Here is a 72,089-nt window from a genome sequence, read left to right as displayed (position 1 = left end):
GGTCATCTCCTTTTCTTCCAAAGGAGGGTTAATCTGAGCGGCTAGCTCTCTCCAACGTTGGTCGTACTCTTTAAACGTCTCCTTGTCCTTCTAAGACAATGACCTTAACTGGTCCATATATGGCGCCATATCCATATTATATTTGTACTGCTTCACAAATGTTTCACCCAAATCATTGAACGTGCGGACACTCTCACTATCCAAACTCATGTACCACCTCAAAGCAGCACCAATCAAACTGTCTTGGAAATAATGAATCAGTAACTGACCATTATCAGTTTGCATCGACATCTTTCTAGCATACATGACGAGATGACTGAGCGGACAAGTATTCGCTTTGTACTTTTCAAAGTCAGTGACTTTGAACTTCAACGGGATTTTAACATTAGGAACCAAGCAAAGTTCCACAACACTTTTACCGAACAAATCTTTTCCCCTCAAAGTCTTCAACTCCTTTCATAACTCAAGGAATTGGTCTTTCATTTCGTCCATCTTTTCATAAACATTCGGACCCTCAAACGGCTCGAAATGATAGATGGTGTCCTCAACACAAGGCAGAGTATGAACAACCGGTGGCGGCACAGACATGACCGGGCTAGATGTCGGCATGGAAGCGAAACTAGGTGCAAAACCCTCAGGCATAAAGTTGGGAAGCATTCCCCACGAGAATCCGGCAGGCATGGTAGGCGCAAAATGAGCAGCAGGCACGGTTGAAGAAACAACCTCAGAAATGACAGTCCTCTGAGGAGGAGGAGTTGCAGGCGTTGGCGAAGATTGACTTTGATCAGCTAATACTGACTCCATCATGGCAGTCAGGCAGACGATCTCGTCCTTCAATTCTCTATTCTCTTGCTTTAGATGTTCCATGATTCTCGGATGATTGGTGCGGGTATTGTATCGATGAGTCAGCTTGGCTGAAGCACAGAAGAAGAACCAATAAGACATCTGGCGAAAGAGAAACCTGTATGCATATGATGCATGAAATGAAATGCTTTGATTGTTTTTTATTTTCAAGAAACTTACTATTTTATTTGCAAGTAATAACAACAATTGCAACATAAAAATCTATCTTATTTATATAATTGGAAGGATTACACTGAGTACAATTTCAGAAACCAAAGTATAAAATACAAGAGGAAAGTAGACTAGTCATCCTAAGGATCCCTAACAACAATGTCAGAAGATCTGGCTGCAGGCACGTACTTCCTTCGAATGCGTCGAATCTCCGACTTAAAAGATGTCTTCATATGAGTCTTCTCGAGGACAAGCTGATCAATAATCTTCTTCCAAGCAACGGAAGGCTGAGGTATACTAGAGGAAGATGAAACCTCTGGCTCTCTTTGTCTCTTCACTACTCGGTCTTCAAGAAGCCCAATAAGTGCATCCTTGTCCTTAGACTCAAGCTGCAACTCCTCATGCTTTTGGCTCAAAGCATGTAACCGCTCTTCCCACATATCCTTCTCTTGCTTCATCTTGGAGAGTGTATCTTCCAACTCCTCCACATCTTGGTTAAGGAGAGTTAATGGCTCAACCACAACCATAGACATAGGTCTCTCACAAGCATACGACATCTTCAACTCTAAAGCTCTCTTCTTCACCCAAAGAGTGTAAGCTTCCAAAGCTACACAGTTGCACGGACCAAGCTCGGATCTTCCTTTCCTATGCATATTATGCCAAGCATGAATCATCTTCTGCTTCAAATGTTGGGTATCTTTACCCTTTTGATAGAAAAAACCTTTTAACTGAGTGTTATTAGGTTTGTCTCTCAAGGGGAACCCAAGTTGACGACGGGCCAAAGCAGGGTTGTAGTTAATTCCTCCTTGTGTACCAATGAGAGGCACATTAGAGAATTCACCACAACAATCAATAATCTCCAAGCTACTCAATGAAGAATTATACCAAACTATATCATCATTAGTGAGAGACATAAGTCTCTAAGACCACTGTAGACATTGTTTGTTCTCCACAAAAGCAGGCGTCTGAGGCAAGTGCAAAATAAACCACTTGTATAGAAGAGGAACACAACACACAATAGTTCCACCACCTTTAGAATTCCTTATATGCAAAGAGAAGTACATATCACCTAATAGAGTAGGCACATGGTTCCCAATCAAGAAAAATCTGACGACGTTAACATCAACAAAACCGTCAATGTTAGGGAACAAAGCCAAACCATAGATGAGCAACACAAATATAGCTTCGGAAGCATCCACGCTACCGGCTTGAGCAAAGGCAGTAACTTCCTTGATGAGGAATTTAGAATTTAACCCAAACAATGAGCCTCAATCTCAGACTTCTTCAGATGAAGAGCCTCAACTATAAGACGAGATTTGAGAATCTCTTCTAATCCACTAAAAGGCACTTTGTTAGAAATAGGTATTCCCAAGAGATGGTCATACTCCTCCAATGTAGGCACAAGCTGATAATTGGGAAAAGTGAAGCAACGATAGAGAGGGTCATAGAACTGAACCCACACACTCAAGAGTCCTTCAACCGAATCAACATACAATACAGATAGAAGCTTCCCATGATGTTGCTTGAAGTCCAAGGGATCTAATATAAAAGATGATAGCTTCCTTATCTCTTTCAAATCCGGATATCTAAAACTGTATTTCTTAGTGTTCCTTCATCCATAATCCATGGTCTGAAAATATTTACAAATAAGACCTCAGTTCCTTGAAATTATTTTCGTGTGATGAATGTTATGATGCGCATGAATGCATAAATGAAACAATCACAAATTAGGGATCACACACAAGGCAAACAAACAAAGGTCAAGGGATGAATCAAGCCATTGTCAAGATCAATCATCCATTTTTATGGATTATGGTTTTAACCTTATCAATATCCAAGTTCCATTGATATTGACAAGACTTGATTGGATCAACCAAGAATCAAGGGTTTGTTGTGAGTCACGAGCATGGAGTCTGGGTAAGAACCATCCCAAAGGAGTGTACTAAGGGTAAAACCTGTAGATCATGTTCTAAAAAGTTCCCAGAGTCTTAATTCCATCTATCAGATATTATAGGTTAGGATGACTGACTCATCAACCCATAATATTCTCAAGAGAAACTTGTCCGAGTGTAGTATCACGTAACAACTGTTATCAAGTCTACACTTGTACAGTCTCCGCAGTACGTCCTAAATAGGCCAAGAGGGGTTAAATGTTCTATGGTCCTCAGCTTCTCGGACCCCAAATCAGAGAAAGTAATGCCTAACAATAAATAACTTGTGTGACATCAATAACTCCAAAAGGGTCTCCACTAAGTAGATGGGTCTCAATCCAACTTGTTAAGGACTACTCCACACAAGTCGAACATGACTATACCATCCTCATATCTTAATTGCACTCAAGTTCGGGTTAGAACTTATCTCACCACTCAGAGACCACCAAGCACAACAAACAGATTATATCATACAAACAAATATACATACATCAAATATACAATTATATACACACAAAAAAGTAGGCTAAACCCACTGGAGACTACTCCCCAGCAGAGTCGCCACTTAATTTCTGTAGCGGTAAATTCATGACCGTTAAGCTATGGATAAACTTAACGTCAATAAAACCAGAGTCGCCACCACGCTTTTATTGTTTCCAAGGGAAAAGGGAAAAGTACGAATAAAACCCAAAGATAAGAAGTTTTTGAATTAAAACTAATAAAATTCCATAGATTATAGGTAAGGGGGTTGGTTACATAGAGGGATATGTTAGCACCCAAAGTGTCCTAGTTACTCCTAGGGAGCCCTTTTTTATACGCATATGTGTTTTTGTACAAAATGATGTTTGCAATAAATAGAGTGGAGGGATGAGAAAATAATTCATTAATTATATTTTTGTTTTTAACAAGACCTTCGGACTTGTGCCTACGTACCAACATAAAAATAAGGGATCAAAACCTCGTAGTTCGTGGTATAAATTTCAAAGTGAATGAGTTTCTTTTAACAAAATTTTAAGTTTAAAAGAGGCACAAAAGGCCTAAAAGGTTTGACTGGGTGTTAGTTCTTTTTGACATTTGAAATTTTAAGTCAATATGATTAAATTCATTTACAAGTTTGATTAAGAAAAAGATTTTGAAAATGCAATGGCATAAGGCCAAAGTTTCTAATTTGAAATAAAGTCTAGGTTTAGAAATCACAAGCGAAGAAGATTTTAAAAGAAGGGAGAGATTTGAAATTAAAGAAGCGGGGAGGAGATGAAGAGACTAATCCTAAGCAAAATTTTAAAAGTTAAGAGTTGAAAAGATCTGACCAATGAGATGCAATCCAATAGACAAGAATGTCATATAGAAACCTAATTTTCCCTTGGACTTTAGAATCAATCAATATCAATACACAAATAGCAAGATGAAGAGCAACTCATCCAAGCTTAGAAACTCTATGATCTTCTTTATAATCTCCCATGTATCAGATGAAATCAGAGATAGGCTTCTAGGCACAGGTTCAAAGTAACAACTTCAATAAGACCATGTAGCAGATGAACTCAAAAGGGATCTCAATACTTGCATCATATGAAGTCTGAATTCCCAAGCACTTGGTTTCATGAAAGTTGGCATTGGCCAAGTCCTTTTGCATAGGGAGTGTTTCCTAATTCTAAGTCCATTGTCTCAGATCAAAATCAAACAGTCCACACAAATGTCTTTTTTAGGGTTTTTGTTGTTATTATGTACATTAAGGTCAAAAGACCACAAACAAAGTACACAAACAAATATATACAATCACAATATAATCACAAAATATGGCTCAAGTGAGCAAAGTGAAGATGACATTAAAGTAAACAAGTTAAATGATATGAATAATGGAAAATGAATAAAGACTTTAAAATTAAAGTGCATAAAAGTAAATGGCTTGAAATTAAATGTTAGTTGTTAGTTGATTAGAAGTTAGTATTTCTTTTGCTTTTGTTTTGTTTACGTCATTCTTTGGAGAACACTCAACCCACTATTCATAAGCATGGATCCTTGAACCAAGACATCTTCCAAAGGAAGGAAAAAAGGTCAAGTTTCCACACAATACCATGAAAGAGAGGAGACTTACAATCTCACTTACTAGAATTCTATGCCTTTTATGCCAAAATTTAGCGCTATGTTAAGCAATCGTAATTGGACTTATGTAGAAGTCACAACTATTTGAGGCTGGGCAATAGAAATATTAGTGCTAATGCATGTTAGAGATATGATATTATGAACCATAATCCTAAAACATACCACACTTAAAAGAAAATGCAAAAGGATTGGACCTAATCTCATCCATACTTATATTGATTTTGCAATCAATTAGCCTTATGATATAGAGATATCATAGGTCCATGAAATGAATGAGAATAGAATGGGATTGAGATGAAGAGGGAGGGGAAATGGAATCAACACAATTGGTCAAAGGAGGACTTTTATCAAATTAAAATCATTCATTAATTTTGGGAGATGAAATGTACATTTCATCAATCCCCTAAATCCAATGATTTTAACTCAACAAAGTCAAATCAACCTTGATCAAGGCCCAACAACACAAGTCAAACTCAACAAGTCAATACCAAAAGCTCAACACAATTTATTTTGCATTTAAACAATTAAAATAAATTAAAAAATGCATTAAATTAAATTATGGTTGGTCAAAATCCTAAAACCTCATCAAAACACTAAATAAATGGCCAAGAGATTTATCATAGGTCAAACAAGGACAAAGGACCTTGGAGAAAAAATTTCATTAATTTTGGAAACTTAAAAGTAATTTTAAACAATTAAAAATATTCACAAAAACAATTAAATTGTGAAAAATATTAATAATGATTCAAAAAATAATTTTCATTCAGAAAATGAAAGAGAAATTTATTTAATTTTTTTGGTGAAACTCTCATATTTTTTAGACCAATACTAAAATTAATATGAATTAATGAAAATAAGCCAAATAAAATGAAAAATCAGAAAATAGCAGAAAACCCGGAACACTTGATCTCCCTCATTAATTGAGGTGGCCGATCAAGTGGTCCTCAATGCGCGTTCCATCATGGACACGAGTCAAAGTACTACAGGGATGGTAATTAAGACCAACACACGAGATTAAAAGTTTTGTAAGGATCATATGGTCTGAGACGGGCCAACACACGGCCGAAGCTACAACTACGGTCTTCTTCTCCGGTGGACCTCACCACACTGGTCCACCTTCAAACATCACCAAAATAAAAAAGGAGGACATAAATTTAAAGAGAAAATGCTCAGGAGCTCAAATCTGGCCTCAATTTCTCCTAACTCCAAGTATATTGAAAGATACAGGGAGTTGAAATTTGAGGATCATGATCTAAGTTGCTTCGATTTAACCTTAAAGCAACTCAATCTTGTTTCCTACATTGGTAGGACTTCAGACAAAAAAAAAATCAAGAAGAATTATGGAGAATTGAGTGAGAATTGAAGATATGAAAAATTCTGAAAATCACCTTCAATGCAGGTCTGAATGAACACGATCTTGCTTCTAATTGCACTTGGCCTTGCTCAGGACACTTGATGGAATGGAATTGAATCAACAAAAGCAACAGGACTCTTGGAGATTTGAATCTCAAAATAGTGGAGATTCAAACTGGATTTCCAATGGATATCCTCAAGGTTATCCTTTGAATGATAGGGTTTGGAGATGGGGATTCAAAGTTGGCACGCAAGGTCCTTCATTCTGATCACAAGGGTCTCAATTTTTAGCCATAGCATTGCTAATTGCACACTTGAATCAAAGTTCCAAAAATAGCAATGTTCATTACATGGGCGTGTGGTAGGCCCATGTGATCATCCCTTCAGGTCCAAAAATGAGTACAAACATTGCTGAAGTTACCTTGGTAAGCCGTGCAATTGTGTATGAAAGATTCAAGTTCAATTATGCCAAATGGTGATCCAAGTTCAAGCCATGCGCCAAGTCACTCATACATTGTCAAAATAGAATGAAATTTGACTTTTTAGAAAGGTTAGATCAAGAGGAACAACTTTCATGTTTAACACTTTTTCATTTGGAGCTTGGATCATGATGAATTTTGAGGTGGAAGTTGGGAAAATCAAACATATCAAAAAAGTTCCACCTTGGCCAACTTTTTATGTGAGCTTCAAATAAGAAAAGTTCCTTCAAAAAAGTTGTATCTCTCTAAAATTCCTTAAAAATGGTCACAAATTTGACCTATAATGAAGGAGTTATGCATTTTTGAAGTTGAGGAAAATCACTTGTTCAATGGCATTGGTCCAAAATGACCTATAATGTCTCCTCATATCACATGCATTTAAAAGTTGAATTTTCTCTTCCTACAAACATCAAAGTTTAAGTGGACATATTGAATGTGATCATGCAACTTGAATGGATTTCATATCATAAATATTGAGCAAGTTATGGCCTTGGGAAGTTGACCTTCAAATTAGGGTTTAGACAAAATGACCTATAATCTTTCACCAAAAAAAATGTCTTTCCAAGAAAAACTAGCTCTAGACCTAAACATGAAAGTTGTTTGTAATGTCATTTAGAGTAAGTTTTGTCTTGGAATAATTTTCATATGACAAAAATTGTAGGAGATAGGGTCTAGGGAACCTCAGTTTTGGTCAAATGAATTCCTCTGGTCAACCACCATGAACCAACTTGCTAGCTTGCTATTTTATTGACTTTTGGGACTCATGGAGGATCGTATATGTATAATATTATGAAATTTGAAGTATCCCTTGAAATATTTGATCAATTGGTGAAGAAGCTTGTTGAAGAAGTTACACAAGATACCCAAATGAACTAGGGTTTCCAAGGCAAACCAACTCCGAACTCTTGATGAGTTCTTGATCAAAATGTCATATGAATATCATGGGGATTCATATATGATGCTTAGAGCTATAGTAAACCAATTATTGATTGAGCTCCTTGCATTGAGGGTCTCAAACCCTATATGTGAGCTTGATAGAACAAAAGTGAGCATGTGCACTACCTACAAAAGAGTTAACTATACAAAGACATATTTTTGGTATTTTGGTTAGTAAATGATAAAATATAAAGTATGATACAATCAAATGGTGCTTAGTGATCTCTCCCAATGCAAACCCAATGAATAAGGGGTAAGGAGGATACCAAGATATGATCCAAATGCCAATGCATATGATGATGATAACATAAGGGATCTTAGAGTCAAAATTGGGGTCTTACAGTATGACACAAAGAAAACCTGAAATTTTGGATTTAGGTGCAAATGACGCAATTCTAGCACAAAACAAGCTTCTCACTCAAATAGTGGAAGAATTAACCAAGCAATTATCCAAACTTCCAAAACAACTTAAAGAAATGCATGAAGCATAGAGTAAACTACAACAAGTAGCCTTTTATGAACTTTGCACAGATGACCATCCAACTGGTTTTTCCCTCCGATTAATGAAGAAGTGAATTATATGGGAAGTCAACAAAGACCAACACCATACCAAGGCAATCAAGGTTATCAACGTGGAAATATTGCCAATTATGGCCAGGGGTGGAGGCAAGATGCAAGATCGTCAAACATGCCAAATCAATATCATAACTTTCATCAACAACCTCAGAATCCTCCTTAACCAGACATAACGTCAAAACTGGAAGACACGTTGGATCAATTCATGTAGATGTCCATTGCAAATCATAAAAATAAGGATGCTTCAATTAAAAACCTTGAAACACATGGTGGGTAAATTTCTAAACAGTTGGCGGATCAACAAGGATGAACATTCATAGCCATAACTTAAACGAATCTGAAAGAGCATTATAAGTTAATAACAACGAGAAGTGGTAGAGTGATTGAGTCGGGAGTTGATGAAAATGAAAAAAAGGAAAGGACTGTAGTTGAAGAAAGAGAAAAATAAGAGAGAAAAAGAGAAGAAAAGGAGAAGTAAGATGAAAAGAATAAAAGGCGGGATGAATTAGTTGAAAAGAAGCAAGAAAAGGAAGAAACAAATGCGAAAGAAATGAGTGGTGTGCGAAAAAATCAGAGAACAATAGTAGAAACAGAAAAAATGATCAATCCGCTAACACAAAATTTACCATATCCTCATGCTCCAACTAAAAAGGATAAAGAAAGATAGTATGCTCAGTTTTTGGACATTTTTAAGCGTTTACAAATCAACATTTCATTTGTTGAGGCACTTGAACAAATGCCTACATATGCAAAATTTATGAAAGAGATCCTTACAAAGAAAAGGAGGATTATGGATGAAGAAACCATTCATCTTGATGCAAGTTGTAGTGCAATCATTCAACGAATACTTCCACAAAAAGAGAAATATCCAGGAAGAGTTATGTTATCGGTCACCATTGGAAACATGAATGTGGGAAAATGTTTGATTAATCTTAGTTTAAGTATCAACCTCATTTTGTTATCTGTAATCAAAATAATTGGTGACTTAGACATGAAGAATACAAGGATAACTTTGCAGCTAGCTGACAAGTCAGTCACAAAGCCATCTGATATTGCTGAAGATGTCATGGTCAAGGTAGGAAAGTTCTTATTTTCTATTGGCTTTGTTGTGATGGATATTGAGGATGATGATGATGTGCCATTGATTTTGGGACGACCATTCATAAAAACCTCCTGAATGATGATTTACATTGATGATGGGTTAATTAAAGTGTGTGTCCAAGACGAGGAGGTTAGTTTCAATCTCTTTGGGGCCATAAAGCATTCCAAGGACAAGGGAGAATGTTTAAGAGTTGATGCTACTGATGAAGCCGGTCTAAATGTGCGGAAACAAGCACACATATCAGCTCCTTTAGAATAAGCCTTTACAGATGCATTCAATGTCCTTAATCTCGAGGAAGAAAAAGAAATCGAAAAGTGCTTGAAAGAACTCGACACAGCAAGAGAAGTTCCTTTGAAAGAGTCAAAAGTAGAGAATTTGAAAGAGGAAGTTGTGCAAGAGAACAACAAAATTAAGTTTAAAATGTTACTTAATCACTTGAAATATTTCTTTCTTGAGGAAGGAGGTAACAAACTTGTCATCATCAGCAATTCATTGTCCAACCACGAAGAGAATAAGCTTATTCAAGTTCTCAAGGAAAATAAAAAAGCAATCAGTTAGGTTCTATCAGATTTGAAGGGGATTAGTCCATCATTTTGTATGCACAAAATCATGATGGAAGAAAATTTTGAACCAGTCGCTCAACCTTAGCGGCGTTTGAACCCAACAATCAAAGAAGTGGTGTGGAAAGAAGTTGTGAAGGTGCTAGAAGTTGGAATGATCTATCCCATCTCAGATAGTGTGTGGGTGAGTCCCTTTCAAGTTGTTCCGATTGGGGGATGACGGTGATCATAAATGATAAAAATGAGTTAATTCCAACAAGAATCGTGATTGGGTGGAGGATGTGCATCGATTATAGAAGGCCTAATAAGCAACAAGGAAATATCACTTCTCGTTGCCATTCATGGACCAAATGTTGGAAAGATTGTCGGGGCAAAAATTTTATTGCTTATTGGACAGATACTCAGGGTACAATCAAATCACCATGAATCCAAAAGATCATGAGAAAACAACCTTCACTTGTCCATTTGGTGTCTTTTCATACATACGTATGCCGTTTGGCCTATGTAATCACCTCAAGGGATGATAAGGATTCCTACATGAGGATTCATCATGTGATCTTCTCGATAAGAGACAAGGATTCCTACATGAGGATCCAACTTGTAATCACCTTGAGGGGGCGACAAGGATTCCTACATGAGGATCCAACATGCAATCTCCTTGAGGAGTGGCAAGGATTCCTACATAAGGATCCAACGTGTAATCTCCACAAGGGGCATCCTTGATAATATTCTCTTGCTCAAAGGTGACTTGCACGTAGATCAGCAATAATATATATGCTTACATAAATCAAGTGAGGGTCTAATTAAAAACCATGTGCCACCCTAAAAGCACAGGCAAATAGTACCGTCATAGAAACATAATTGTTCATACAAAAATGATCGAGAATATAACTCGCATAAAAAATACATCAAATAAATTAAAGTAAATAACATCCACTACTTTCTTCATTGCTTGTAGGCAGGGAATCTTCCTTACGGATTTCACGTTCTCTTCTTCTAGAATGACGAGGCTTTCTTCTAGGAGAATTTCTCCTAGAGGCTTCGCCTTTGTGTCCATGATGTTCACCCCTATTGTTTTGACTTTCTTCAACTTTAATCTCTCCATATAATATTTTCTAGTGATCTCCTGACCCCCATGTATAACACCTAATCGCCCGTTTAGGAGAGGGTAGTTTATACATAGGTACTAGGTAGATGTGGCGGCCCCCACCCGGTTAAAGGCAAGTTTCCCTATGGTCATATTATATTATAAAGTCGCATCAATGAATAAATATCTTATCTTAATTTTCTTGGCGTTTTACTCCATTTCAAAAACAATCTTCAATTTTATGTACCCATTCAACTGTATCGGCTCACACAAGAACCCTGCCAAAGATCCTCGAAAGGGCTTAAGATTATCAAAATTTAGGTGGAGCCTCTCAAATGCATCCTAGTAGAGGATATCCATCGAGCTCCCCTGATCAATTAGGACTCTCTTGATTTTTCTTTCTTCACACTGAACAAAAATCACCATGGGTTAACTGTTGTGAAGGTGACTGACGATCATGTCTTCCTCGGAGAAGATTATCTTGGCCCCTAGATCGGTGATGCTTCCTACTTTGTAGAAAATGTTAAGACTGTCGACGATCAGGATTTGGCGGGTGTATGTTTTTTGGGAATAAATTTTTTCTCCTCCGACGATGAATCCTCTTGTGATGGTGTTGAGTGTGTGGTGGATAGTCCTATTGCCCTCCTTCCAACTTGGCTCTTTTTCCTGATTGGCTCTGGGACTCTCATGGACATATCTCCCCTGGGAAGAAAACCCTCATGCTCCTCTACTAGGGTTATGCTTAACTTAATTCTTAAAATGTCCATGGATTAGGCCTTCTATCTCATTCTTTAGCTAAAGATTATCTTATGTATGGTACCCCTTGACCTTATGAAACTTACACCAACTATTAGGCTTTGATACCATGATGTACGTATTCCATGTTAGTGGTTAAGAGATGTTATGCATGTGAAGGACTTGGAACTATATTTGCTCTCGATGAGTGTTCGTAGGCATACAAATTTCCACAGGATTTCCACTTTGCTTGAAGGTGGTTACGTCTCTGATAAGCAACATATATTGGTTCCTTCATGAGTTGTTTGTGCTATCAACATGCTCTTTTGAATCACAAGCCTTCTTCTCAGCATTTCTATCTTTTTCTTTGATGTAGCACTTTGCGCGTGCCATTACCTCTACCTGAGATGTTGCGGGCCTTTGGGCGAAGGATTTGTTAAAGTGTCCCACCAAGATTCCATTCTAAAATGCTTCTATAAACATTTTCTTATTTGGATGAACTACCTTGATTTTAGTTTCGTTGAAACACTCAAGGTACTCCCTCAATGTTTTTAATAGGCCCTGACATATATTGAACAGACTGGTGGTTGTCAGCTTTCAGTGTATGCTTGCGAAGAATTGGTGGATTAGATTCTTCACTAGGTCTTGATAGCCGGTGATGAAGAGCTTAGGGATGCCCATATACCATCTATAGGTAGCGTCCCTGAAGGTTCCAGACAAGAGCTTACACTTTATGGAGTCGGTTGCTCAAATGATGGCCATATGAGTGTTGACGGAGGCCACATGCTCATATGGGTCACTGCATCCATTAAACTTAGCAAATGATGACAACTTAAAGTTCTCTAGGATGGGCGCCTCTCATATTTCTCCTTAAGGAGGTTGGGGATTCACTGCTTCCAATTTATCCACCATATCTAATTAATGTTGGCATTGGTGGATATCATGAACATTATCTTCCAAGGTTTGGTTCTGGCGAAAGAGGTCATCCATAGTAGCATACATCTCTGCTATGACATTTTACTCGCTATAAGACTGCTTGTTGGCCATAATGGCTATCTTTTTGTTCACCATGATGCAGGATGAGAAAAAAGATAATACTCTGATTGAATGTTGTGACAATGGCTCAAGTTAGTTTAGTGGGGTCCAAGGTGGGCAGCAATTAACTCGCTAAAAGTACAAATGCTTGACAATATCTAGTGAATAAGGTTTATCAAAGGATTTAAGGTTGTTAAGATATTAAGAGCTAGATCACGTGAGGTGAGAACCTACTATATATTTCAATTTTTTGTGTTATATATCCCTCATTGTTAGGTATTACTAATGTATTTATAGCCTAGAGGTCTGAGCCGAGTCTCCATATAATTTAACAACCAATCCAAGCATGGGGGGTTGATTCCCATAAATCGAGGAGGCATAGTTAAGTCCCATGAACTATTATATATTATATGTTGACCCAACACAGGCTTTATGCGTGATCATGTGTTATGGTCAAATAAACTGGAGGTTCGGGCGACACATCTAAACAAGGGGCATTCGAACCAAAGGGGGGCACTTGAACTAGTGCAAGATGGATTCGGGAAGGAAGAATGACAAGGTGTGTGCCACTTTCCCCACCCCCAATATCTCTTTAAATTATACCACCACCAGGTTTGGAGCAAACTTGAAGGTATAAATAAATACTTTGTTGAAGTTAAGATGGATGAGTGTGTTGTATATGTTGCGATGCATGCTATTGGAAATAATATTGAAGGAAATTTATATGTTGAACATAATGTGAATGATACTAATTTAAAAGTAGTTAAGCCTTAATGCATTGATCTGAATGAAGGAATTGAATCAAGTGATGGAGAATATGAACCAGAAGAAAACAATTATGATGAAAGTAGGGTTAGGTTTAAAGGTAGTGAAGATGAGAAAACCACTGTATTGAATGATGAATTTGAAGTCATTGAAGTTGATATGCCCAATGATGGTACAAACAGAGTTGAAATAAAAGGTAAATTCTAAAGGATTAAGTTTGTGCCACAAAATCAACCAAGAAGAAGTCGAAACCAAGGATTGATAAAGCTCATAAAACCAAGGATTCTAAAAGAATGGATGAAGGAGGAGATAAATATATGAGTGATGAATTGAGTAGCTCAGACCCAGATGGCTCTGAAGATGAATATTTTTCAAAAGTAATGCAAGTTTAGGAAAGGGAAGTTAGGTAAGGACTACGAGTTTAAGTTAGGCATGGAATGTAATTCCTTAAGTGAATTCAAAGATGCAATAATATAATGGTATTTTTAATTGGAATGGAAACTACATTTGTCAAGAATGAAAGTTACAGGGTCAGGGTAAAATGCAAGGGAAAATGTGGTTTTAGGCTCTATGCTCTAAAGTAGGTTGAAGTTGTGCTTTAAAAAAAACATGGGAGGGCTCCCACACTTGTGTTAGGGTTTTGAATAATAGAACTTCAAAGTCTAAGTGGGTTTCAAAGGCTGTGGTGAACAAAATGAAAACATGTGAGGATGTCAGAGTTGATGACATGATTTAAGACACGAGGAAGAGTTACTCGTTTGATATTACTACAAACAGGGCATGGAAGGAAAATATGGTAGCAAATGGAACTATTGAAGAAGATGCTACTAGACAGTATCCATCGATTTAGAGGTATGCATTTGAGTTTAAATGGGTATGCTCTAGAAATAGTGCTAAAATTAATATGGACAAACCTAATCTATCAATTCAGCCAAGATTTGGATATATATATTTTTGATTTGATGGAAGAAAGAAAGTTTTCACCATCGGATGTAGGCCATTTATAGGTGTTGAGGGTTGTCATTTGAAGACTAGTAATGGTGGACAGTTACTAATAGATGTAAGAAGGGACTCAAATGACCAATATTTTCTATTGAAATTTGGAGTGGTTGAAACAGAAACCAAAGAGAGATGGAGATAGTTTTTACATTTGTTAATGGAAGATATAGGCCCAGAAAGGAGATATGTATTCCAATAAGATCATCAAAAGGTATTATTCTCTTATGTCATCGTCTGTAGTTTTCATATCTAAGTCATTTAATTCCATAATATTAAGTGCAAGGGATAAACCTATATTGACAATGTGTGAGTGGATAAGAAGCTAACTAACAATACAATGTTAACCTCTATAACAAAGTTAGATAGTTGGTGTCGCATCACGTGAAAAACCGGCGGGAAAAGAAGAACAACAGAGCCGCCACCGTGCGTTATTTATCCCAAAAGAGGGAAAGGAAACGCTCAGAGTAAACCTGGAAAAGAACATGGTCTCGCGACCAAAGAGGATGGGTTCGGGAGTCGGTTATGCGAAGGGAAGGTATTAGCACCCCTACGCATCCGTCGTACTCGACGGGATCCACGCACAATAGGAAGGAAAATGGTTGCTAAACACTGCTCAAACACACATACACCGGCTGAAAGAGACACAAGGAAACAAACAAGACGGACTCGGCAAGATGTCGCATCCTGGGCCTACTTAGTCTATCAGGCATAGACATCAGAGTCGAAGTAGTTCGAACTGGGGAAACGACACATGCTCGCTAGGATATCGCATCCTATGCATACGTATCTCCTCGGACGAGAGAAGAATCAGAGCATTCGTAGCTCGGCTGACACGCACACAAACACACTGACAAAGGCAAACGTGGAGCCTGAATGCCAATCACTGGACTTACATCAGCATCCGAACCAAAACGCACTCAAGAAGGCAAACATAGAGCCCAAATGCCAATCACTGGACTTACATTAGCATCCGAACCAAACACACGCACACTGGAACCTAACTGCCACTCGATGGACTTACATCAGCTTCCAAGCACACAACAGGACAAAACAAAGACACGGGCGCCCGGAGAGATCTGCTCATCTCCTGCCTACGTACCTCATCTGGTATGAGGATCAGGGCGACGTAGTTCCCCTACAGAGGGATAAAGGACTAGCCTAACCAGATAACAGAGGGAGACACAACACTAGGGAGACTACGACTCGAGCCTAGATGTTATCATGCAAAATCATCCCTAAGTTAAGGTTTCTAGCTAACTGGCACAGGGAGCCAGCCTATCCTAATCATGACTTGCACAGGGAGCAAGCCACACACACACTTAACTTGCACAGGAAGCAAGCCAAGCAAAACCTAACTTACACAGGAAGCAAGTCTAAACTAACCCTAACTTGCACAGGAAGCAAGTCAAACAAACATACAAGCACAGATAGCACACACTATACACAAGCAAGTGGCTCAAACAAAGGGTTAGGTTTTAGTCGAGGGGTCATATCAACCTCAACAAACAAACCTCTGGAACTGGGTGAATGTGCTCTTAACCTTGCCATTGAGGGGCTAAGGTGAAGCAGATGAAAGGTGAGTGAAGATAAGACTTCACAGCTCTTATCCCTGGCCTGGGAGAGCTTAAGACAAGAATGTGTGGGTTCAGAAAGTGGGAACCCTTCTACACATTTGATACTGACTCAACTGTACAATTGTACAAGATCTTGGGTTTGTATCTGCAATGCATCAACACAGTGGTGTGAGCAAAGCAGATGACACACAGAATAGCAGGGGATAGGTTGCATATCCCTTGGGTTCTGCCAATTGCCTCTTCACTTAGGAGGTCTTTGACTCTGTACAAGGACAAATTAAACATACACAAACATTGCCTCTTAAGGAGGACTTCAGACAGTTGCCTGGCCAAGTAACAGGCCAGGTCTTCCAGACTACATGAAGATGAGAAATATACCTCAATGCAAATTGCTTATACAAGCAAAGCAAAGCAAAAGTTCACAAGGAACTGAGCAACTAAAGTACCTGAAACCAGTCAAGCACAGTTAGTATACAAGTCAAAGTTAAATCAAAATGAAACAGATATCAACCAGTCAACACAAGCAAGTGAATGTGCAAGGCACAAGGCTCAAGGCATGTGAGCCAAGCAAACTACAAAACAAGCAAGTTAATCAATGATATTCAAGCAAGCTCAATCAAAAAGAGTTGGTCTCATTGGTCATTTGTTGGTCAACCTGAAAACATGAGCTCAAAGGTGAGTAACAGGACCACTAGGGCAAGCCTAGGGTCAAAAGAGAATGAAAAAGTCAAAACAGCAAGCAATGTCCAGTCAAAATCAAATTCAAACATTTAAGAAGCAACCCCAATTGGTTTCATGTTTATATCAATCATCATCATCATTTCATGAACAATTTTAGGTCAAAGTGTGGCAAATGAGAGCTCATAGAAGTCAACAGCAAGACTTGCATCAAAAGTCAACTCAAACATTTCCAAAAATTACCAAATAAATCATGATCAATCACAACCCATAGCATGGTAAGCATGTCAAATTTCATCTCATTTGGACAAGTGGAAGGCAGTCAATGAAAATCAGAAAGGCAAGGCTATTTTAAACATGCTCAAAGAAGTCAACCAAACATGTATCAACTTCAAAAAATCATAACTCAGTGATAGCATATGAGAAATGAATGGGACTAAAACCATGATGAACCTTAAGGTGTCTAGTAATCACATATCAAATTTCATGTCCATCTAATAAAGTATGAGAATTTCACAAATGAAATGGGAACATGTATCACAAATAGTCAACATATGACTAAACATGGGAGAAAATCTCAAACAATTAGGAAATGCCACAAATAATTCCAAGAAAATTCACATGTAAACTAGACATACAAGAGTAGGTTCATGCAAAAATTCACATCAATTGGAGGTCAAGAAGTATGGTAAAGAAAATCATCAAGTTGCACATCAATGGTGTGACACAAATTGTCACACCCTAATTCAAAAATTCATAACTCACAATCCAGATAAGATAAATTCACAAACTCTACACCAAAATCACCATGAGTGTGTCTAGTTTAAGCACAAAAAATTTGGGAGCCATTGGATAAAGTATCACCATTTCACAAATGTTTTGGCAAAGTGTACAAAAAATGATCACATGTCACAAACCCTAGCACCAATTAAAATCTATCCATCAAAAAAATCTGGAAAAAATATGATAAAAAACTAGAGATTGTGATGAACATGATGCAAAAAATCCCATGAGTTTTGGATTAAAATTGAGAGCGCAATGATTTTTGTAAGATTGGCCATGCAAATGAAATAAAAATTGAAAAATAACATGATTTAATGGTTTAATTTGGGCACGGTGGCAGACTTGTAAATATGTTGCAAATTAAATGAAACGGTGCGTATGGGACATCCTGCGTGGCAGCCAGCGATTGGCTTCATGGCCCACAAACCTGGAACTTCATGCAAGGGCTCGGTTTTGTGAATCAAAAAACGAAATTGGCATGGAAATGTTAGGGCTTCGCTTACAGTTCATCATCATCATTCCAGATTTTTCAGCAAGAACAATTTTCAACCAAAATAAACAAACGACACACCATTGTATTCGTCTCATCATGTACATCATCAATACAACCATCACTAACCCTAATTCGAACTATCAAGGAAGCAACAAGCAGCATAACATTCACATATGAAATTTCATGACAACATAACTCTCAAAATACTCAGCCATTTTCCTTGGTTCAAAGCTCATTTTCACCAGCATTACAAGACCTACAATTATCATATAACCAAACCATGAATCAAGAGGGTCGAAATCTGACCTTTATGAAGAGCAGCTGTTGTATTCGTGGTTGTTTGGATGTTTGGTGATGAAACAGTTACTCTACAGCCCTCCAAATGATGAATGATGAAGCTTGTTTGGCTCGAGAAAGCTTGGAATGGCACCAATCTCAATCTGCCATTAAAGGAGCTTAGCAAAAACAGTCGTGGAAATGGCCTTCCAGTTGTGAAATGAAGGTGGAAACAAGCTCAAGATGGTGGTTAGATGTGGTATTAGGCAAGGCAATGTTGAGTTCTTTTGGTTTTTTGACAAAAAAGTTTACAAATGGAAGAATGAGCAAAATGAGAGAGATGGATTTTCTTCTGTTAGAATGTGGCTGCTACCAGGGTTCTCAATTGACAGAAAATGATGATAAAGTCTGCTGTTTTTGTGGTACAAATCATGGTCCATGGAAATGTGGGATATAGTTGGTAAAAATTGTACTTTTTTTTCAAGTTTCAAGCAAGTTGGCATGGGCTATGTGTACTGCATAAATTTGACTTTGTAACATGACCAAAACCACATTTCTGAACTATTTCAATTGGCCAAATGGTTAAAAAATGATTATTTTGAAAAGTCAAAATTCAACTCACTTGAAATTAATTAAGGCAAGTCCAAAAATGCCATTTTGATTGGTGAATTTTTGGTACATGAAAGTTACATTTTTGGAAAGAGGGGATCAAATGTGACTTGTAGGAAAAAACCCCACCAAAATTGGCCAAATGGTTTGGGAGATATGGCCTTTTGAAGTTCAAGATTTTCTGAAAACGATTCGATCATAACTTGCCAACCATACATGGGAATTGAGTGTTCTTGGACTTTTTGGAAATGGGAGAACAAGATCTTCAACTTTCATGTTGGGAAAAAATTCATTTGAAGCTTGTATCATGATGTAAATTTGAGGATCAAGACTTTCCATTTTTGGCAAGTTTCAGTTACAGGTCCAGTTTCCATTTTTGGAAATTTCTGATCTGGCTTCAAATTCTTCCATGATGGTATTTGACATGATATGAGGACTATATGGACATGAATAAGCTCTCTCAAACCAAATCCCATCATCAAATCACTGATTAAATGGACAGTTGACCAACAGTTGACTTTTAGGGTTTCTGACTGATTGTGCACTGACTGATGACTTCTGAACATCCAATCCTTGACCTAAACACTTCAAATGGATCCCCAAGTCATGTGAACATGTTGGACCAACCCTAAGGCCTTGGCTCCTTGAGAATTGTGCTTGCTTGCTTGACTGACTGATCTCCTGACCAGTTTGACCTAATTTCTTGATTGGCTTGCACTTGAGGCAAATGGAACAATGCAATGCTATGCAGTGGACCATGATATGCTATGACCTAATATGAAAATGTATGTACAATGATAGGTGCAAATTTGAGGTGCTACAGTTGGGAATATAATATAATGTATATTCCTATAAAGAGGTTAGATAAGGAGGTTTCTATGAATAGTCATTCGACTCCAGGTTGGTCTATGAATGATGAATGATAGGTAAAACATGCATATAACACTCAATAATTAGTTGTTGATTAGCAAAAGAACATGGACATGTAGGTTATGAGATTTGTTTGGTATCTCTTGCAGACATTCTTGTGCAACATTAAGCTATAGATAATAAAAACTAGATGATTTTGTTCATGAGTGTTATTATAGGAACATGTAAGCATTATTCTACAATTTTCCAGTCTAATAAATGGGATGGATATTTGGTCTAAGTTTGAGGAAGATAAGCTACACCATCCTCTTTATAAAAAAAGACCTAGCAGACCTAAGAAGCTAAGGTTTAGGTAATTGGGAAAGGGTGGTTCAAGAATGAGGAAAGTTGGAGTAATATAGAGATTTATCAAATGTGATAAGATGGGTCACAACTCAAGAAGGTGCAAGGAAACCACACAAAATCTAGATGCTCTAAAAAGAAAGGTATAATTTAATTTTGTAATGTTGTTGTCATATATTATTATTGATGAACTAAGATGTATTATGTATGGATCTCTATGTGCTTGAATGTATAATCAAGAAGTGATCTAGTGTGGTGAAACTTATGGATAACAAGAAGCAAGTTAAGTAGTAGCTTCTTAGTTTTGATGATGAAAACACTTAAAGATAAGAAATAACTCAAGATAGCTCAAGTAGTCAAAGATGCACAATATGGTCTATCAAGTTATCCTCCCAAATCAAGGTATACATTTATTTACGTCAACATTGTATTCCAACGACTTTAAAGTGAATACTCTTGTTTCAAGGATCAACTATGGTTTAACCTTTCGAACTCTCAAATGATGGTAGTCAAAATGGAAATATCTCAAGCCTCATCAAGAAGACTCAAGGTTCTTGCATGATGCAAAAGTCAAATAAAATTATGCCAAGACTTGAAGCTTCAGAGTGTGAAAGAGAGGAAGTGTGAAAGCTCTTCAATTTGTGTCTGTTTGAGTGATAAGTTTCTTATAGAGAAACAAGATAATATTTGGAAATGTTATGGATAAAGCACACAAACAAACGCTAAAACGATTGAAATTCCTCTCATTTTTAAATCAAATCACCCAAAAAAAATTTGGGCCATATCCAATGATTAGGGAATGCTTGTTTGATTAGGAGAATTTTTACAATTGTTTAAACGATTATATATTTGATATAATCAATTAGATGATGTCTAATTGAGTATGTAATCAGCTATAAAAGTCTCTTAATGATTGGGAACGATTCTATATCAAAACCTTTCATTTTGGGCATAATCAATTAGGTTAGTTAAAAAGCCCATGGATTGTTTCCAAATTCATACCATACATTGGTATATAAATAGAGAGCTCTCTCTATCACTTTTTTTAACATCCAGAAAACGTAAAAAAAACTCGCTTTTAATTTGTCTTATCACCTCTCTAAATCTCTCATATTTTAGCCATAATGCTTTTAGAGTTTTCTTGAGTATACTGAGGAATATAGTTACGGGTGAGGGAAAATTTGTAAGTTTACCAAGAGTGAATTTTATAATTTGTAAATAATTCTTCCATAGGAAGTTGATATTTTGGTTCTAAGCTAAACCCGTTAAAAGCTCTTGTTTGGGGGATTGTCTTTGGAAGTCTTTGTTTGGTTCGTAAGCTTCACCCTAAAGAAAAAGATCTATTTTGTTTCGTGAAGACCAGCTAGTAAGAATATCCACAATAATTCTTGAGCTCAATCCAGTTAAAATTTCTATCAATTCAAGACCAACCCTATATAAAATCTCAATTGGTTTCAAAGTTCATATTGGTATAAAAACTCATTAGGTTCGAGATTAGCCTGGTATAAATCTTAATAAGGTTCGTGAACAATCTGTATAAGACAGTGACCTGATTCGTAGGATAGCCAACTCAAAACTCCGTCTTGGTTCAAGATCAGCCCTTGCAAAATCTTTATTTGATTTGGAGACTAACTTCTTGAAGCATTGTTTGATGTTTGGCACGGAGACTAATCGCTTGAAGCACTATTCACTTTTTGGTTTGGAGACTAACCACTCTAAGTTGTGTTCGTTGTTTAGTTTTAAGTTATCATAAAAACTTCATTTCCCTGTATAAGGAGGTTCATGGGCACATCCTTCTAAAAACTCTCAAGTTTAGTGGATACTCTTAAGAATAATTTGGGGGGACAAAAGTAGATCACCTTAAGGTCGAACATGTATAATTCTCTGGCATTACCTCTCTTCCCTTAACTCTTTTATTTTCCTACATATTTTCCTTTCTTTGGGTTTTCAACTTCTGATTTATTCAAAATGTTGTTAAACTCTGATTTTTCAAATAATTTTGTTTTAAACCAAAGTTCTTCAAACCTCCATAACTCACAGCCACCTATTGTGTATGAAGTCACATGTCCATCAAGTGGCATGAGATCTTAACTCCTGTTAAAGACTAACCATCCCAAGAGATAGGAAATGACTTAAAGATATTCAATAAATAAACCCCCATCTATAGCCGTCAAAATAGACTAACCCATATAGGTCGGCCCGCCAAGCCCGATAAATCATAGGGTTTGTGCCTTAAAATTAGAGCCCACACTTTTTAGGTCTTCTTTAGTCCAGCTCTAAAAAGCCTGCTATCCATTAGGGTTAGCCTGTATGGGCCATGTGTAGCCTGCTAAACCCGCATAACTATAAATTTAAAAAATTATATTAATATTTATATTATCTCACTCCAAAACAATATATTTATTTTCCTCACCATCCAAAATTTTTTCTATAATTTATTCAATATTTCTCTTTTAAATATTCTACATTAATACAGTCAAATTAATATTTAATTGTATTGTGTTTTACTTTGCAGTTTTCTCATATTCTATTTGTTTTTCTTATATTAAATATTCGAGTATTATTTCATACAATTTAAACATGCATTGTATTTAAGAACATGTTATAGTATTTATAAAAAATAATATAGTACTTAAAAATTATAACATATATTTATATATTTGAGTATTATTTCATACAATTTAGATATACATTTTTTATTGTATTTATAATAAACATTATAGGTTTTTATTTTATTTTATTTTTAAATAATTTAATAAATAGCCCATTTAGGGTCGGGTAGCTCGAAGCCCATACAAAATCGGGCTCGCATGGTAAATTTTGAGCCCATATTACAACATATATTTTTTTGTCCAGCCCTAAAAATCCCTAGGCCCATCAGGGCCGACCCGTTTAGGGCCGAGTAGCCCGTTTTGACATCCTTTGATGGGGAAGGGTATAGTTTTTGGAAAGATAAGATGAAGTTCTTCATCGAAGGGATGTATCATAGTATTTGGAACGATTTGAAGGGAGGTCCATTTGTTCTTACACACAAAGTTGATGGTGTTATAGTGAACAAACTTGAAAAGGATTGGACCAAAGATAAAAGGATTTAGGGTTTAGAATTCAGAGATTGGCAACCAAGGACATGTATACTCTTTTTGGAAAATTGTAGGAACATGAGATGCAACTGAAGAGAATTATTGATGACAAAGAAGGTAACAACAATAAGAGGAAAAGTATTGTATTAAAAGCTACTAACAACAAAGATATGGAATAAGGAGATGAAAAATATCAAAGTGAGATTAAAAAATACATTAAACTCATGTTTCAAAAATTTTCAAGGAGTTCCTAAGGCATGAAAAACAAATTTCAATTTTCTAGGAGCAAAATGAAGAAATATCATTCATTCTCACATGCCACCAATGTGGAAAGAAAGTGCACATAAGACTAAATTGCCCTAAAAAACAAAATAAGAGAAGATCCAAGTATGCACAAATATAAGTTAAGATAACCTTTTTATCCTTGGAATTATTGGCAGGTACCACATCACCTTGGAAATAGGACCCTTTTTCCTCACACCATCACCATCACTAGTATCATTGTCCTTCAACTTGTAGCGCGACTTCCCACATCCCGGGTACTCACTCAGTTTTTCATACTCTTTTATGTATAATATGCAATCATTATAACATACATGTATTTTGATATAGTCTAAGCTCATTGGACACAATATCTTCTTGGCCTCATAATTACGGTTCAAAAATATATTACGTTCTGGAAGCATGTCTTTAAACAACTCAAGTAATTTAGTGAAACTTTTATTTGTCAACCCACTTTTTTCCTTCAGGTTAAAAAATCTTATAACACGTCTGACAATCGAGTAAAATTTGTGCACCCTGGAAATAACATATCTTCCTTGTCACTATGTAAAGTATCATACACATTGGCTCTCCTAAAATAATCTTATCCAATATCATGGATCATATATTCCAGTTGATCACCCATATCTTCATCAACTTCAACTTTATGTGACGTAATTTTTTATTTGTAACTTCATCATGCCACACCCATGTATAATTTTGACAAATTCTATCACAACCTAAATGATTGAATATTTCTTTCTATCCATGTTTTTTTGTAATCCCGCATGTTTCACAAGGACAATAAAAATTCATTTATTGTTAGGAAGGTTTATTTTTGCAAATTCAAGAAATTGTCACAGATCATTCTCATACTCAACACTTGATTTATTCGCTTTCATCCAACTAGGATCCATAGTTACGTACTTTCTGAAAATAAAATCAAAATTATACAGAAATTAACACAACAACAACAATAAACATTCAATCTCAACAAAATAACAATAACATTAAATCTTCAATCTCAACAAAACAACAACAACAACAACGATAATAACAACAACAACAACAACATTAAACCCTCGGTCTAAAAAACAACAATAACATTAAAACCTTAAATATCTCTACAAAACCAACAACAATAAAATTACTAGTACAGTGATAGAAAAAATTTACGTACCGAAAATACAATAATAGAGTTAAAGAAATGAGTTGGTATTAGTTTTAAGTTTCCTTATTCGAGCTTCCTTCCTCATTTTTTTTACTTTGTTCAACTTAGAAGATGAAGTTTGGTTTTGTTTAATGGAGAAGAGGAATAATGTGATATGTTTTCTAAGACTCAAAAAATTTAGGAGAAAAACAAAAGTGGATAAGAGCTAACAAAATTATTTTAGAAAATAAGGGCGTCATTAGTTTTCACTCAATTGTCGAATCCCTTTCCCTATATTAGGCTTGGGCCATACCATCCTTTTACCACTTATGAAACCCAAGGAATATTGTGTCCGTGGGCATTTATGGAATGGAAAGCTCAACAAAAGGGGGGAAACTACATTTTCCTGAAAAATAGGAGGAATGATAATTTCCACGTCCCATATTACTGAGAGAGGAGCAAAATAACCATTATATGGGTCCAAATATCCAGGCTAAATAGATTTATATAAATACCCCAACCGCATGGTTAAGGGGAATATCATTCTATTCACCTAAGATTCATAGTACAAAACTTCTCACAACTCTGCGTGAGCTTGCTTTAGCACTACCAACAAGTCTGAAACATCACACACAACTTTCAAAATATAGGATTACCCTTATGTTTTTAGCAAGTATATATATATATATATATATATATATATATATATATATATATATATATATATATATATATATATATATATATATATATATATATATATATATATATATATATATATATATATATATATATATATATATATATATATATATATATATATAATTAATTTGTCTCATACAAGGAAAAAATGAACTTAATTCTCATTAATTAGTCTTGTGTAGACAAGGAGACTTTAGTCTTAATGACCATCAACCAGTCTTCATGACACATAGTATTTGGATTCCTATTTATTCTTCCAACCATCAAAGAAGAAAGGGGAAAATTCATACACGTTTCACAAATCGGAATCAACTGACTGGGAAATTTTTACTCAAATAACCCATTTTTTCAAAAAAAAATCCCAAAATAACCCATATTTCAGATAATTTCCCAAAATAAACCACTTTCAAGAATTGGTGTTAGATGAATTTGCATCTCTTCTCTAAGTTAAAGAGGTGACACCAATTGGATTGACTTATGCACCTAGTGCTTCCAATCCAATTGGCGCCTATGTGTTAGGTTTAAGAGGATGCACCAATTGGTCTGACACCTATGTGTGTTGTGTATTTTTTTAAAACAATGTACATTTTATATAAAAGTTGAAATCAGACTAATTGGTATTAATATTAATGTGTTTATATACGAATACCAAAAAGACTAATATCGTTGACCAAGATGACCTAATCGACCTCTAGTACCACATACCCTAGCTACCCAAACGCATGGCCCTAACCCAAGTTGATGATTCACCCCAGGTGTTTGAAGATTTAAGGTCCAAAGAATATCACCACCACCTGTAGGAGATTCCATGAGATATTCAGACAAATCCGTGTAGTCCTGTGTATGCAATGAAATGCTACCGCCATAGCTGAGTTCGTGACCCATGCAAGAGTAGTTGGGTTGTGTTTGAGTTATTTGAGGGCGACCAGGACGATTGAAGGGCGTCATTAGTGTGAATGATGCGTCGAGGAAAGGTTGAAATGATTGTTGTGGTGTTTGGTATCCATATGGTTGTTGCATGTTTCAGTTTTGTGATGTTTGGGCTTCTTGGCTGTGGTAGGAGGAGGGACGGTTGGTGTTAAATGATCACCGGGTGTTTTGGCTAAGGAAGCTATGGTAGGGTGATGTGTTGGGTGCATATCGATGTTGGGTGTCTTGATGATGATCTACTTGTTAATGGTGGTATGGGGTATGCTCTTGATATTGTGGTTGGGTGTTTGGCATGTTAAGGTCATATGTTTGTCTGTTTGTGGGCCGAAAACTTTGATGGGTAGGGGGTTGTGAGGAACCGGTCTGACAATGTTGTTAAGGGTTAGATGTTGAACCTTCTTGTGTGTAATTTACCCGTCATAGGTCGTATAGGTACATATCCTCTACGAGGAACTGAAATCCAACCGATCTGTACCAAGGCATATAATTACGAGTTGGTTTTTCTTCGGTTGGAATCACAATGTTCGTTAAAACATGGTCTTGTCGGTGCTTCCATTTTTCACACTCAGATCTAGCGAAGCTTTTCCAAGGGTTAAAGTTCCATTGATCGTTAAATTTTCGTAGATGCCATTCTCTGAGGTTTGTCGGGGGATCTGGGATGTGTTGAAGCATACCGAACTGCAATTTAACACAGTCATTATGGTGCATCTCCATAGTGGTGAACCTTATGGTTTTGATCCAAGTTTAGATATGGACGCCAAATTAACTGAAATGTGAAAATATATTAGATTATAAAATATATTAGATTCACCACCTCTTTTGGGCGTTTCAACCATGCATAAAAGGTTTTGCATTCTGCAAACCTATTATTCAAATTGATGGAACATGATTATACGAAAATACAAGGGCGTTTTGCTTATGGTTGTTGCACAAGACGACAACAATAATGTCTTTCCCATTGCCTTTGATCTGGTTGAAGGTGAAACTGCTGGTGGTTGAGGTTTCTTCCTTAGTCATCTCAGAACACATGTCGCTCCACAAGCCAATCTCTGTTTGATTTCATATAGACATGCTGCTATTGAGAGTGCTTACAATAACCATGATAACGGATGGCATAATCCTCCTTCTAGCCATGTCTATTGCATTAGAAATATCACACAAAATTTCATGCGTGCAATCAAAGACAAGAACCTTCACAAAAAAAGTGGTGAATGCATGGTATGCTCTAACTCAGCCGTCATTTCAATATTACCATGACAAAATTAGATTGTCAAATGTAGATGCAGGAAGGTGGATAGATAACATACCATTAGAGCAGTGGACAAGGGCATTTGACAGAGGATGTCGATGGGGGCCACATGACAACAAACCTTGTGGAATGCATGAACGACGTCTTCAAAGGCATTAGAAATCTACTAATAACCATTGATGAGAATAACCTATTTTAGGTTGCCATCGACCTTTACAACCCGAGGAGAAAGATGGAGTGCAGTGTTAATGTCAGGTCAATTATTTCATGAATGTTGTATGAAAGTGATGAAAGAGGAAACTATCAAATCTAACACACACGCGGTTACAATCTTTGACCATCATAGGCAAAATTTAAGTGTACAGGAAACAATGAACAACAATGAGGGAATGCCAGATTTATCATATGCTATCAGACTAAACAGAAGTTGGTGCGATTATGGCAAGTTCCAGGCCTTCCGTATTCCTTGCTCCCATGTCATTGCGGCATGCGCACATACTCGTCAGGGCGTTTACAACCATCTATTTGATGTTTACAAGGCCATTACCGTCATGAATGTCTACAACGAAAACTTCTCAGTGCTAGCAATGGAGGAATATTGGCCTCCATATCAAGGAGACATAGTTTGACACACCGATGATATGCGAAGAAGGAAAAAAGAACAGTCAAACAGTACGTGTATTATAACAGAAATAGATACAACTGATAAAATGATAAGATTATGTAGTATATGTTGTCAACCCAGACACAAAAGAACAAATTCCTCAATCTCAGAGCAACCTCTGCATCGTAATTTAGTATCTCCTTTCAATTTTTGTAACCTTTTATTTTGATATATTAATAACTTTTTGTTACAACAAGGTTAACAACAAACATCACTCCAACTTAAATACACTTAAAAACGAATAAGTCTGAATAAACAACACGTATAACAAATATTAAAATAGATAAAAATACTTAACCACAATATTTAAAAACAACATTTCTAACTGATTACAACAATCAAGTTGATATCATTTGGTTTAAACATCACTTCCCTAACATCCTTATCAGTTTTAACTCGCACTCATCAACGTACGGCATCATGTATCTCAATACTTCTATTTTTTTGCCTCCAGGTATGTTTTCGTCTAACCGACGAACCAACTCCCTCTGCAGTTGCTCGAAACGATAGACGTTCCAGAAGAACATCTCCATTGGAGGCTTGTATCTCGAATAAATCATTTTTCCATAGCGGTGACAAAGACGAACCATGTTTGCAATATAATGAAAAGAGATGTGGAAAAATGAATCACACAAACATCTCTATTTATACCAATAAAATTACATAATACACAGAGGAGGCAGACCAATTGACGTCTCTTCTCAATTTTTACGCGTAAACGTCAATTAGATTCACAACACCATGTGCGGTAGCCAATTCAATTAACGTCTTCTCTTTAAATTTAAAGGTAGACGTCAATTCATCTGGTACCATCGTATTAATATTTTTTTTAAAAAAAATGGATAGTTTAAAAATTAATCTAAAATGTGAATTATTTTAATTTTTAAAAAATGAATTATTTGATTCACCGGTCCTACACTAATTAAATAACAATGATTTATTTTTATGAATATATTTGGAAACCACATGACTCTACTACATTTGGAAACCACGCTGACGAAGATACTTTCTATGACAATCAGTGACAATGATGAAGAATATGTAGTGATCAGGACCCATGAAAAGAGTTTTATGCTTCTTCTGAAATCACATGTTTGATGGAATAAATTCTCAAAAAAACGTTATGAAGAATGTTTTAAATGAACATTCTGATAACTTGAATTTAGTCTGTACATATCTATCACTCCCTAATGAATATTTATTCCTTAAATATTAATTTGATATGACGTTATTAATTATTATAAATGAGCAAGTTGTAGATTGTGCATAGTCTAAATCAATTTCAACATTTTTATCTAGATATATTAATCATTTATTTACCATAATATTGGGTCAGTTTGTTTTAGCTTCTTTTTAAATGATTTTTATAGTATTATATATTTTAGTGTAAAAAAAATTTACAAAGAAATTTTTCATAAAAGTTTAAAATGAAAATTTTGTTTAAATAGTTATTCTTAAAATGTTATTTTAGGTACTTTATCATTTTATCGAAACTTTTTTTGGATATCATAATTTCAAAAAATCACTTAATTTTGAAGTTATTTCAAATAGTTTTTTCTAAAAATCACATTTGAGATACAATTTTTTTTAAAAAAATTGTGATTTTGACTATGATTTGATCTTCAATAATGTATATTTATGTTATATAATGAACAATTCAATCTTTTAATATATAAAAAATAAATTTAGAAAAACTTATAATATTTTGAAAAACATTTTTGTAAAATTCATTTTCAAAAATACAAAGAAAAAATTTATTTTTTTAAAGCTAAAACAAACTGGTCCATTATTAACGAAAAGAATTCTAATTACCGTGTCTTTTCAGTTTTAAGAAAATACCTGAAATCAAAACTAAAACATGATTTACCTGTTAACAATTTTTAGTTTTAAAAACAGCAAATTAAAATCATTGAACAAATTTTAATGTTTTTAGTTTTTAAATACAGCGAAAAACAGTTTTTTATAAAACCTTTCAAAAAAGCCATATATATTCCCTCTACTTTCATCCTCTCTTCACCACCTTCCACCTCTCTTTTACAAAACCTAAATTACTTATTCAACATTCTATATACTTTATATTCATAGTGTGACAATTATTTTTCAATAATGGCTGACTTAGATTCAGTTTCTACAAAGAGAACGTGGTTTTCAATCCCTGAAAGGTTTCAACTGCATGGAGCGATGTTGGCTTTACAGTTTGGTTATGCTGGTTTCCATGTTATCTCAAGAGCTGCCCTTAACATGGGAATTAGCAAATATGTTTTTCCTGTCTATAGGAACATCATTGCTCTTCTTCTACTTATTCCTTCTGCATATTTCTTCGAAAAGTTAGTACCATTCAATATTTGTGTATATTATATTAATAAAAATAGTCACATGATACTATTATAACATGTACCTTTTTTCCAAGTATTAATACTATATGTTTATTTAATTATTATCTATGATTATCACCTTTTTTTTCCCTCTTGTTCAGGAAGAATAGGCCACCGATTAATTTCAACTTTCTCTGCCAGTTCTTTTTTCTAGCACTTGTTGGGTATGTCTATATATATATATATGGTAAAAGGGTAACTTTATACTTAATGCATGACTTTAAATTATACATGGTTTGATAAAAATTATGTATTTTGTATTAAACAGGATTACAGCAAACCAAGCTTTCTACTTGCTTGGTTTGGAGAATACATCTCCAACCTTTGCCTCAGCAGTACAAAACTCTATCCCTGCCATAACATTTCTCATGGCAGTGATTCTAAGGATAGAGAAAGTGAAACTGAACAGAAAGGATGGATTGGCAAAAGTAGCAGGAACGATATTCTGTGTAATTGGTGCAACAATAATTACATTATACAAAGGTCCAACAATATATACTCCAAGTAGTCACGTAAATAATACTTCAACGATGATAACAGAAGTAACAACAGCACCAATGATTGATTTTTGGACAATGTCACTTGGTGATGCTAAGGGAAAAAACTGGACACTTGGTTGTGTTTATCTATTTGCACATTGTTTATCTTGGTCTGGTTGGCTTGTTTTCCAAACACATGTCCTTAAGAAGTATCCCGCTCGTCTTTCTGTCACTTCTTATACATGTTTCTTTGGTCTCTTGCAATTTCTTCTTATTGCTTTGGTTTGCGAAAGAAATTCTCAAGCCTGGTTATTTAACTCTAGCGGTGAAGTTTTCACTATTTTATATGTCGTAAGTTATCCTCAGTATTATTAAGTTTAAATCTAGTTTTGATCATCCAATACACTAGTCATAATCTTAATTGCAGGGAGTGGTGGCAACTGGAATTGCATCTACAGTGCAAGTTTGGTGTATTGATAGACAAGGTCCTGTGTTTGTTGCTGTGTATCAACCTGTTCAAACTTTTGTTGTTGCTTTCATGGCTTCTATTGCTTTAGGAGAAGAGTTCTATTTGGGAGGGTTAGTCTTAAACCTACTTAAGCTCCTTAATTTGAATATTTATGATAAATTGTACAAATCTATTTTACCTTTTTTCCCTTTATTTATTGTATTTTATACATATAATAATTTTCCTTTTTATTATAGGATCATTGGGGCAATATTGATTGTAGCTGGACTATACTTTGTTTTGTGGGGTAAAAGTGAAGAGACAAAATTTGCAAAAGAGCAACTTGCAATTGCATCATCCACTACAGAACATAGCAACACTAGGTCCACAAGTGTTTCTAAAGAGTCATCACTTAATCAACCATTTCTCTCTTCATCAACGGAAAATGTTTGATTAAGATATTAAATTAAGTACTACTATCTTATGTCATGAAGTTTGTGTGTAATGTGATCCAATGTGTTTTTATTTAGAATGTGAGTTTTGATGGAAATATTGTAAGAGGGGATGTTAAATAAAATGGGGCCTAAAGTTTTATGAGATGAGCCCCATATGAATTTATATATATTAGTTGACAAATTTGTGGTTTGATTTAAGGAAATAAATTGTTTGAGATTTTCATATATAGTAAATAGTTATTATCATGCGTGATATGGAAGAAATATTAAACTTGATTTGGGTCTAACCTTATTATTTGATTTTTGAGTTTAGTTATTTGAGTTTAGTTTATTTTGGGTAATGTTTTTAGAAAAGTCTTGTAGTATTTGGAGTGTCTAGATATTTTTTAAGATTGTAATATTTTCTAGAAATCTCTTTGAATGTCTAGAGTTGAGAACTCTCTAGAATTAGTATGTCTAAAATTCTCCTTAGAGTACTATAAATAAAGATGTAATACTGCACTTTTGTATCAAGCAAAAATACAAAGTTCTCTCTTTCATAAACGATTCTCCTACCTATCAAGTTTCTATTCAAGCCTCTAATATTCCCACACACTTTTCCTAAATACAAAAAGCGTTTATTTTCAACAAAGTGACATCAGAGCTTCAAGGTCCTCAAAAAATGGCGAATGAAGGTTTTCCTTTCCAAATGCCGATGCTCCCAAAGAACAACTATGACAATTGGAGTATCAAGATGAAGGCGCTACTAGGAGCTTAAGATGTGTGTGATATCGTTGAGAAAGGCTTCGAGGAGAAAGACGAAGCACAACTAAGCCAAGGTGTAAAGGAGACATTGAAGGAGTCAAGAAAGAGAGACAAGAAATCTCTCTTCCTTTATCAATCGGTGGATGAAGATACATTTGAGAAGATCTCCAACGCAACGACGACCAAAAAAGCATGGGACAAACTTCAAACTTGCAACAAAGGAGTGGAACAAGTGAAAAAGATTCATCTTCAAACTCTTAGAGGTGATTTTGAACGTTTATTTATGGAAGAGTCCAAGTTAATTTTTGATTATTTTTCTCGAGTATTGACCGTAGTCAATCAACTTAAAAGAAATGGTGAAGATGTTGATGAAGTGAAAGTCATGGAGAAAATACTTCGTACTTTAAATCCAAGTTTTGACTTCATTGTTACCAACATTGAAGAAAATGGGGATTTAAAGACCATGACTATTGAGCAACTCATGGGTTCCTTACAAGCATACGAAGAAAAACAAAAGAGAAAAATTAAACAAAATGAGGCTATGGATCAACTATTACAACTCAAGGTAAAGGAAACAAATTATGCGAGTTACAAGACCCAAAGAGGACAAGGTCGTGGCCAAGATCGTGGGCGTGGACGAGGACATGGAGGAGAAGGAAGAGGCGGTTACAACAACTACTCTAACAATGGATACAGAAGTTAGAATCCACAAGCAACAAGAGGTCGTGGAAGAGGAAATTCATGGTCGAGGTGTGACAAATCACAAATCAAGTACTTCAACTGCAACAAGATCGGTCACTATGCATCTGAGTGTAGATTATCGAAGAAGGTTGTGGAGAAAACTAACTTTGTAGAAGGAAAAGGCGGAGAAGAAGAAACTTTGTTGCTCGCATGCCAAAACCAAGTTAAAGAGAAAAAAACAAATGGTACCTCGACACCGGCACAAGCAATCACATGTGCGGCGATCGAAGAATGTTCATAGAGATCAATGAAGCGACAACTAGAAATGTCTCATTTGGAGATTGATGCTTATCGTGACTATATATAAAATATAGTCTATCGGATACTTGACTGCAAGTGCACAGTCCAGTCGCTTTAGTTTTAAAAGATATCGATCCCACAGGGACCTATGGTCAAACTAGTGTTACTAACGTCACTATGTTTAGCTAAGGGAATGATTAGTAGAAGTTCGGGTGCAGAATATTAAATCTAAGGGAAATTTAGTTTAAGAAAGAATTGATGGAAGGAATCAGTATGCAACGTATTAATTGTCAGGGATTCGATAAGTCACCGGTGAATAGTTTAAATGTCAAGTATCTCTCAGTAGAAAATATTTATTTAAAAAGCTTTATCTCACACTCTCGTGATTGTTGATTCGGCACATAGCTTTAAGTCAGAATGTACGCTCTCGCTGTCCCATTTAAAGTTAAAATTACTTTTTAAAAATAAATAAGTTCTAATTGCTTTTAAAGTGCTCTCGCTGTTTTTAAACTCAATGCCTAATTTTTACTATCCAGCTCGAGCCTCACGCTCTCGCGATTGTTGGTTCTCACCTTAGTTAATTTCCCACTCTCGTGGCAAAATCGTATTAAATAGCTTCTCACACTTTTGTGAAAAAGTTAATTAAATTTAAATTAAAAACCTCAGCCTAAAAGATTGTTTGAGAAAAAGAGTTTTCACCGATTATTATTAAATCCCATCTAATTAAATTGTTACATACCGATACCGGTAATTTAGTCGGACATGTTAAATAAAGCAAACACAGAGCATAAACAGATTAACAGTGCAGCAGACATAATTATAACAATAACAAGACAATAATAATAATTGAATAAAAACCTGGCAATTGGATTAACAGAGTACGGCGAATCTTCGAGTACTTGAGCAGTCCTCCACAAGTCGGTAGGATTCTGCTTCTTCAATACAATTGCTTACTAAATTAAATAAAGTGTAGTAGTTCCCCAGTGTAGGAAACTACTACTATCGCTAACTGGAAAACGGAAAGGAAAGGAGAAAAGAAAATTCTAAAAAGAATGGTAAATGAACTAAGGCAACAGAAACAAAGTTGCTGAAAAGAAAATAACTAAAAAGCTAGAATGCTGTAAAAAATCAATTGCAGAGCGTAAGTGTAGACGTTTTCAATTTTTCCAACTTTGGTCCTTTATATATTGCTCCTAGGTCTTTGGTAGTTGAGATAATTAAGGGTGACTAGTTGAGTGAGGAATCCACGGAGAAGTGCTTATGTTGGAGAAAATTTAGGCACATTTTGAATCCTTCTGCTGACTGCTTCAAGCGCATATTTTGGCCGTGTGGCGCTCGTCATGGGCCTGTGACGGTCGTCACAGGCTGGGCTGTGCCGGTCGTCATGCAGCTTGTGACGGTCGTCACATCAGCAAATTTTGCATTCTGTTTTTCTGTTTTTTTCTGTGCTTTCTCATCTGTTTCTTCTTCTTTTTCTTCCTTTTCTACATTTTGCTCATTAATGCTTGGAGATTTAAATACCTGCAAAAATAACTTGAATACTTGCGGAATAATCGGAATATTAATTAAAGTGGTATGATCTTTGAGTGTAAATCAAGGCAAATATCTGATGTATTTTCGCGTTATCAAACTCCCCTAAACTTGAATCTTTGCTTGTCCTCAAGCAAATAAAATTTGAAAACAAAGTTAAACGCGAATACATTACCCATTCGTACGTGGTTGTCAGGTGGATTGTTAAGATGGCCGATATTCAAGTAAAACACTAAAGATACAGTGACGACACGAGCATTAAGCATTAGCGTAGATCTCTCCTTTGCACAAGCCAGTTCGAATCATGCTATTATATCACAAACGATCCAAATCTTTCTTGTGAAACTTCTGATTATAACTATATAGTGCAACAATTCCTTAGTGTGAGAAACAACTCCTTTAGGAAAGTGTTTTTCTCCCTAACAATTAATTCAAAAAATTAAATCCTGAAATATTGAAAACTAAGCTTATTTATATAGCCAAATTTGGTAGAAAGTGTCCTAAAACCGTGTTGGAGGAGTGCGAGAAAATCTGCAAAATGAGAGAACATTGAGTCCACGTTTGTGTTATTTTTCTGGGCATAAATTCATGGCGGGTGCCATTGTCTCATGGCGAATGTCATGAGTGCAAATATGGAGAACCTGACCTTTTCAGGTCCATGGCGAACGCCATGGCTTCATGGCGAACGCTATGAGTGTAAAATTCATAATCTTTGATTTTTCTTGTTTACTTGGTGGCGCTCATGGCCGCCACGTCATGGCAAGCGTCATTGCAAGCTTCCATGGTGAACACTGTGAGTGTAAAATCTTGGTCTTTTCCCTATTTTTCGTCCCGTTTTATCGCACATATGCTCCTTCCTGACAAATACCTGAAACAAACACAATATATCAACATAACATAATAAAAAGGAGACAAAATAAACTAAAATGTCACGTGAATCGAGTTGGAAATAAAATTTATTGTGTGGTTATCAAATATCATATTGGTCGGTCGAGTACAAGTGGTTGATCCGAGTGAAGTAAAAGTTAGCTACCACGTCTTCTGTGGTCAACAAGTGGTAATTATGCCACTTGGTTATCTTAATTCAGTTTCTTTATAAAAGCGACGATGCATTACTATATTGTATTATGTTATTTGATTAAATAAAGAATAATTTTTACTAAATTATCCAATTAACTTGTGATTATGAAAGGTAATGATGAGTCTCGGTACGACCAAAGAGATCAAAGTCTTGTCACAAAGACTCAAGGATGATGTCACAAATGCCACATGCGTATGACTAAAACAATCAAAACCTCACGATTGTCAATACACACAAAGAAAGCAAGCCACAAAGTGGCAAATACCTGCTCATCCCCCTATAGGGAGCTAGCCACTCTAGAAACCGTGGTGACTCCTCCAACGTCAAACTCAAACCATATTTTCATATGTGGGCAAAGTTATCATAACTTTTTCTTTATCTATCTCATATTTTACTCTCTTTCATGTTTCTTTTTATAATTATTTCTTCTTTATTTCTTTTCTATCATAAACAACACAAATTACATTAAAATTATCATAGATTTCCTGCCACAAAATTTCCTAATCCATTTTCAAAAAATGTGAGGTCCTAAATTCATGATTATCATCAATAAAATTGTTTTTTAAAGATATTTTAAATCAAAATTATATAACTATGAATACTTGCATTTAGAAATTAGGAAACTATTTAGTTTAATTTTGTAAATATGTTTTTAATTTTTAAAATTTGAAAATAATAAAATTTGATTGATTGACTAATTTTACAAATTTGTTTTTGAAACTATTTAGTTTAATGTTGACAGCAGTGTCAACGTTAGGTATCTCTCTAGAAGTCCACCATCCAAGACCTTTTAGATGCCATTGTGAAGGGGAAGATGTTAAGGTTGATTTTGATGCATATGGTTTTGATGAATGAGAGTTCAACATTGAAATAATTTTTCCCTCCTTGAAAGTAAATTTATTAGAGATTGAAGTTATTTTGTTATATACAATGCAATTAGATTATGTTGCAATTTAAACTTTGTTTGCAATTATACTTTGTATTTATGTGGTATTTTGTTGTGTGTAATAATTATGTTTAAAATTTAAATTTAAATTATAAATGTTGCAAAAATTATGATATTTTTGAATTTTTTAAGTATCGGTAATTTTGTTAGAGATCGAATAGTCCGATTCGACTGATTTAATATCTATATAGTTTTATTATAGACAAACTTATTTTATTAAATTTTTTAATTTTATCTAATTTTATCACGCGATTTGATCAACGATCTGATTTTTTAAATATTGTTTGAATCGTATCATTCTTAGGTATAGGGATACTTTTTGGCCTTGAAATATGGATTTTGGCACTGTTCTAGCGGGTAGTCCATTCGAGAGAAAATTAAATAATATTCACAATATACCACAATAAAGGGCCCTTGCAAATAAAAACGTTTAGCCAACTTTAACTAAGATAACATTAAATTAAATTAAATATTCAGAATATAAAAATGTGATATACAAAATTAATTTGGCTGAGGTGAGGGGACCCTTAACCAAGTTGGAAAGGAAGCTAAAATTCAAAACTAGCTTAAGATAATTAATTTTTTTCTAGATTTGGAATTCCGACATTTCTACGTCACGAAGATTAGGGAAGGATTTGCCAGCTTAACGATCCTATTAAAGAATACATCAATCCTCAGTGTTGTACTATTCATTCAATACACTTTTATATATATATATATATATATATATATATATATATATATATATATATATATATATATATATATATATATATATATGAAATGGTCAACTAGCAATATTTTTACTATAAGACTTTTTCTTTCATTATTATGCATAGTAAGATATGTTTTTCTGGCAGTATGATATAATTTTATTAATCAGACTCATTTAATAATATTTTTGCAGAGAAGTGATGTTTACATGTGGGTTTGGGTCGGTGTCCACTTTATAAACATCTAATAAATAGGATATTCGAATGACTAAATGCTAAAGAAAAATTGTTAATCAATTTTTAACTTAGAAAACTATTTATAAAAATTTAAAAATATTTTTTTATTTTAGAAATGTATCTTCAGATATGTTATTTGTCTTATTTAAATACGTCTCAAATAAGTTTCACCTATATTTTTTTCAAAATTTATTTTAGATATACATTATAAATTTATCATATCAAATTTTAACCATTCAGTGATTTTTCTGAAAGTGCATTTTTGAAATTGTGAAACAGTAATTTGAAACCTTGTCATTTTTTCGGAAGTAAATTTCCGAATTTGTGAAACGGGAATTTGAAAATACTGAATGTCATTGTCATCGACCGCGATACCGCATTGATGAATTCGGTTGCAAATGTCTTTCCTATTTTATACATATTACTTTGTAGGCATCACATCAGAGAGAATGTGAGAAGTCGAGTGAAATCCGCAGTAGGGACCAAACAAATTAAGGGTGAAAAGGGGAAAATTGTCAAAGCTAGCGTGATACTGGAAACAATAATGGATGCATGGAATGTGATAATAAATTCTTCTATGGGAGAATTATATTTCGATGTTGTTATACATTTCAGGAAGGTGTATGAGAAATATCTAAATTTGTTGAAATATGTTTAAAGTACAATTTTGGATCAAGTTAATGAGAAAATTGTTTGTGCTTGGACGAATCAGGTTAGACACCTTGGAAATACAACAACTAACCGAGTTAAGTCTGTCAATGATACACTAAAGAATTGGTTGGGAAATAGTAAGGATGACTTGTGTGGAGATTGAGACTCTGTGTCTGGCTCTAGTTCAGTATGTTCCAAAAATACTACTCCATAAGATTTACGAAGATGCGTCTCTGGATTAAATTCACTTATAGTTTGAGGTGTGGCTCAAAAACAAAAAGATTGTGTGTGAATGGGGTGCATCCAGAGATGTATTTTTGGATTCTATGGATATTTTTTTGTTTCTCACGAGGGCGAGGAAGTAATTCATAAGGTGCGTTAATCAATCCCCAAAATATAATAGGGATTGTTGGATAAAAGAAGAAGAAATTTATCTCGGCCCGACCACATGCTATGAAAGCCTAATTATGAGGCACAATTTGTAATATACACTCAGCGAACAAAGAAGGTGTTGGGTCTAATCGGATAACTCCCTGCATCTCAAGTTGGGGTGGACGGAAGTCATTTTAATTGCCTGTCATATATAAGTCAAACTATGCACCATTTCAGGTATTATCTCATTCTCACTTTCAAACTATATCTCTCTGATTTTGCTGACTTGGGAGTAGGAGTATAAACCTTGTAGGTCCTCCCTACTCCACCATACTTGAAGCTCTCGTTGTCGCACCTGAAAAGCTCAATACTTTGCCATTACGTATTTCTCATTCCATCTAGAACAAAATCTAAGAGCATATGTCTCCTAAAACATACATGAGGATTATACATTACACCACACACCTATATTTGGAACCCCTACGCCTTAAGTTAAATGACCTTGTTGCCCTTCAACTTTAAAGAAAATAAAATTGTCAAATGTTAGGGTGACACCAGATTTTTATAAAGCTTAATAAAAATGCATGGAAATGTATCAAACTTTATGTAGTATCTGGTACAAATGCAAGCCCGCCATCGAAATTTTATAAAAATCTACTTTAGTCTTAGGCTTAACACCATATTTTATTAAATAATCACATGTACGAGTGGGGTGGCACCAATTTTTTATAAAATCTAGTAGGATTTTATTTATAGTTTTATTTATTTGTTTTTAGTGATACATAAACATAACATTACTTTACATTAATTTTTCATAAACATAACATAACTCAACATAAATCTAAAATAACATCTAATTGTCACTAATTGTATTGGAATGTTTCATCATTTTCAGAATAAAATGTTTGTTGAACTTACAATTATCACTGCTAGTTTCATAATAGTGAAATGTATTCCACATTGCTCTGACATCTTTTTCAGTCTTGAGCTCAAATTAAAAAACATTATCTTTCACCCTACCTTCATATCCACATTACATTAGCATTACATTAAGATTGAATAATCCAATTCAAAAATCATTATTTATCACTCTGTTGTTAAGCCTGGAATAGAGAGTAAGCTCCCAACGAACCCAAGACCTTGACAATGCAAGTCTTGTGCTATTACTTTTCTGTTAAAGTTGGAACACAAAGTGAAGTCCCAAAAAATCTAGACCTTTACACCATACAACAATAATAGTCAACACCTTTAAATCACAAGAAGTGAGAGATAAATAGTTGAAGAAACAAGAGAAACAAATACCTTAAGCGTCTAACAATAGGAGTTGCAAAAGTATGAAAGCATTTCAATTAGTAATGTTGATGTAATTGAAGTATGGTAAGGAAGCAACGATTCTCTATTGCAACTCATATCCACCATAACATTCTACTTAACAATTTTAATTAAAATACCTAGAACATATCATGTAAAAAACCATAAGAGTAAACCAAAAAAAACGTTAACTCAACTAGAAGAAATATGAGGCTCCTTAACTCAATCCCAATAAGCTTCTCAAATGGTTAAACACAATTGTAAATTGTGATATAACACAAATATGTATAAATCAAGTACAAATGCATTGCATCGAACATTCTACAACAATATACATTCTCATGATGTATTAATCCTATCAATCTCTATCAGAAGTTTATTTGTTACCCTTGGTTTCCTATTCACAATCAATAGTTGAATTATACACTAGTGATTAGTATCAAGATTTACCATAGAAATATTAAGATAAACTTAGTCCCACATATCGTTCAAAGTTAGCAAACTTAAAAAATGTGCGCTTACACAATAAGCTGAGTTTGGTTAGTCCCTGTACTTAGACTCAATTAATACAAGTGACAATCTTGCAACTATAAATTTATTAAAGATAAAATTTACCTATATCATGAACAAAATTTTATTAGGCTATGATTTACCTATAACATGAACAAAATTTTATTAGGCTATGAGAAATCAATAAAAACCATGACTGATAAGATGAAATCAATAACGACCAATTCTTCCAAAATCCTTCAAATAAAGAAAATAACAAATCATTGATTACAAACAAATAAAAGTAAGAATGTACTAATGGATATAACTCTTTTGCAAGTCTATATCATTTCTACCGCAAGCCCTTTATCTCTCTCTCTCTCTCTTGCAATACCTACATTGAATTTAGGTACATAGTAGAATATGAAATGCATAACAAAAGAGCAATGAGCACCACATATTTTAACTAAAGAATAAATTGAACCAAATTTTAAACAAAGTATATAATCTCAAAAGCTAATAAATTAATGTAATATAATATAGAAGCAAAGTCAATACGTATTTTAACTACATGGTTTAAAAAGATTTGAGAAAGTGAAAGAGTTGAGAAGTGAAATCAGCAAGAGTCTTTGTAAAGAATTTGCATATCTTTTTGTTGTCATGTTCCTTGAGTGACTGAGTGATTTGTCTGTTCATATGTTGTAGTTGAAGTATGCTAAGATTGTTAGCATGTCGAATTGGGCATGTTTGTTATGCACAATTGTTTAAGTTAGTTTGTCTTCTAAGTTAACTTATGTAATGGGCATGTGTGTAAAAGTCCATTAGTTTAATGTGTTAGTTTTCTTATAAATAGCATACTAGTCTCTCATCATTGCATAAGGCGAATCCTAATTAGGGTGAGAGATGTTATTTGTTATTTTGTAACAGTTGTAATCTTGTTTCAAAGAAAAGTAAAGAATAACAGTTTATAATCAATTTCATTGTGTTTTTATTATTTTCTTCTTTTCTACCCTAGTGGGTTTCTTACCGATCAAGAAACCAATTATACTTTGTAATTCTAACATCGTTTCCACAACAAATTGGTGCGGTGAGCGTGGAGAAGATGTCGTCAATAAAGTATGAGATTGAAAAGTTCACTGGAGTGAACGATTTCAGTCAGTGGCACTTGAAGATGAAAGCCATACTGGTTCAGTAGGGTTGTTTAGAAGCGTTGAAGGGAGTCGCAGTCACAGATGCTACATTAAAGGATAAAGAAAATTTGACTATGTAGTTGATAAAGTTGCATGAGGAAAGCTAGTTTGTTTCTTTGATGTTATAGAGTTTGTTCCAAGGTGGAGATTTGTGAGATATTGGATCAAACTCTAGTATGGTCGAAGGGTAGCTTCTTGGTTCGACAATTCGACAGAACTTTAGCATGTCGTTGAAGTTTGTCCACATGTTGTAGCCGAAGTATGCCAGGATTGTTAGCATGTCGAATTGGGTATGTTTATTATGCCTAATTGTTTACTTAGTTTGTTCTATAAGTTAGCTTATGTAATGAGCATGTGTATAAAATCTCATTAGTTTAATGTGTTAGTTTTCTTATAAATAGCATACTAGTCTCTCATCATTGCATAAAGACAAATTCTAATTAGGATGAGAAAAGTTATTTGTTATTCTGTAACACTTGTAATATTGTTTCAAAGAGAAAGTAAATAATAGCAGTTTATAACCAATTTCAGCGTACTCTTATTGTTTTCTTCTTTTCTACTTTTGTGGGTTTCTTACCAATCAAGAAATCAATTATACTTTGTAATTTCGACATCATTTTAACAACAGAACACAACCACATGTGGTTAATATAATCAACAAAAGAAGGAATATCACCACATACTAACTCAAAATATTATAAGTGTTGTTCATACTCAACCTCAATCTTTAAGTACATGAATTTACTTCATCATTCCATCACACGCGCTTGTTTATTTTTCTCAACAAATACCGTGCATTTTGCACCAACATTTTTAACAACATGAAAAGTCAAGAATTTTAACAACATGAAAATCAAAAAATGGATTGAGAATGGTAAAACAAATTCAACGACATCCATCAATTACAAACATCTTAAAAAACAACTTATCAGATGTGATTAATTCCTAACTTCTCTAAAACTCATATAAAATTGGTTACCTTTCATGTTCCTCCAAAATATGAAAACTCAACTCATTTTCAATTACATTTTATTTATGTGATTAGTATAGATTTTAGAAAGATACAATATTATTTTTAGAATATAAAATTTTGCTTATTAATAAAAACGTGATTGTGAAGCATTCCTTTATTTTGAATTTTGAAAAAAATAAAATTTAAATTAATAAAAATAACCAAATTATATAGTTTTATAAATTTTCTTACGAAATTTAAATCAAATCAATTAAGAATAAGTTAGTTTGGTAATTGGTTCATTCATGAAATTTATTTTAAAAATTTAAAACAATATTAAAAAAGTAATATTTTTTCTTTTTTTAATCAATTTTTTTGTTTCAAAACATTCAAATTATTTCATACACCAACTTATCAAATAGAAAAATATTTAGATAAAAAGAGAATTTAAATTTTTCATATCAAATGTTATGTAACATTGTTTTAATGGACAAGAGAATTAACTAGTGTTGCTAAAATACAAACAAATATGTTATATATATATATATATATATATATATATATATATATATATATATATATATATATATATATATATATATATATATATATATATATATATATATATATATATATATATATATATATATATATATATATATTCAAAGTGTGTTTTAATTAAAATAAAAAAGAAAGTTTATCTCTTAAATCAGAGCGGTTGATAATTGGAAAAAATAAAAAATTTAGTGACGGAGGTTCAAACTCATACCATCCTCTTTATTCACATTTAATCTCTGAAATTCTAACCACTAATCTAGTAAGAAGATGTGATTCTTTCACAAAATTATCTTTTTATCTATATAAATTATTTTTTTTTCGTAATTGTAAAAAACTAATTATTTGAGTTAGTTGAAATTAAAACACAATATATTAAAATAGAATAATTAAAAAGTGCATTAAAAAATGAAAAAAAAAAGTATATATCCCTGTACTCTCCAAAATATATTTTGAAAATAAATGTAATAAACAAATTTTCTAAATCTCCATCTTGAAAATGATTTTTAAAATTAGAACTATCAAAAACAAATTCAAATTTTCTTTAAAATAGTTTTCAAAATTAATTTCCATAAAAAAATTTATAACTTAAAAATCAAAAATATTCGTAGTCAATTCTTTAAACATGATATTTTTGTTAGAATTAAATCAATAACAATTAATCATATATAGATGTTTTTTATATTATGTCATATATTTTAGTGCGGAATAAAATAGACAATACGAACATGTTAGTATATGAGAGAAAAGATTGCAGAAATACCTGAATCTATTGAGAAAGTTTTGTTAGCGGTAATTCTGAAAGATAGAAGACAAACAACGAACATTTGGTGACTTGTATGGTTATTCCTCAACGAGTACTCCTAATGCCTTGAATACTCTTCAGATAAGAAGAAGAGATAAATTGTTTGTGTACGTTATGTTGGGGACCATAGCCTATATATAGGATGATGCCAATTATGATTCTCATTATTCCAAATGGGTCATCCTTACCTCCACTCATATTTGAACACATTTCCAATTAGCTAATTATTAAATAGAAATCTAAATAATCTTTTAAATTTATTTGACCACTTAATCAATTAAGGCTCTTAATTTGATAAATAACTAATATAATTAAAATATATATGCACATATAATAATAATTGGAATACAATAATTAAATAATATTTAAATTATAAAATATTTCAACAATCTCCCACTTTGACAATATATTTTTAATAATTATATCACAATTCTTTAGACGCGCATTCGAATGTTATTTATGTTTAGATTTCAACTTTACAACCTGGTTCACCTCATATATCAATAGGGACTAATGCGGTTGTTGTCACTGACGTATAACGTGACAAAACCCCGATGACCACCATATCAATGTACTTATGACATAGATCGATATGGATGAGTGACATGGAGATTTCATGTAATGTGATCTCTGATTCATGCATATTTTCAACTGGTCCAACTGATTTCTTTATTGAGATCAAACTAAAGTTTGCAAATTCAATATTTGTACAAATGATACAGAAATGGTTATAACAATAATAACCTCATAAACTTTATTTTTGTAGATAATTTTAACATAAAGTCTGTATCAATGTCAAAACAATATTATAAAATATAAAGAAGGAGTGACTCCCACTAATCTAGGACATCCTAATTAGAAACATGATTCCTTAATATTAGTATTGTATCCGTATTGTTTGATGTATAATCAATAGAATTTATGTCATGTACCTATTGTTTAATGTATAGTCAATAGCATTTATGTTCTAATTATAGGCTAGAATATTATATTTCCATATTCAGTGTATAGCCACCAATACTAGCTTAATTGTAGGATCATGATCTCCCTTCTTGTCGGTATATATGTGTATGTTACTAATCAATAGAATCATCACAAGTTTATACATATTATAATTCTTAACTTGGTATCAGAGCGTTGTTGCCAAAAGGCTCGTGATCCAATTAAAAACCATGGCATCCGCTACAAATACAAACAACAAAAATGATCTTCCATCAACTATCTCTGTCAAGTTGGATAGAGACAATTTTCCCTTGTGGTAGTCCTTAGTCTTTCCCATCATCAGAGGCTGCAGACTTGAAGGATACATGATAGGGACAAAGGAGTGTCCTGAGCAATATATCACAAATTCAGATTCAAGCAAGAAGATGAATCCTTCGTTTGAAGATTGATAAGCTTATGACCAACAACTTCTAGGTTGGTTAAAGAACTCCATGACTGCAGACATTACAACACAGTTTTTGTACTATGAAAATTCAAAGCAACTTTGGGAGGAGGCCTAAAGTCTAGCTGGAGCACATACAAGGTCTAGAATCACCTATATGAAATCAAAATTCTACAGTATCGGGAAAGGTGAAATGAAAATGCATGATTATCTGTCTAAGATGAAAAAACTTGCTAATAAACTCAAGCTGGCAGGAAATCCAATTCTCAACTCAGATCTAATCATTAAAACCCTAAATAGATTGGATTCTGATTATAATCCTGTAGTGGTAAAACTCTCTGATTAAATCAATCTCAGTTGGATTGATTTACAATCTCAATTGCTGAGTTTTGAGAGTAGAATTGAGCAGCTCAATTCCTTTAACAACTTAAGTCTCAATGCCTCAGTAAATGTTGCAAACAAGACTGCTTACAAGGAAACTGGAGAAACAATAGACTTGGCTTCCATGGCTCAAATAGAAACTGGAGACGCTCCAACTTGAGAGGTTGGAGAGGAGGCAAAGGTAGAGGTAGGTTCTCTAAACCTACTTGTCAAGTATGCTCAAAGACTGGTCACACAACAGCGCAGTTCTTTTATAGGTTTGACAAAACCTACTCAGGATCAAATCACTCACCAAAAGAGGAAGAGAAATCTGCATTCCTAGCATCACAAGGAACCAATCAAGAATATGACTGGTACTTTGACAGTGGAGCAAGCAATCATGTGACACATCAAACTGAAAAATTCCAAGAAATAAATGAACATCATGGTAAGAACTCTCTGATTATTGGAAATGGTGAGCAACTAGAAATTATAGCCACATGCTCTTCCAAACTCAAGTTACTTAATCTACATGATATACTATAAGTGCCTAACATTACCAAAAATCTATTAAGTGTATCTAAATTGGCTGCTGACAATAACATTCTTGTTGAGTTTGATAAGAATTGTTGTTTTGTGAAGGACAAGTTGATAGGGAAGGCAATACTAAAAGGAATACTTAAAGATGGATTATACCAGCTCTCAGGAATTGAAAACAGCCCAAATGCTTATATATCTGTCAGGGAGAGCTGGCATAGGAGACTTGGTCACCCAAATAACAACACATTAGACAAAGTCTTGAAAAATTGTAATGTCAAAGTATTACCTAGTGATCACTTTAGTTTTTGTGAGGCGTGCCAATATGGAAAAATGCACCTCTTACCCTTTAAGTCTTCTTCATCTCATGCTAAGGAACCACTTAAGTTAGTTCACACTGATGTATGTGGCCCTGCACCAATAATGTCATCTTCTGGTTTCAAATATTATGTGCATTTTGTTGATGATTTTAGTAGGTTCACTAGGATTTATCCTTTAAAAAAATGTCTGAAACTGTGCAAGCTTTCATTCAATTTAAAGCCTTGGTTGAAAATCAATACAATAAGAGAATCAAAGTAACTCAGTGTGATGGTGGTGGTGAATACAAACATGTGCAGAGACTTGCAATAGAAGCCGACATAGGTTTTAGAATGTCTTGTTCTTATACCTCTCAGCAAAATGGAAGAGCTAAGAGGAAATACAGACACATAGCTGAGTTTGGTTTAACCCTGCTTGCACAAGCTTAAATTCCATTCCAATATTTGTGGGAAGCATTCTCCACTCCATTATAGCTTATAAATAGACCGCCATCTCAAGTTACCCAAAATGAGACGCCCTACTCACTCATGCTTCATAAGGAACCTGACTATAAGCTCTTAAAACCATTTAGTTGTGCTTGTTATCTATGCCTCAAACCCTACAATCAACACAAGTTGCAATTCCGTACAACCCGATGTGTGTTCTTAGGCTATAGTAACTCTCACAAAGGGTATAAATGTCTCAATTCCTATGGCAGGATCTTCATATCAAGACATGTTATTTTCAATGAAGATCACTTCCCATTCCATGATGGGTTTCTCAATACAAGATATCCTCTAAAAATAACTAACAATCCATCATTCTCTTTTCCCTTGTGCCTTGCAGGTAATCCTATCACTGATGCAATCCCTGAAGGAGATATCTCAGATAAAGTGAACTCAACTAACTCACAAATTGAGCAATAATCACAAGATGACAACAATGCCACAGAAGTTGACAATAATATCACAGAACAATCTGAAGATATTGTACTAGATGATGCAACTCATCTAGATATACAACCTGACATAACCCAACAAAGTACAGGTGAAGCAAGCAATGCAGGCATCATACAAACCAGAAGCAAGCCAGGCATTCACAAGCCAAAGCTTCCTTACATTGGTCTAGCTGAGACCTACAAAGATACAGTGGAACCTAAAAATGCCAAGGATGCTCTCACAAGGCCCTTATGGAAGGAAGCAATGCAAAAGGAGTTTCAAGCACTCATGTCTAACAAAACTTGGACACTAGTCCCTTATCAAGATGAAGAAAACATAGTTGACTCAAAATGGGTCTTCAAGACCAAATACAAGTCAGATGGTACCATATAAAGGAGAAAATCTAGGCTAGTTACCAAAGGATTTCAACAAACAACTGGCATTGATTATGAAGAAACCTTCAGCCTTGTAGTCAAAGTTAGCACTGTCAGAATCATTCTTTCAATTGCAGTCTATCTCAACTGGGAAGTCATGCAACTAGACATTAATAATGCTTTCCTAAATGTATATCTCAAGGAAACAGTGTTCATGCATCAACCTAAAGGATTTGTTGATCCAACCAGGCCTAATCACATATATAGGCTATCTAAAGCAATCTATGGATTGAAGCAAGCACCAAGAGCTTGGTTTGATAGTCTCAAGGCTGCATTACTGAAGTGGGGTTTTCAAAACACAGAGTGATTCCTCTCTTTTACTCATAAAAGGTAAATACCACATTACTTTTCTGCTTATATATGTGGATGACATAATAATTACAGGAAGCAACACCAAGTTCTTTCAAGCTTTCATCACTCATCTTAATGATGTATTCTCTCTCAAAGACTTGGGTCAGTTACACTACCTTCTGGGCATAAAAGTGGAAAGAGATACTAGTGGAATGTATCTCAAAAAATCAAGTACATCGGTGACTTACTGAGTAAATTTAAGATGGATAAAGCCTCACCATGTCCCACACCTATGATAACAGGTAGGCAGTTCACAGTTGAGGGAGAGAAACTAGCTGACCCAACTGTGTTTAGACAAGCCATAGGTGCCTTACAATACTTGACTCACACAAGACCTGATCTAGCAATCTCTGTTAACAAACTCAGCCAATACATGAGCTCACCAACACTTGAACACTAGCAAGGCATAAAAAGAATATTTAGGTATCTCCAAGGCACCATAAATCATTGCTTACACATCAAGTCATCCATTGATCTGGGCATTCATGGCTTCTCTGATGCGGAATGGGCCACTAGTGTTGATGACAAGAAATCCATGGTTGGTGAATGTGCGTTCCTTGGTGAAACACTTGTTTCTTGATCATCAAGGAAGCAAAATATGGTATCAAGATCAAGCACTAAGTTCAAATACAGAGCCCTGGCTGACCTAGCTGCTGAAATAGCATGGATTCAGTCATTACTTGCTGAACTTAAACTCCCACTTCCAAGGAAACCCATATTGTGGTGTGATAACTTGAGTGTCAAGGTACTAGCTTCAAATCTTGTCCTCCATGCTCGCTCCAAACACATTGAAATTGATATTTATTATATCAGAGATCAAGTACTACAAAATGAAGTTGTTGTGGCCTATGTTCCTACAACTGGTCAAATTGCAGACTGTCTCACCAAGCCATTAAGCCACACACATTTCAGCCAACTCAGAGACAAACTTGGTGTTATCCATTCACCACCAGTTTGAAGGGGGAATTAGAAACATGATTCCTTAATATCAATATCGTGTACCTATTGTTTAATGTATAATCAATAACATTTATGTCATGTTCCTATTGTTTAATTATATTCAATAACATTTATGTTCTAATTATAGGCTAGAATATCATGTTTCCATATTTAGTGTATATCCATCAATACTAGCTTAATTGTAGGATCATGATCTCCCTTCTTGTCTATATATATATGTGTATGTTACTGATCAATAGAATCATCACAAGTTTATACTGAAGGTGAGAAAAACAAGAAAGGGGGGTTTGAATTGTTTTGGAAAATAAGCGCTTTTTCAAAATGAAAATCACACAAGGATTTTATACTGGTTCGCTTATAACACAAAGCTACTCCAGTCCACCCGGCCAAGGTGATTTCGCCTTCAACAAGGACTTAATCCACTAATCTTGAAAGATTGTTTACAAACAACGTCTAAGAGAAAGATCTCTTAGTCCTCTCAAGTATACAGACTACGCATAGTCACTTGAGGAAAATAAAATAATAGATGAAAGACAATGTAATCTAGTGCTTCTAAGATAAGCAAATATTACAACAGTAAGAACAAAGTGTTTCACGTACTAAGCAAAAGCTTCGTGAAGATTGAGAGAATAAAACGTGTTTATGTGTGTTGATGTTTCAGTAAAATCTTGTTGTGCCCTCAATGTTGATTTGCAGTCCTTTATATAGAAGAGAAGGATCCGTTGAAAAATCATAGCAGATAATAACTCTTGAATAATAATTAGTGCCATAACTTATGTTGCTTGTTGCCAAAGCAACTTTCTCTCCTTGAATGACTACTTTCCAAAAATAGTTCCTTTTCATTTGAATTTGGAGTTAACGTCTCTTTCTGTATTAGGAAATCCATTTCCATAACTTTATTTGAAGTTAACGTTACTCTTCCTTATTTTGCAATTCCATAATCAGAGTCTTCGTGTTTCTGGAGATCTTGGAATCTTGCTATCTAACTTCTGATGTTGATCTCTTTTGAGTTCTGATGGTTTCTTCAGATAGCGCTGAGAATTTCTGGAGTTTGACATACCGTTGTTCAGAGTCAGAACTTCTAGAGCGTACTTCTTGTTCAGATGCTTCTGATATTTTGCTGTTTTGCTCAGAGTTAGACTTTCTTGAACGTGTTTCTACTTCAGATGCTTCTGGTCTTCTGATAATTTATATTTGATATGATTATGTATCTGATGATTTCTTCCTTCTTTCCTTAGAACCCTGCACACTTAGAAACTTTTCGTTAGGGTGCCATTTTTGGTTTCATCCTTTGTTATCATCAAAATCATGGAATCCGTTGTAGAACAATTTTTGTTCTTACAATCTCCCCCTTTTTGATGATGACAAAACAAACTTAATTAGCAGATGAAACATAAACAATATCAGATCAGATAGACAAGAGCTCCCCCTGAGATAGGCTAGGGAGTTCAGAAGTTCTTACCAGAGCTTCCAAGCAATGAGGTTTCTTGATACCTTCTGCAATTTCTTAAGTCTAGAGTTAGATAAATTAATTTTTAAGAAAAAAATATGTTGCAGAGTGCTTAAGGTATTTAGACATTATTTTCATCAGAGCAATTAATGACTTCTCCCCCTTTTTGTCAGAATCAAAAAGACATAGCAAAAATAATAATTCAAGAGAAAAACATTGTATTCAGATAAAAAAGCAACAGAGGCAAAAGGAACAAGTAAACATCACAAGCAAGGAAAGCAAAGCAACAAAATCCTAAGTGCCTAAGGGTTGGGAGGCGGAGGCATTCTCTGAAGCAGTTGAGCCAGCATGTTCTGAATGTTGTCGTTGACAGTATCTTGTTTATCCATTCTGGCACGGAGTTCCTTCTGATCGTTTTTGAGTTCTTCAAGCGTCTGGAGAACCATAGGGATAACAGATGAGGACTCCCCCTGAGTCAGAGCCTGCTGTGCTTCAGCAGCGGCCTTTGCTTCAGCTTCAGCAGCAGCCTGTGCCTCAGCTTCGGCAGCAGCAGCATCGGCCAAAGCTTTAGCTTCAGCTTCCTTTGCCCTTTCTTCCTCTAGCCTTCTGGCTTCTTCTTCAGCTTCTCTTGCTAGTCTCTCTTCCTCCAGCCTTCTGGCTTCAGCTTCTCTTGCAAGTCTTTCTTGGAGTCTTGCCTCAACATCTCTGATGTAGCCATTTCTGACTTGTTCAGAGATGTTCTTCAGTTTAAAAGCCTCAGAGGTCATCCAGCCAATGACTCTGTTCCAGTGTGTCCTTACAGAGTCAGGATCATCACTGACTTCAGAGTTAATGGTCAGAGACTTGACCTTTTGTACTGAAGCCCCTGCGACCAGCATTATGGCTTCCTCAAGGGTAGGTATAGAAAGGTCAGTTTCAGAGGTATGAGGTGGAGAGGTTGGAGGGCTGAGGTTTAGTGTTAGAGGTTCAGGTTCAGCTTCAGGTTGAGGTTCAGATCTTTGGGGTGAAGAGTTTGGAGGGTTTAAGTCTAATGTTAGAGGTTCAGGTTCAGCGGAGGTGTTTGGAGGGGTGATATCAGAGGTGTGGAGGTCAGAGGGTTGAGTTTCAGAAGGTTAGTCTTCAGAAGGGATGTTGGTTGTTTGTTCTGGGGGAGGTGAAGTTGCTTCAGATTGTGTTGGTTGTTGTGAAGCAAGGTTTTGAACTTGAATTTGGGCTAGGGTTGGAGAGTTAGGGTCAGAGTATTCTGGGTCAGAGGAGAGGTCAAGGTATGGAGGTGATTCTGGGGCTGAAGATGATGAAGAGGAAGTGGTAGTGTGAGCAAGATTAAAATTGGGTAGAGGTTGTGAAGTTCTGGTTGTAGAAGGTGGGGTTTCAGAGGATGTGTATATAGGTGGTGTTGGGAGAGGATTAGAAGAAGCCATAAGTTGTTCAAAGGGAATAGAAGGAGCAGACGTACTAGTAGTTACTTGCAGAGGCGCTGGAGATCTGTTTCCAGAAGTTTCTCCTATCCTTGCTCTCTTTGCCTTTGAAGACTTATTCTTAGAGGGACCTCTTTTGAATCTGACAAAGTCTTCTTCTGAATCTAGACAATCTTCCAATCTGAAATCAGATATGTCGACTCCTTCATCCTTCAGACGTTGCATGTAGAAGAGGATAGCGTCTCTGGGTTCATTCTTGAAGAACCTTGCAAGACCATGTGGCAGCTTCCTCTGATCTTTCAAAGCGTCCCAGGAGGTGTCCAGCGTGGGTCTGACTTGAATCTCTTTCAAGATTCCCATACTCTTGAGATTTCTGGCATTCAGAGGCCTCCCAGTATCTATCGCCAGATCTTCCATCAGCTTGTTCTTCTCCAGATGATCTACCAGCCCATTTTCGATGAAAACATCAGACAGAAGTCTTCCCAGAGGGATGTAGGCTCTGGGCTTCATGTTGTTTCTTGTCTCCCTTATAGAGTCTCTGAGATATCTGAAGAGTAGTGCAGGAAGGCAGAGCTTCACACCCTTGTGAATGCAATACAGAATGCACTTCTGATCTGTATTGATGTAGTCAGAGGAGTTTGATGTTGGGCGATGATGAATGGTTCCCATAATGATCTTGAGCCATACTCTGAGGTTCTGATGAAGTTCTTTATTCTTTGAAGGATTTCCTTCAGTGTTGAGTTTGAAGATGGTTGGGTTGATTTCTTCAGCAATGCGCCTTGACCTAGGGTTGATGTTGTAAATCCTTTTTCCTCCATCTTTCTCCATGTTCAGTAAAGAAGCAATTGACTTTTCAGTAATCACTATCTTTACCCCCAATACGTAGGAGACGATGAAATGGTCATCAGCGTCTGCAAATCTCCAGAATTCTTTGATGAGATTTGGGTAAACAGGGCCATAAAGCCTTTGGAAGTAGTTTTCCCACCCTTGTTTACGGAGTTCTTGAGTAAGATCTACTCCATTTCTCTTCATGTTGTTGAAGTCAACAAGAGATTCACACAAAACTTCCAGTCCCTTAAAAGGAGTTGCTAGGTTTATATGGGGTTCACGGTCAAGAACATGGTTTCCTTGTACACTGGAGTAATGGAGACTCCTGTAACCGTTGGAGTTGGAATGCTTGAACTTTGGGCAGTGGTGTTGGATTCTATTTGTTGAGAAAAGTTGAAAACTTGTTGTTGTTGAGCATCCATAGTTGATGAAGAAGAAGGTGAAGATGAAGTGTTTGCAGAAATGCTTCAGAGAGGGTTTGAGAGTGAGTGAGAGTGATAAGTGTGTGAAATGTGAGAAAAGTGTTTAAATACCCTAAACGAAAACACATGCAAAACGACACACTATTCAGCGTTGGCACAAAACACAAGTTAGCACGCTTGGGGAAAAATGATTAAAGCTCATTAATGAATGTCTAATCCCAACAGTATGCACACTGCTCGAGGAGATCTTAAACGTTTGCCCTTTGATTTTCTTCTGGACAGCTGTCTAGAAGTTCTAGGGTTAGACGCTAAGTGCTCCACGTGTTTTGATGTATCTGATCTTCAGGAATACCAAAGGATTGGTTCCTGGAGATTTCTAACTCAGATATCTTCTTAACTGGTAGAAGTATCAGAGTCAGAGGCAGAAGCATATTTGTTTATGTCAGAGTCTCATTTTACATCTTCAGAGCCACATTTCATTCAGGGCAATTTTGAATGTTCAGATTTTCTAAGATAAAAAGAAATCTATCTTCAGCTAGAGGCTTAGTAAAGATATCTGCCCATTGATGATCTGTATCAATGAACTTCAATGTTACTATCCCTTTCTGAACATAGTCTCTGATAAAATGATGTTTTATTTCAATGTGTTTAGCTCTGGAATGTAGAATGGGATTCTTACTTAGACAAATGGCAGCAGTATTATCACAGAAGATAGGAATGTTACTCTCGAAGATTTGCAGATCTTCTAACTGATTCTTCATCCAGAGCATCTGAGTTGTGCATAGTGATGCTGAGATATATTCTGCTTCTGCAGTAGATAGAGCAATAGTTGACTGTCTCTTGCTAGCCCAGGATATCAGATTGTTTCCCAGAAGCTGGCAATTTCCAGATGTGCTTTTTCGTTCTAGTCTATCTCCTGCATAATCTGCATCACAGTAACCCGAAAGTCTATACTCTGATGTTTTCTCATACATCAGGCCCAGGTTAGGAGTTCCTTTCAGATACTTGAGAATTCTCTTAACTGTTGTTAAATGAGATTCTCTAGGATCTGATTGGAATCTGGCACAGAGACAGACACTAAAGAGAATATCAGGACGAGTAGCAGTCAGATAGAGAAGAGAGCCTATCATACCTCGATAGAGCTTCTGACAAACCTTTTTGCTTACTTCTTCCTTTTCAAGAATGCATGTTGGATGCATGGGAGTTTTTGTAGAGTGCAGTCTGCCATGTCAAATTTCTTCAGAACATCTTTAATGTATTTGCTTTGATGAACGTATGTGACTTCTGAAGTTTGGTTAATTTGAATTCCCAGAAAGAACTTTAGTTCTTGCATTAAGCTCATTTCAAATTCTGTCTGCATTAACTCAGAGAATTCTTGACAAACAAAGGCGTTAACTGAACCAAAAATAATATCATCAACGTATATCTGACATATCATGAGATCATTGTTAAGGTTCTTACAGAAGAGTGTGAAGTCAACTTTCCCTCTGATAAAATTGTGTTCCAGAAGAAAATTGCTTAAACGTTCATACCAAGCTCTGGGAGCTTGTTTAAGTCCATATAAAGATTTTTTAAGTTTAAAAACATGTTCTGGAAAATTTGGATTTTCAAAACCTGTAGGTTGGTTGACATACACTTCTTCTGAAATATAACCATTAAGGAATGCACTCTTGACATCCATTTGATATAATTTGATAGAGTGATTTATAGCAAAAGATATAAGAAGACGAATAGATTCTAACCTTGCGACTGGAGCAAAGGTTTCATTATAGTCAATACCTTCTTGTTGACTATAACCTTGAGCTACCAGTCGAGCTTTGTTTCTGACGACTTCTCCTTTCTCATTCAGCTTGTTTCTGAATACCCATCTGGTTCCAATAACGTGAGTGCCTCTGGGCTTTGGAACAAGATCCCAGACATCATTCTTTGTGAATTGATCTAATTCTTCTTGCATGGCTGAAACCCAGTCGTTATCTTGAAGTGCTTCATCACAGGACGTAGGCTCAATCAGAGATACTAGTCCCAGAGGAGTATCTTCAGAAGTCCTGAAGGTAGATCTGGTTTTGACAGGTTCGTCTTTGTTTCCCAGAATCAAATCTTCGGATACATTGATACGACTTTTAACTTTCTTTGGGATTTCTGAGGATTTAATTTCTTCAGAGTTCTGAGTAACAGTTGCTTCTGGAGCTTTATCAGATCCTGCAAGAGTGATTTCTAAATCTGCAAATTTTTCAACTAGCTTTGACTTTTCAGGGTCAAGCTTATCATCAAATCTGACATGAATTGATTCTTCCACAATTTTGGTTTCTGTGTTGTATACTCTGTAGCCTTTAGAACGTTCTGAGTATCCTAACATAATACCTTTCTGTGCTTTGGAATCGAACTTGTTCAGATGTTCTTTAGTGTTTAAGATAAAGCAAGAACATCCAAAAGGATGAAAATATGAAATGTTTGGTTTTCTTCCTTTACACAGTTCATAGGGAGTCTTTTCCAGAATAGGTCTTATAGAGATTATATTCTGAATGTAACACGCTGTATTTACAGCTTCTGCCCAAAAATGCTTTGCCACATTAGTTTCATTGATCATGGTTCTGGCCATCTCTTGGAGTGTCCTATTCTTCCTCTCTACAACTCCATTTTGTTGTGGAGTTCTAGGGCAGGAGAAATCATGGGATATTCCATTAGAGTCAAATAATTCCTCAAAATCTTTGTTTTCAAATTCACCACCATGATCACTTCTGACTCTAATAATTCTAGAGTCAAATTCTTTTTGCACTTTGGAGCAGAAACTAGTGAATACAGAGTGAGACTCACTCTTGTGCTTTAGGAATTTCACCCATATTCAGCGACTGTAATCATCAACAATGACTAGTCCATACTTCTTTCCATTGACTGATGCTGTTTTCACAGGACCAAATAAGTCAATGTGGAGAAGTTCCAGAGGCTTAGAGGTGGAAACAACATTTTTCTTTTTGAAAGACGTTTTTGAAAATTTTCCTTTCTGACATGCCTCACATAGAGCATCTGAAGAAAACTTCAATTTAGGTAGGCCTCTGACTAACTCGAGTTTATTTAGCTGAGAAAGTTTCCTCATGCTAATGTGGCCCAAGCGTCTATGCCATACCCATTGCTCTTCGTGAACAGTCATCAGACATTTAACATTTTGTTCTTTTAAATCAGAAAGATTGATTTTATAAATGTTGTTTTTCCTCTTGCCTGTGAATAGGACTGAACCATTATTTTGATTAATGGCTTTACATGTCTTTTGATTAAAGATCACGTCATAACCGTTATCACTTAATTGACTTATGGATAACAAGTTATGCATTAATCCTTCTACGTAAAGAACATCAGATATAGAGGGAAGAGTGCCATTACCAATAGTTCCGGAGCCTCTGATCCTTCCTTTCTGATCTCCTTCGAAGCCTACGAATCCAGCATCTTTAAGTTCCAGGCTTTGGAACATAGACTTTCTTCCCGTCATGTGTCGCGAGCATCCAGAGTCCAGGTACCATGACTGGTGTCTATACTTTGCTGCATAGGATATCTGCAACATAAACAATCTTATCTTTTGGTACCCAGAATCTCTTGGGTCCTCTTAGATTAGTTTTCCCAGAGTTTCTTATAACTTTGGGTTTTCTAGCATTTTCAAATTTTTGTTCTTGTGTGTGCGTATAGTGATATGAAAACGGAGATTTAAGTTGGTCACCAGTAAAAAATTTATCTTCCTTAGAATCATACCCAATTCCCTTTTTATTGTTCTGACTGACTCCATAAATCATGGATGCCATGACACTTCTTCCTATCCCATTTTTCAGAAATTCTTGAAAGGCTTCTTCGTATTTATAAATTATTGCATTTGAAGTCTGTGGAGTTTGAGATAACGCTTCTTCCAGTTCTAAACATTTTTTATTCGCTGCATCTCTTTGTAATGTTAAGGATCTGATTTCATCCTCTCATTTTAGAATTGTTATCTCAAGTTTGCCACATTCTTCAAATTTTGCTTCAAGACAGCCTTTTATATTTTTAAACTTTTGTTTTAATTTCTTATATGAGCTAAGAGTTTCTGACAAGCATGATTCTAGATCAGATCGAGAGAATTCAGAAAATACCTCTTCAGATTCTTCATCTAAGCTGCTCCTGGATGTGGTAGCCATAAATGCCACATTTGCCTGTTCATCAGAGTCAGATTCTGATGAGCCAGTTTCACTATCATCCCAGGTAGCCATTAATCCTTTCTTTGTCCTGAAGGTATTTTTCTTGAAGCTTTCTTTTCTAGAATTGTCTTTCTTTAGCTTGGGGCATTCATTCCTGTAGTGACCTGTTTCTTTACATTCATAACAAGTAATATCTTTGTTAGTTTTACCTTTTGAGGTTGATTCTGATCGATCCCCTCTGGGTCTTGGTCTTCTGAAGTTGTTGTTCCTCTTTTTCCAGAGTTGTTTAACTCTTCTGGTCAGGAGGGACAATTCTTCTTCATCATCAGAATCTTCTGTTTCAGAGTCATCAGCATCTTCAGTTTCTGCCTGGAAGGCTTTGGTTCTGTCAGATTTGCGTCTTTCAGATCTGGACTTTAATGCTACAGACTTGTTCTTCTTTTGAGGTTCATCTTCCTCTAGTTCTATCTCATGGCTTCTGAGAGAACCGACAAGCTCTTCAAGACTGATATTGTTCAGATCCTTGGACAACTTCAGAGCAGTGACCATGGGTCTCCACTTCTTTGGCAAGCTTCTGACTATCTTTTTGACATGGTCTGCAGTTGTGTATCCTTTGTCTAGAACCTTGAGACCTGCAATCAGAGTTTGGAATCTAGAGAACATTGCCTCTATAGCTTCATCATCTTCCATTTTGAAGGCTTCATATTTCTGGATAAGCGCCAGAGCCTTTGTCTCTTTGACCTGAGAGTTTCCTTCATGAGTCATCCTCAAAGAGTCAAGTATGTCTTTGGCTGTTTCTCTGTTGGTGATCTTTTCATACTCGTTGTAAGATATAGCATTGAGAAGTATGGTTCTGGCCTTGTGAAGATTTTTGAAAACTCGCTTCTGATCATCTGACATCTTACTTCTGGGAACTTCAGCTCCATCCTCTGTGACAGGAGGTTTGTATCCATCTGTGACAATGTCCCAGAGATCAGCATCATAGCCTAGAAAGAAACTTTCGATTCTATCTTTCCAGTAATCGAATTTCTCTCCATCAAAGACAGGAGGCTTAGCATTGTAACTATCCTTTTCATTTGTGTGGGCCATAGTTTTTCTCGTTCTGGATCTCTCTACACTGTTAAGTGTTTGATTAGAAAATCAATAACAGAGCCAGAGCTCTGATACCAATTGAAGGTGAGAAAAACAAGAAAGGGGGGTTTGAATTGTTTTGGAAAATAAGCGCTTTTTCAAAATGAAAATCACACAAGGATTTTATACTGGTTCGCTTATAACACAAAGCTACTCCAGTCCACCCTATAACACCCTTCTAAAATACCCCAATAATTTAATTAAATATCAAAATACAACATCAGAGTAATTATGCCATTTAAGGGTGTCACACAATATTCCACACCATTCAACAATATAACGGTCATGCTCTTTTATTACTTCAAAACATCAACATTTGCATAAAACACAGCGGATATAAATTTCATCAATCATGTAAAACATTACATGTAAAATGGTTCTCGATCAACAATAAAACATTTAAAACAAGTTAGAACATCCCATCCCGATGTTACATCTATCAGAGCACGACCCACTAAGGAGACTACACTAGACTCCAAGCATTAACTTCTACTCAGCTCATTTCTCGTTACCTGAAAATAGTTGTAAGGGTGAGTTCCTCAATCAATATAATAATCATTATAAAACATCATGTCATGTTAAGTAATTTAACACATTAATCACCCTAATCACATAATACATTCAGTAACGGTACATCAACTCGAACATCATATTCAATACCGATGCAAATCATACTCATACTCAATATCAACACAAACACACGTATAATATTGGAATACATCCATTCATATTATACGCCATACACATTTTATGCAATGAGACTCCATGCATGCGGTACCGACTATTCGTGAACATATAGTTCAACTTCACCGACCAAATCCAGGTACGGCTACCAAGCTCACTAGCCCCACTCATTTGAGACCTAGTGACTCACATCACTAATTCCTCACCATGGGAATTAGCTACCACCCCAAATGGGCCATGCTATGCACGCTACTCACCTAGCATGCAAACATCAACAACAGTCCAAAATGACTAACATCACTAATCCCTCACCATGGGAATTAGCTACCACCATAAAGGCCACAATATGCATGCTAATTCACCTAGCAATGCAACAACAATAACCATTCGAGAATAGACATATGCTCACACTCTAAGCCATAAAACAGTCTATTCACAATGCATACATAACTGATACATTCACAGCGTCATGCATACCATCACACGTCATCAACACATTTTATCACAGAAGCATATCATATCATGCCGCATAATCAAACACAGTATTAGCACACTCTTACTAATACCTATACTACTCAAAACAACGGGAAATGATCCCTACTACGTCATACCTCAGCTAAGTTACATCACTCAGCCTAAACAACCAAAAACTGCACAACAACAGTTCAGAAAAACCACAAGTCTGCCCATACGCGTATTGCCCATGCCCATACGCGTATTGCCCATTCCTGACCAAGTCCATACGCGTATTGCCCACGCCCATACGCGTATGCTACGCGTACCACATCCTCATACGCGTACCAACAGAGACAATTTCACGTTCAAAACATCATCTTTCTCACTCATACGCGTAAGGCCTCATCCATACGCGTACCAGCCATCTCATACGCGTATTGCCTAGTGCCATACGCGTATGACCAGAATCAGAATTTCCAGATCTGCAATGGCTTTCTCTGCTACGAGATCTATCCAATTCAACCTTCCACAGTCCAAATTTTACACACAATTCATTCATCTCATCTAACACGAATCATACACTTTCGATTTCACAAATTGCTAACCTTTCTACCTCTAATTCCTACGAATTTCTTCAATTTAACTCAAATTCCGTTCATCCCAAAAGTTCACAAATTCATCATACATCATTCAATCAGAGGCAAATCAATGGTTTCTCACTACCCATCACATATTATCCCATAATACCCATTAATCGCTGATAAACCCCCCTTACCTGAGTAAATCCGACAATCTCTGAGCTCCAAGCTTTTCCTTCCTTCAACCTTCGTTCTTTGGCTCTTTGCCCTTTTCCACTTTTCTGTCTCCTTTTTCCTTTTTCTCGAAAGAATAGCTCTTTTTACCAAATGGGACCTTTTTACTGATTTTTACTTTTATTCCAATAGTAATAATAAAAATAATCCAATAATTATTATTCCCAATAATATTCCAATAATAATAATAATCCAATTATCTAATTAAATTAATAAATATATTATTAACTTAATTTAAATAATTAACATATTATTATCGGGGTGTTACAACTCTCCCCCACTAAAAGAGTTTTCGTCCTCGAAAACATACCTCAAGCGAATAACTCCGGATAAGACTCCTTCATCTGACTCTCAAGTTCCCAAGTCACATTGCCACCTGCTGGTCCTCCCCAAGCTACCTTCACCAAAGCAATCTCTTTACCCCGCAACTGCTTCAACTCTCGATCCTCGATCCTCATAGGCGATGTTTCAACAGTCAGGTTATCTCTCACCTGTACATCATCTACTTGGACTACATGCGACGGATCATGGATGTACCTCCTCAACTGAGACACATGAAAAACCTCATGCAAATTCGCAAGCGACGGCGGTAAAGCGATATGATAGGCTACCTCCCCTATCCTCTCCAAAATCTGATAAGGACCAATAAATCGAGGTGTCAATTTCTTCGACTTTAAAGCTCGACCAACCCCAGTTATCGGAGTAACACGAAGAAACACATGATCTCCCTCTTGAAACTCAAGTGACTTCCTCCTCTTGTCATGATAACTCTTCTGACGACTCTGAGCAATTCTCATCTTCTCCTGAATCATCTTAATCTTTTCTGTAGTCTATTGAACAATCTCCGGTCCAACCACAGCACTCTCACCGGACTCATACCAACATAAAGGCGTCCGACATCTCCTACCATACAAAGCTTCAAACGGTGCCATACCAATGCTCGAATGAAAACTATTGTTGTAGGTAAACTCAATCAAAGGTAAATAACAATCCCAAGCACCTCCCTTTTCCAAAACACAAGCCCTCAAAAGATCCTCTAATGACTGAATCGTCCTCTCAGTCTGACCATCAGTCTGCGGATGATATGCAGAACTCAATCTCAGCTTAGTTCCCAAAGCCCTCTGCAAACCTTCCCAGAACTTCGATGTAAATCTAGGATCTCTGTCCGAAACAATACTCGACGGAATACCATGCAAACTTACAATCTTCTCAATATACAACTCAGCTAATCTCTCTAACGGATAATCCATTCTGATCGGAATAAAATGAGCCGATTTCGTCAATCTGTCAACAATCACCCAAATAGCCTCAAAATTCTTACTTGTCCTCGGTAAACCAGAAACAAAATCCATACTGATACTGTCCCATTTCCACTCTGGAATAGCCAACGGTTGCATTAGCCCAGACGGCTTCTGATGCTCAATCTTCGACTTCTGACAAGTCAAACAGGAATAAACAAAACTCGCAATTTCTCTTTTCATTCCCGGCCACCAAAATAACTTTTTCAAATCATGATACATCTTCGTAGCTCCAGGATGAATACTCAAGCCACTACGATGTCCTTCCTCAAGAATACTCTTCTTAAGTTCGGTAACATCCGGAATACACACCCGATTACCAAATTTCAAAACACCATTCTCATCAACTCTGAATTCACCACCTTGACCTTGATTCACTAGAGTCAACTTATCAACCAAAAGCACATCGGATTTCTGACCTTCTCTAATCTCATCCAGAATACCACTCGTTAACTTCAACATTCCCAATTTAACACTATTGTGAGTACTCTCACACACCAAACTCAAGTCTCTAAACTGCTCAATTAAATCCAATTCTTTAACCATTAACATAGACATATGCAATGATTTCCGACTCAATGCATCAGCCACTACGTTTGCTTTACCCGGATGGTAATTCAAACCAAAATCATAATCCTTCAGAAACTCTAACCATCTCCTCTGTCTCATATTCAGCTCTTTCTGATCAAACAAATACTTTAAACTTTTGTGGTCACTGAAAACCTCAAATCTTGATCCATACAAGTAATGCCTCCATAACTTCAGAACAAAGACCACAGCTGCCAACTCTAAATCGTGTGTCGGATAGTTCCTCTCATGAACCCTCAATTGTCTCGAAGCATAAGCTATAACCTGCTTATTCTGCATCAACACGCCACCCAAACCCAACAATGAAGCATCACAGTAAACCTCAAATGATTCCGACGAACTCGGTAATATCAGAATAGGAGCAGTAGTCAACCTTCTCTTTAACTCTTGGAAACCTTCTTCACATTTTGAATCCCAAACAAACGCTTGCCCCTTTCTAGTCAACATCGTCAACGGTAACGCCAACTTAGAGAATCCCTCAATGAATTTCCTATAATAACCAGCCAAACCAAGGAAACTTCGAATCTCAGGAACAAACTTCGGAGCTTCCCACTTAGATACCGCTTCTATCTTAGAAGGATCAACAGCAACACCACCTCTTGAAATCACATGACCAAGAAAACTCACCTCTTCTAACCAAAATTCACATTTAGAGAGTTTAGCAAATAACCTCTTTTCTCGTAGAACTTCTAAAACCACTCTCAAATGCTCAGCATGCTCTTCTTCAGATTTCGAATACACCAAAATATCGTCAATAAACACCACAACAAACTGGTCTAGATACGGGTGGAAAATCCTATTCATGTACTCCATAAATACTCCAGGCGCATTAGTCACACCAAAAGGCATTACAGAATACTCATAATGCCCATACCTTGCTCTGAAAGCAGTCTTCTGAATATCCTCAGTTTTCACACGTATCTGATGATACCCAGATCTCAAATCTATCTTGCTGAACACACTCGCACCAACCAACTGATCCATCAAATCATCAATCCTCGGCAAAGGATACCGATTCTTGATCGTCACTTTATTCAGTTGCCTGTAGTCCACACACAACCTCATAGTACCTTCTTTCTTCTTAACCAACAACACTGATGCACCCCACGGTGACACACTCGGACGAATAAATTTCTTATCCAACAGATCTTCCAACTGACTCTTCAATTCAGTTAACTCAACAGCAAACATACGGTACGGAGCCATCGATATCGGTCTAGTACCAGGTACCAAATCAATCGAGAACTCAACTTCACGCTCTGGCGGCAATTCATTCACTTCTTCAGGAAACACATCAGGAAAATCACACACCACGGCTAGATCACCAATCACCAGTTTATCTTTAGCCTCCATAGTCGCTAACAATATAAACAACTCTGCCCCATCTGCTACTGCCTCATTCACCTGCCTTGCAGATAGAAACAAACCCTTCCCTTCCTCAGTCTCAGGAAAAATCACAGTCTTATCAAAACAGTTGATATAGACTCGGTTAAACACCAACCAGTTCATACCCAGGATAACATCAACCTGTACTAGTGGAAGACACACAAGGTCCATCCCAAAGTCTCTACCAAAAATACTCAAAGGACAATTTAAACAAACTGAAGTAGTAGTCACTGAACCCTTCGCAGGAGTATCAATCACCATACTTCCACGCATCTCAGATATCTCTAACTTAAGTTTCACAGCACAATCCAAAGATATAAAGGAATGAGTAGCACCGGTGTCAATAATAGCTACAAGAGGAAAACCATTAATATAACACGTACCTCGGATCAAACGATCATCTGCAGAAGTCTCAGAACCCGATAAAGCAAAGACCTTGCCTCCTGACTGATTCTCTTTCTTTGGCTTAGGACACTGTGGGCTAATATGACCCAACTCTCCACAGTTGAAACAAGTCACAGTCTTCATTCGGCACTCTGCAGCCAAATGACCACCTTTTCCACACTTGAAACACTTCTTCTCAGTACTGGCACACTCATGGAAATGATGTCCCGCCTGACCACATCTGTAACACTTAGCAGGGGCACTGGAGTCTCCCCCACTAGGCCTCTTCATCCCACTCTGCTTCTGAAAACCTTTGCCAGCTGCATACGGTTTTCCACGATCATTCTGACTCTTGCCTTTTCTATCAACCCTTTGCTGATAGCTCTCTGCTCTGGCTTTGGAATCCTGTTCAAAAATCCTGCAACAGTCAACCAAGTCAGAAAATACTCTGATCCGCTGATACCCAATAGCCTGCTTGATCTCAGGACGTAACCCGTTCTCAAACTTCACACATTTCGAAAATTCCCCAGCAGCCTCATGATAGGGAGTATAATACTTTGACAACTCTGTGAACTTAGCAGCATACTCAGTAACAGACCTGTTACCCTGCTTCAATTCCAAGAACTCTATCTCTTTCTTTCCTCTGACATCCTCTGGAAAGTACTTCCTCAGGAATCTCTCTCTGAACACAGCCCAAGTGATCTCAGCATTCCCAGCAGATTCCAACTCAGTGCGGGTAGCAACCCACCAATCATCAGCTTCCTCTGACAGCATATGCGTACCGAACCTGACCTTCTGGTTATCGGCACACTCAGTCACTCGGAAGATCCTCTCTATCTCCTTCAACCACTTCTGAGCACCATCTGGATCGTATGCTCCCTTGAACATTGGAGGATTGTTCTTCTGGAACTCACTCAGTTGACGAGCAGCTCCCATTCCTATAACATTCTGATTTCCTCCAAGTACTCCAGCTAGCATACCCAGAGCCTCAGCAATCGCAGCATCGTCTCTACCTCTTCCAGCCATCTCTATTCTGAAAACCCAACAAACTAAACAATAAGTACTGATAGGGTTACTCAACACCTATCCCGTACAGGGGAACAGAATAAATACGACTCGACTCGACCGACTATGCTCTGATACCACTAATGTAACACCCTTCTAAAATACCCCAATAATTTAATTAAATATCAAAATACAACATCAGAGTAATTATGCCATTTAAGGGTGTCACACAATATCCCACACCATTCAACAATATAACGGTCATGCTCTTTTATTACTTCAAAACATCAACATTTGCATAAAACACAACGGATATAAATTTCATCAATCATGTAAAACATTACATGTAAAATGGTTCTCGATCAACAATAAAACATTTAAAACAAGTTAGAACATCCCATCCCGATGTTACATCTATCAGAGCACGACCCACTAAGGAGACTACACTAGACTCCAAGCATTAACTTCTACTCAGCTCATTTCTCGTTACCTGAAAATAGTTGTAAGGGTGAGTTCCTCAATCAATATAATAAGCATTATAAAACATCATGTCATGTTAAGTAATTTAACACATTAATCACCCTAATCACATAATACATTCAGTAACGGTACATCAACTCAAACATCATATTCAATACCGATGCAAATCATACTCATACTCAATATCAACACAAACACATGTATAATATTGGAATACATCCATTCATATTATACGCCATACACATTTTATGCAATGAGACTCCATGCATGCGGTACCGACTATTCATGAACATATAGTTCAACTTCACCGACCAAATCCAGGTACGGCTACCAAGCTCACTAGCCCCACTCATTTGAGACCTAGTGACTCACATCACTAATTCCTCACCATGGGAATTAGCTACCACCCCAAATGGGCCATGCTATGCACGCTACTCACCTAGCATGCAAACATCAACAACAGTCCAAAATGACTAACATCATTAATCCCTCACCATGGGAATTAGCTACCACCATAAAGGCCACAATATGCATGCTAATTCACCTAGCAATGCAACAACAACAACCATTCGAGAATAGACATATGCTCACACTCTAAGCCATAAAACAGTCTATTCACAATGCATACATAACTGATACATTCACAGCGTCATGCATACCATCACACGTCATCAACACGTTTTATCACAGAAGCATATCATATCATGCCGCATAATCAAACACAGCATTAGCACACTCTTACTAATACCTATACTACTCAAAACAACGGGAAATGATCCCTACTAAGTCATACCTCAGCTAAGTTACATCACCCAACCTAAACAACCAAAAACTGCACAACAACAGTTCAGAAAAACCACAAGTCTGCCCATACGCGTATTGCCCATGCCCATACGCGTATTGCCCATTCCTGACCAAGTCCATACGCGTATTGCCCACGCCCATACGCGTATGCTACGCGTACCACATCCTCATACGCGTACCAACAGAGACAATTTCACGTTCAAAACATCATCTTTCTCACTCATACGCGTAAGGCCTCATCCATACGCGTACCAGCCATCTCATACGCGTATTGCCTAGTGCCATACGCGTATGACCAGAATCAGAATTTCCAGATCTGCAATGGCTTTCTCTGCTACGAGATCTATCCAATTCAACCTTCCACAGTCCAAATTTTACACACAATTCATTCATCTCATCTAACACGAATCATACACTTTCGATTTCACAAATTGCTAACCTTTCTACCTCTAATTCCTACGAATTTCTTCAATTTAACTCAAATTCCGTTCATCCCAAAAGTTCACAAATTCATCATACATCATTCAATCAGAGGCAAATCAATGGTTTCTCACTACCCATCACATATTATCCCATAATACCCATTAATCGCTGATAAACCCCCCTTACCTGAGTAAATCCGGCAATCTCTGAGCTCCAAGCTTTTCCTTCCTTCAACCTTCGTTCTTTGGCTCTTTGCTCTTTTCCACTTTTCTGTCTCCTTTTTCCTTTTTCTCGAAAGAATAGCTCTTTTTACCAAATGGGACCTTTTTACTGATTTTTACTTTTATTCCAATAGTAATAATAAAAATAATCCAATAATTATTATTCCCAATAATATTCCAATAATAATAATAATCCAATTATCTAATTAAATTAATAAATATATTATTAACTTAATTTAAATAATTAACATATTATTATCGGGGTGTTACACACCCGGCCAAGGTGATTTCGCCTTCAACAAGGACTTAATCCACTAATCTTGAAAGATTGTTTACAAACAACGTCTAAGAGAAAGATCTCTTAGTCCTCTCAAGTATACAGACTACGCAGAGTCACTTGAGGAAAATAAAATAATAGATGAAAGACAATGTAATCTAGTGCTTCTAAGATAAGCAAATATTACAACAGTAAGAACAAAGTGTTTCACGTACTAAGCAAAAGCTTCGTGAAGATTGAGAGAATAAAACGTGTTTATGTGTGTTGATGTTTCAGTAAAATCTTATTGTGCCCTCAATGTTGATTTGCAGTCCTTTATATAGAAGAGAAGGATCCGTTGAAAAATTATAGCAGATAATAACTCTTGAATAATAATTAGTGCCATAACTTATGTTGCTTGTTGCCAAAGCAACTTTCTCTCCTTGAATGACTACTTTCCAAAAATAGTTCCTTTTCATTTGAATTTGTTGTTAACGTCTCTTTCTGTATTAGGAAATCCTTTTCATAACTTTATTTGAAGTTAACGTTACTCTTTCTTATTTTGCAATTCCATAATCAGAGTCTTCGTGTTTCTGGAGATCTTGGAATCTTGCTATCTAACTTCTGATGTTGATCTCTTTTGAGTTCTGATGGTTTCTTCAGATAGCGCTGAGAATTTCTGGAGTTTGACATACCGTTGTTCAGAGTCAGAACTTCTAGAGCGTACTTCTTGTTCAGATGCTTCTGATATTTTGCTGTTTTGCTCAGAGTTAGACTTTCTTGAACGTGTTTCTACTTCAGATGCTTCTGGTCTTCTGATAATTTATATCTGATATGATTATGTATCTGATGATTTCTTCCTTCTTTCCTTAGAACCCTGCACACTTAGAAACTTTTCGTTAGGGTGCCATTTTTGGTTTCATCCTTTGTTATCATCAAAATCATGGAATCTGTTGTAGAACAATTTTTGTTCTTACATATACATATTATAATTCTAAACTATCCTTAGTGATAACAATCATATGAAAGACCTTATATGTCAAGTATTTGATTAGTAAGTCAGCTAGCATAAAATTTCTATCTGTATGTTCTATCCTTAAACAACAACAATCTAGAAGTCAATGAACTTTATAAAACAGTTGTTGAAACATTACTCGACTAACTTATGTCACAATATAGCTCGATTTATCTTTAAAAACCTTTTACTATATGCAACCAAGTGACATAAATACTTATAGTCATTTCTTGAGTTAGGATGCCCATTATATATAGACATCCAAAAGAATCAGAGTCGAACATTCTGATGATCTCCAAATTATTCGATCTCTAATATGTGAACACAAGTTCTTCTGTACTCTATAAGAATCCTTATGGTTACCTTATTTCAACAATTCAAATTTTGAATTTTCGTATCTACCAAATAATCTCATTATATATACGCTTATTCATGATGCATATACATAAGATTCCCAAAGACCAAAAAAGTATAAAAAACTTAATTTTCTATATTTCCAGATTCTTTTATTTTGGACAATGATAGAGACTCAATAGTCTCATTTGATAATTGAGACATACTTAATTTATTGTCTTTCATGTCGGTTTTATTTTCTAATATATATATATATATATATATATATATATATATATATATATATATATATATATATATATATATATATATATATATATATATATATATATATATATATATATATATATATATATATATATATATATATATATCTTTTGTGATAACCAAATGATACCTTGAGAATAATCTCTAAGTATCTAAATATCTAATACAAAAGAGATGTGTCCAAGATCTTTCATCATTAGACTTTTGTTAGAGATTTATCGGTTTCACACAACAATCATATATCATTGCTGACTAGATAAAATAAAATCGACTCATTAAACTAGGAATATAAACTTACTTTCATTGGACTTGTAAAACCCAATAATTTTTCATAATAGACATCTCAAAATACCTTATGAAATATTGTGGTATCACTAATGAGACAATTTCATTAACTCATAAATAGTTTTTATCTGTTCGCAAACCATAAACTTTGTATCTATTGACACAAAATTGTCTCTCATTGCGCCATATTGTATTTCTTAATATCTCCATTAAGAAACACTAACTTGATATACATCTTATGAAGCTCCAAAATTATAACAAGTAACAAGTGTCACAACTATCGTAATAGAGTCTTTCAATCATACCAAATAGAATTTCTATTTTCAGTCAATTCTTTATGACACTTGATACTTTAGTTCTTGAGGATGTTGAGTTTGATCTTCAAGAGTTAATTTCTTAATTTAATTGAGAGAAGTAACAATAATATCCGTATGATGGTCCAAATTTGCTATATAAATAACAACTATATGAATGGAGTTAGAACCAACTCTTTCCCACTCAATTTTGTTCTTTAACCATATCTTTTCCCCAAACTCAATATTCTCAAGTCACATTACAATATTTGTCTCAAAATATTCTTTAGCTTTGATTAAAGTTTATATTTCTCAAACTTTTCAACAATTCTAAATTGTCACAAGTCATGACTAATAATAATATTTAAATTTAAAAGACAAATTGAACCCATCATTTAAAAAAAAAAGTTATCATATTAAAACAAAATTTTATATATTCACCAAATTGTCTTTTAAATACAAATTTAAGCTTATAATGACAATCTAAAATAATTTTAAAAAAAAAATCAATCTTCACCAAATTTGTCCCATTTAAATTGACGTATCTTTCAACACCATTGAATATTTATCAGTTCAAATCATATTTTCTTATTATTCTTTATTTGTCCTTATCCTTTGAGGTATTTACCAAATGAGCACTATTTTATTTTCTCTTACTTCAATCTTTTCTTTATTGCACATTTTATGAAATTATTCTATTAAATAATAATTTCTAACTTTAATAGTTACTGTTGGAAATCCATAAAAACCTAGGGAGAATTTTAATCAATCTTGATGAATAAGATTGTTATCACCCACACAATAATAACAAAAAGAGAAGAACAATGGAAAAAGAAAGTAAAGAACGATGAAGGAGGAGAAAAATTAAATTCTGTAGAGTTTCTCTCTGCCCACAAACTATGGAAAACTTCTTATTCACTTTGCAACTGCAAAATACTGTGAATTACAAGTGTTATGAATACTCTATTCACCTCATTACACTTTATTACAAAAATAAGGGTTACTCCCTCTATTTATAGATTTAGGTTAACTTGGACCACAAGTCAAAACCCAAAACTATAAAAGCCCAAAATAGCTAACACTACTAAGATAGGCCTAAGTTGAAATCCCGTGTGAAGCAACATGCTTCGACACTTCGAGACACTAATACAACTCAACATACTAGGAGATTCGACACTTTCTTGTTCTGTCGAGTAACCTTTTTCGACACAAGGAATTACAATTCAACACACCACATAATTCATTGTGTCTAAGCTATCTATATTTATCATATCTCTTAGTCTTCTAAACACTTTGACATGCACTCCCTTCGCTATGATGTCTATAATCTGATTCTCAGTTCTACAGTGTTCCACATTCATCTTCCCATTTGCTACCTGTTCTCGAAGATAATGGAACCTCATTTCGATGTGTTTGCTTCGACCATGTGCTATCGGATTCTTCGCCAGATTGATAGCTGACATGTTGTCAATCTTCATGGTAATTGCTCCATGATTCTTCGTTGTTATCTTTTTGACCAGATTCACCATCTACATTGATTGACATGCACAAAGAGAAGTAGCTATGTATTCTGCTTCGCACGACGATAATGCCACTAATGGCTCTTTTCTCGAACTCCAAGCAACTGGTGCACCACCTAGCATAAACACATAGCCAACTGTGGATTTTCGATCCTCAGCATCACTACACCAACTTGAGTCGGTGTATCCCACTAATTTGCATTCTTTTCCTTCATCAATTGCAAGAAACAAAATACCATAG

General features: G+C 35.6%; 2 protein-coding genes and 1 non-coding gene across 3 annotated transcripts; all 3 read left to right on the top strand.

Moving 5' to 3' along the window:
• The first annotated feature begins 30,371 nt into the window (after positions 1-30,371).
• Positions 30,372-32,170, top strand: LOC127088087 (protein WALLS ARE THIN 1). The gene is made up of 5 exons (XM_051029000.1): positions 30,372-30,663; positions 30,813-30,875; positions 30,980-31,541; positions 31,618-31,769; positions 31,896-32,170. Exons 1-5 carry the CDS (start codon positions 30,443-30,445, stop codon positions 32,089-32,091), a joined length of 1,194 nt encoding a protein of 397 aa, XP_050884957.1. The 5' UTR covers positions 30,372-30,442; the 3' UTR covers positions 32,092-32,170.
• A 584-nt stretch (positions 32,171-32,754) lies between these two features.
• On the top strand, positions 32,755-33,540 carry LOC127080067 (uncharacterized). Its single transcript, XM_051020398.1, has 2 exons — positions 32,755-32,767; positions 32,876-33,540. Exons 1-2 carry the CDS (start codon positions 32,755-32,757, stop codon positions 33,538-33,540), a joined length of 678 nt encoding a protein of 225 aa, XP_050876355.1.
• A 12,756-nt stretch (positions 33,541-46,296) lies between these two features.
• Positions 46,297-46,429, top strand: LOC127089949 (small nucleolar RNA Z247). Its single transcript, XR_007791495.1, has one exon. It is a non-coding gene; the product is annotated as a small nucleolar RNA Z247 (small nucleolar RNA).
• Positions 46,430-72,089: the final 25,660 nt, after the last annotated feature.

Source organism: Lathyrus oleraceus, chromosome 5 (assembly GCF_024323335.1).
Source record: "Lathyrus oleraceus cultivar Zhongwan6 chromosome 5, CAAS_Psat_ZW6_1.0, whole genome shotgun sequence".
NCBI classification, from domain to species: domain Eukaryota; kingdom Viridiplantae; phylum Streptophyta; class Magnoliopsida; order Fabales; family Fabaceae; genus Lathyrus; species Lathyrus oleraceus.
The sequence above is the reverse complement of the archived record's forward strand: the minus strand, read 5'-3'. Positions and strand labels throughout refer to the sequence as shown.

Coding starts and splice junctions, on each gene's coding strand:
- LOC127088087 (XM_051029000.1), top strand. CDS start 30,443: ATGGCTGACTTAGATTCAGTTTCTACAAAGAGAACGTGGTTTTCAATC. Junction 30,876..30,979: donor TTTTTTCTAGCACTTGTTGG/GTATGTCTATAT, acceptor TGTATTAAACAG/GATTACAGCAAACCAAGCTT. Junction 31,770..31,895: donor GAAGAGTTCTATTTGGGAGG/GTTAGTCTTAAA, acceptor TTTTTATTATAG/GATCATTGGGGCAATATTGA.